Source organism: Nicotiana attenuata, unplaced genomic scaffold (assembly GCF_001879085.1).
Source record: "Nicotiana attenuata strain UT unplaced genomic scaffold, NIATTr2, whole genome shotgun sequence".
NCBI classification, from domain to species: Eukaryota; Viridiplantae; Streptophyta; class Magnoliopsida; order Solanales; family Solanaceae; genus Nicotiana; species Nicotiana attenuata.
Window position 1 is genome coordinate 132,829 of NW_017672089.1, and position 72,089 is coordinate 204,917.

The following is a 72,089-nucleotide window of genomic DNA, read 5'->3' on the forward strand; positions in this document are numbered from 1 at the left end:
GAAATGCCGGTGCCAATTAAAACCGACTAGTAAATCGAATGTTTGAAGAAAAAATAGGAATATCCATGGAATTTTACATTGACGATATATTAGTTAAGTTCCTGCGAGCAAAGGACCATTTAAAGCATTTGTAGGAAACCTTCAATATATTGAAGAAGTACAACATGAAGCTGAATCCAAAAAAGTGCGCATTCGGAGTCGGATCAGGAAAATTCCTCGGGTTCATGGTGTCTAACCGAGGAAATGAGATAAACCCCGACAAGATCAAAGCTATCGAGGATATCACGGTAGTGGATAACGTCAAGGCCGTACAAAGGCTAACCGCGCGCATTGCAGCCCTGTGGCGATTCATCTCGAGGTCTTCCGATAAAAGCCATCAATTTTTCTCGTTGCTGAAGAAGAAAAACAACTTCACATGGACCCAGGAATGCCAACAGGCTTTAGAAGAACTTAAGCGATATTTATAGAGCCCGCCATTGCTTCACATGCCGAGGCCAAACGAATGACTATACTTGTATCTAGCAGTATCGAAAATAACGGTAAGTGGAGTCCTAGTCCGAGAAGAACAAGGTATGAAATTTCCAATTTATTATGTTAGCAGGACCTTAGGTGAGGCCAAAACTAGGTATCCTCACCTAGAAAAATTGGCACTCGCTTTGCTAAGTGCCTCTAGAAAACTGAAACCATTTTTTCACTGCCATCCTATATGTGTTGTGACAACCTACCCTTTACAAAATATTATGTTAGTTTCAAGGTTTTACGTATTAATTTTGATGATAACAAACCAACATAATTATTAATCAAAGAACATTTACTTGTGGTAATCTTATTTTTGCACAGGTTTATTCAAAAAAGAAGATGTCGGTAAAGATCCAAACAAATATGGGAAAAAGAATAGCATGTGATGAATTTATCGAGGAAGATTATTTTCAGAGATTCAATCTCCAACCGTCATGGAAGGAATAATATTTGAAGGCTCTACGGAAATTATGGAAGGAAAGTTTTTAAATATCTTGAAAGGAAGGTTGCTAAAATGATGGAGAAGATCTATTATTTTGTGCAAGATACTACATGGAAAAGATACTATAAGATCAAGAAAGGAATATTTCCAATATAAGAAGAATATATTTTCTATGGAAAGAAAATATATTATGGATGTAGTACAATCTATATTATGGAAAGACATTATTTTCCAAGATCAAGAAAGGAAATTATTTTCATAGTTGTGAAGATAACAAATGGTTATTGGGATCTTCATATTGAAGACAATACTCAAGATCTAAAGTCAAAGGAAGAGAATCTTGAAATTCTCTGGGGTTATCCAAGTAGGAGACAATACTTGTACATATGGAAGAAGAGTTCAAGTGGAAGAATAATTATTCTGACAAAAATATATCACGTAGAAGGAAAGAGATATACTTGCTACGAGTGTGGTATGACAGTGCTAGATTTGCTACAATACTAAGGAAAGGAAGCTGTTGAATGAATTACTACAAGCTATATCTTGGAAGGAGTAAATCAAGGGATCATACTTAAGAATGTGCAGGCAGAGAATCACCAAGCTCTTTCAAGGAAAAAAAATTCAATATATACTGATGCACGGTTGACAACACTTCAAATGGAAAGCTCTCATTTTATGAATATACAATAATATTGTCTACTTCACAAGAAAAGAAATCAGAAGAGCTCAAGGCATGGAATCCAAAATATCAGCAAATTGGAAATATATTTGAGTCCATTAGCAAGATTCATCATCAATCAATAGGTACAAGATATAAGGAATAAATTCCAATAAATCAGTGATTGGTGGAAGGGTTTCAAATTAGTTTGAAGGTGCAAATAGAATTGAGCAAAGGAATTAATATGAATTCACATTGGTATATACTCAACCAAAGGAGAAAATCTTCTGATTGAATATTATTGAAATCAAGGGGTCAGCAAAATCAAGCCCAACAGTTAGAAGCTATTGAAGACTATAAAAACGAGAGACTGGGAACACGCAACCTTTTATACAATTGTCTACCCAAATACAAGTTATTTGTTCTGCTCTTAATAAGCATTGTAATTCACTTTTAGATTTACTGTGTACACAAAAGAGAGAAGAGAGATAGAAAAATATTAGAGAGGCAGTATGTCCGAGAGGTTGTGTCATTGTTCGTTTCTTTGGTTAGCAAGTTAAAACCAAAGGGTCGTTGTTGGTGAGCGAGTGAAAACCAACCCTGCAAACGTTGGTGGTGAACGTTGAAAATCACACAAAGGTTGTATTGAATTCAATTTACAAAGAGCTCTAAAAGACAACACTCTTGCAACCCAAGAGGACAGGATTAGGATACCACATTGGTTCCGAACCAGTACAAAAATTCCTGGTGTCATTTACTTTATTGCTCTCGTATTATATTTTGTTCCTTTACTGTTTATTGTGATTAACACTTGTTTAAATCGAAAGGAATAACAGTTTTGTGCAGGCTGTCTCCGCATAAGTCGACTAGGTCTGAAGAGTAGTCGACTAGGAATTTAAAAAGGCTACAATTCACCCCTCCTCCCCCCCTCTTGTACTTTCAATTGGTATCAGAGCAGGTCTCACATCTTTATTTTTTGCTTAATAACAAGTGAGAAAAGATCATGTCAGCACACACAGTTATCGGATCCTTACTCCAAGAGGGGACTTCTGCATGAAGGCCACCATACTTCAATGGGCAGTATTACACTCATTGGAAAGTTCGGATGGAAGCTTTCATCAAATATTATGATGTCAAAGTATGGCGAGTCATCAAGAAGGGTGACTTTCCTCACCTATAGTCCAAATCAGAAAAGAAACCTGAAGGACAGGTATCTACTGAAACCCTCGATATTGATGATTATACTGATGAGCATTTGGAAATCGTGCAGATAAATTCAAAGGCAAAAAATCTATTATACAATGGTATAAGCGGAGAAGAATTTGAGAAAATATCAAGTTGTGACACGGCCAAAAAAATGTGGGATAAACTTGAAGTTACCTATGAAGGTACCGGCAAAGTAAAAGAGACAAGGATAAACTATATGATTTTATTATGAGTTGTTTCAAATGAAGGATGATGAATCCATTGAAGACATGTTTGGCCGATTTAGCAAAATAGTCGAAGATCTAAAATCCTTTGGAAGACCATATTCAAGTGGTGAACAAGTCAGAAGATCTAAGAAGTTTACCACTTATGGCAACCAAAAGTTGTTGCTCTTGAATACGGAGATCTCGACAAACTATCATATGATGAACTTCGAGGATACCTTATAGCCTTTGAGCAAACCCATCTCAAAAAGCATGAACATGAAGACAAGAAAAAGAGTGTTGCTTCTAAATCAACTATTGCCGAGTCTGAGAGTGAAGCCGAAGAAGAAGGAGACAAACATCAAGATGATATTGCATTATTTTCTAAAGTTGTCTCTAACACGACGTAAAAAAATCAAGAAAAATGAAAGAGTCAAATCAAGTTCCAGAAAAGGTAATGAAATAAGTGAGCAGAAAAACAATAATAGAAAATGCTACAAATGCGGAAATTATGGTCACATCCAAGCCAACTGTCCGGAACTAAAAAGGGAACTATCCAAGGGCAATTAGAAGAGAAAATCTTCCAGCATATGGAGTGATGAATATATGCCAGATAAAAATCATAGTGGATATGCCAACCTTTGTTTCAGGGCATGAAGTGAGACAAGTGAGAAAAGAAAATCTTCTGGTGCCTGGAGTGATGAAGATATATCAGACAACGATCATGAGGAATCTACAAGCAACTGCTTCATGGCCCCAAGTGAAACAAGTGAGGTAAGATCTCATGACTGTGATAAATGTAATGAACTTCAAAATATCGTAGAACAGGCTTTAGAAGATATGAGAAAAATTCTTGATGAGCTTAAGAAGACTAAGCGGGAGAAGAAAAACTTAGAGACCCAACTTGAAGAATATAACAAGTTGAAAAAGGAAAAAGAAGAGTGGGATAATCTACTCGAAGAATATCAGGTTAAAAATGACTTACTTCATGAAGAAAATGCAGAACTTCGCAAACAAATGAATAGTTTGCACAAATCTTCCTGTCACCATTTTGATCGATCGAACAAGTGGACTCATTTTCTTAATAACTCCAAGTTGACTGACAAGGGATCTACTAGTAGACGCCCCACTTCAAACAAGTCAACTCAGGAAAGCTTCAAGTCGACTAAGGCACCTGCTGGTAAATACTCTACTTCTTTTGTTACATGTCACTACTGTGGTAATTTTGGACATAAGGCATTTGCATGTAACTATGCCAAAAGTCATGTTAGATCAAAATTTATTTGGAGACCTAAATAGTTGCATGTATCTCCAATTATACAAGCTACTAACCATGAAGGGCCCAAAAAGGTTTGGGTACCAAAAACAAACTAATTTATTTAGCAGGTATTCCTAAGTCCGGCCATAAGAAGGATCAATGATAGTTGCATATTGGCTGGTCGAAGTACATGCTTAAAGATGCTTCAAAGTTCATATATAGGTGGGGAAACCAATCCTCCTTGCTCGTTCCTAGGTCTTTTCTTTTTTTTTTATCGCCTTATTTCATTCACTGATTTCTTTAATTCATTTTCTACAAAGATAAAGGAACTATGTCGTATGATCTAAAGCTGAAGTGACTAGTATCTCTAAGGTTTATTCAAGTTCTTCTCGCTGCATTAGGTGATGCATATCTAGTTATTGGTTCAGTGAAGTATATTCCGGTATATACATATTAGTCACCTATATACAGTTTGAATCCACTGGCTACATCACATTATTATTCAATGTCATTTTATCCATGACTTAGAGACTTTAAATAGCTTGAATACATGTCTTGCATGAACTATGATATTAGGAAGTAAGCACGCAATTTTTTATATCATACAAACTTGATTCATGCCTACATGTGTCTTAAATTATTCTTGAAGTGAATCATTTGTGTAATATTTACTTTCCTGGTAAGAATACTAATACTTCACTCAAGACCAAGAAAGTTATTTAACTTTGAGGCCACTTCTGCACATGAAATATTTTTGGCAATACTCAAAAGCTTGAAGACGAAAGATATGTATCTCTATTATTGAAGATTATTAGCTTTAATTGGGTTATGTTCTGGATCTATATTAGAGGACTCCTTATGTGAGATATAGAAGGAAGAAAAATCAAGTGTTGATTATTTTTTTTATTTTTTATTTTTTTTTGAAAATGCTTACACCCACCATGGTAAGAAATCGGTAATGTTCGTTATATCCTTTTAGCATTTCACTACTAATAATTCTTAAAAATTTGGAATAGTTAATGTAAAGTCGTCTCTACACAAATTGTTTTGACTAATATCTCTTTAAGAAATTCTGTGAATAAGGATGAAGGGCACATTCCGAGAACAAGCAATAAGCCAATAAGGGTACATTTGCACAAGCTGGATAAGAAATATTTGTGCTAAGAATAAACGAGTACGAGCTGAAAGAATTTGAATGAATTGAAGTGTGAGAATTTTATCACCAAGCCAAGTGAGCTACTATCACTGACATTCATCCACGAGCATGATGAAAATAGTAAGGTTGTGAATAACATGGGTAAACTTATAGTTCATGGTGTCACAACAAGAAGGTTTGTTTCCTCGTTGAAATTATTGTTATAAATATCTTTGTGGGAATCTTATAGAGTTTTTAAATATTTCTTATATGTTTTACATTGTTTTATAATTGAAAGATTTCTTTAAAATACCCCTAATGTTAAGAATTTCTAACAGTGTTCATGCAACCAATTTGTTTTATAATCTTCTCTAAGAATATAGTTTCTCTTCTTTTCATAATAATCTTTTTCAAAAAGGCATCATTGTGGGATTATTGCTACACACAGTTATTTTTGTGATACTAACGAGAAGTTATATCAAGAATTTTATAAAGTTTGCAAGGTGATTGAATTTGAGAGTACAAGGAAGAATTGACATTCCTCTTCAAATCTCAAATAATACGAAGTTCGTTCATAAAGCCAAGCATTCAAGAAAACTATTTCAGAGGCTTGCTTTAGAACTACATAGTACATGAGTAATCCTGTGAGCCGTCTACTTCTCTAACCAAAGAGAAATATGCCAAAGGTAGGGTAACATGGAAGCATGTCTTGAGGATATTGAGACACTTTCTCATTTCAGGAAAGAAATTGGTATCATTCTCTTGTATCCTTTTGTAGTAAAAATGATTTATTATCATCTAGCCTCTTTTGTGATTATCATTTATGTGTTTCAAAGCATAGGTTGAAGTTTGCCTAAGATTCTGATCATCTACAAATATTTTCAGCCTACTAATTTGTTTTACTATACCTACTATTTGAAAAGCTTTACGCAAATGGTTGTTAATACTTTTCTTTGTTAATATGGTCTAGTGACTCAAAATATTATCTACCATTATTTGTCCCTTAATCATTTGAAATTATCTTTTGGTCCACCTAAAGTGCCTGTGTAATTTATTATGTTTCATATATGCTCTCAAGTGATTACTAATGCCTTGCACCTCAAACTTGTCAACTTGATTTAATTTCTTCGATTACTTATATAAATCTTAGATGCGTACGGATAATAGTTCTCAGTTGTGTACTAGTTTCGATAATTAAAATGGTCATGTGGTCTCACACTACTTGATGGGTCTTATGGAAAATTTTAAGATTTGATTAGTTGTTATTCTGTTCTCTTGCTTAAAAAGTATACCCTTTTGATGATGACAAAAGGGGAAGAAAATAATGTGTACAAAAGCTCAGAAATTCAGGTAGAATGTATGGAGACAGGGGAGCATAACTGAGGAATGCATAGAGTGAGGGGGAGTTCACAATTGTGTACTACATGCATTTCGAGAAGATGACTTCAGGAGAGTAACCGGTTTATCTAGCTTATCCTATTACTGTCTTTAACTAAGTCTTTGATTAAATTTTTCTATTTTGTACTTAATGGTTTGCCATCATCAAAAAGGGAGAGATTGTTAGTTTCAAGGTTTCACGTATTAATTTTGATGATAACAAACCAACATAATTATTAATCAAAGAACATTTACTTGTGGTAATCTTATTTTTGCACAGGTTTATTCAAGAAAGAAGATGCCGGTAAAGATCAAACAAATATGGGAAAAAGAATATCATTTGATGAATTTATCGAGGAAGATTATTTTCAGAGATTCAATCTCCAAGCGTCATGGAAGGAATAATATTTGAAGACTCTACAGAAATTATGGAAGGAAAGTTCTTAAATATCTTGAAAGAAAGGTTGCGAAAATCTTGGAGAAGATCTATTATTTTGTGCAAGATACTACAAGATCAAGAAATGAATATTTTTAATATAAGAAGAATATATTTTCTATGGAAAGAAAATATATTATAGATGTAGTACAATCTATATTATGGAAAGAGATTATTTTTCAAGATCAAGAAAGGAAATTATTTTCATAGTTGTGAAGATAATAAATGGTTATTGGGATCTTCATATTGAAGACAATACTCAAGATCTAAAGTCAAAGGAAGAGGATCTTGAAATTCTTTTGGGTTATCCAAGTAGGAGCCAATACTTGTACATATGGAAGAAGAGTTCAAGTGGAAGAATAATTATTCTGACAAAAATATATCACGTAGAAGGAAAGAGATATACTTGCTACGAGTGTGGTATGACAGTGCTAGATTTGCTACAATACTAAGGAAAGGAAGCTGTTGAATGAATTACTACAAGCTATATCTTGGAAGGAGTAAATCAAGGGATCATACTTAAGAATGTGCAAGCAGAGAATCACCAAGCTCTTTCAAGGAAAAAAATTCAATATATACTAATGCATGGTTGACAACACTTCAAATGGAAAGCTCTCATTTTATGGAAATACAATAAAATTGTCTACTTCACAAGGAAAGAAATCAAAGGAGATTAAGGCATGGAATCCAGAATATCAGCAAATTGGAAATATATTTGAGTCCATTAGCAAGATTCATCATCAATCAATAGGTACAAGATATAAGGAATAAATTCTAATAAATCAGTGATTGGTGGAAGGATTTCAAATTAGTTTGAAAGTGCAAATGGAGTTGAGCAAAGGAATTAATATGAAATCAAGCTGGTATCTACTCAATCAAAGGAGAAAATCTTCTGATTATATATTATCGAAAGCAAGGGTTCAGCAAAATCAAGCCCAAAGGTCAGAAGCTATTGAAGACTATAAAAACGAGAGCTGGGAAAGAAGAAGACACGCAACCTTCTATACAATTGTCTACCCAACTACAAGTTCTTTGTTCTACTCTTAATAAGCATTGTAATTCACTTTTAGATTTACTGTGTACACAAAAGAGAGAAGAGAGAGAGAAATATTGGAGAGGCAGTGTGTCTGAGAGGTTGTGTCATTGTTTGTTTCTTTGGTGAGCAAGTGAAAACTAAAGGGTCGTTGTTGGTGAGCGAGTGAAAACCAACCCTGTAAACGCTGGTGGTGAACGTTGAAAATCACACAAAGTCCTGAATTCAATTTACAAAGAGCTTTAACAGACAATACTCTTACAACCCAAGAGGACTGGATTAGGATACCCACTGGTTCCAAACCAGTACAAAAATTCTTGGTGTCATTTACTTTATTGCTCTCATATTATATTTTGTTCATTTACTGTTTATTATGATTAACACTTGTTTAAATCGAAAGGACTACTAGTTCTGTGCAGACTGTCTCCGCATAGGTCGACTAGGTCGAAGAGTAGTCGACTAGAAATTTAAAAAGGCTACAATTCACCCCTCCCCCCCCCCCCCGCTCTTGTACTTTCATATTATGCATAAACCCGAACTCTCGAGAGGATTGGCCAAACAGGCCGTAGAAATCAGCGGGTACGATATCTAAGATCAACCCCGAACAACCATTAAATCTGAAATTTTGAAAGATTTTGTGGCCGACTTTACGCATGCCCTAATAACCGAAGTCGAAAGAGAGTTGTTGGTAAACTCGGGAACGTCTTCAGGAATATGGACCCTCTTTATGGACGGTGCCTCGAATATGAAGGGGTCCAGACTTGGCATCGTACTGAAGCCACCCACAGGCAATATAGTTAGACAATCTATTAGAACTATAAAATTGACTAACAACGAGGCCGAATATGAGGCCATGGTTTCAAGTCTCGAACTAGCCAAAGGCTTGAGGGCGGAGGTGATCGAAGCTAAGTGTGACTCCCTCCTCGTAGTAAACCAAGTTAACAGAACGTTCGAAGTCAGAGAAGAACGAATGCAAAGGTACCTAGACAAGTTACATGTGACATTACATCGGTTCAAAGAGTAGACTTTGCAGCACATACCTCGAGATCAAAATAGTGAGGCCGACTCCCTTGCAAACTTAGGGTCGTCGGTCAAAGACGATGAGCTCAACTCGGGGGCGGCGTACAACTCATGAGGTCGGTAGTAGAGGAAGGTCATGCCGAAATAAACTCCACAAGCTTAACCTAGGGTTGGAGAAATAAATACGTAGAGTATTTGAAGACCGGGAAACTTCCCTCAAATCCAAAAGAATCGAGGACCTTTCTCATAAAGGCAGCCCGATTCAGCTCGTCCGAGGACGGAACCTTGTTCAAAAAAATGTTCGATGGCCCACTAGAAATATGTCTAGGACTGGGAGATATCGAATACGTTCTAAGAAAAGTTCCCGAGGGCATTTGCAAAAATCATTCAGGCGTTGAATCATTGGTTCAAAAGGTGATCTAAGCTAGTTATTACTGGATCGACATGGAAAAGGAAGCGAAAGAGTTCGTATGAAAATGTGACAAGTGCCAAAGGTATGCTCCGATGATTCACCAACTAGGGGAGTTGTTGCATTCGGTCTTATCGCCATGGCCATTCATGAAATGAAGGATGGACATCGTCGGCCCTCTTTCATGGGCACCAGGTAAGGCTCAATTTATCTTATTTATGACCGACTCTTTTCCTAAGTAGGTTGAAGCACAAGCATACGAGAAGTTCAGGGAGAAGGAAGTCATCGACTTCATTTGGGACCACATCATATGTCAGTTCGGGATACGGTCTGAAATTGTATGTGACAACGGAAAATAGTTTGTCGGTAGTAAAGTGACCAAATTTCTCGAAGATCAAAAGGATCTTATCGACACCTTATCACCCTATTGGGAACGAACAAGCCGAATCGACCAACAAAACCATAATCCAAAACCTTAAGAAAAGGTTGACTAGAGCTAAGGGAAAATGGAAAGAGATCCTGCCCGAAGTTCTTTGGGCATATCGCACAACTTCGAAGTCCAGTACCGGGGCTACCCCGTTCTCATTGGTTTATGCGCCGAAGCTCTAATACCGATCGAAGTCGGGGAGCCGAGTATCAGATTCCGATATGCAGTAAAGGAATCAATTGACGAGGCCATGAATACGAACCTGGAGCTATTGGATGAAAGGCGTGAAGCCGCCCTTGTTCGATTGGCCGCCCAAAAGAAACGGATGAGGTATTACAATCGAAGGGCCAACCTTTGATACTTCAATGTCAGGGACTTAGTACTAAGGAAGGTCACAATAAGCACCCGGAATCCGAACGAAGGAAATTGGGCCCGAACTGGGAAGGACCATACCAGGTTCTCTTGGTCACAGGGAAAGGATCCTATAAGCTCGGAATGACAAACGGAGAACAACTACCTTACAATTGGAACGTAACTCACCTAAAAAGATATTACTGCTAAGGTACGACCCCATTTTATTCCTTTTTATTTTCAGACTAACACTTGCAGGTGGTCGACAAGGAGCGACACGAAGTCTTTAGGTCTGAAAGAACACATTGCACTCTTTTTCCCTTGAACCCTTTTTATCCCAATTGGATTTTTTGGCAAGGTTTTTAACGAGGAAACAGTGGATCGTGCTAACTTAGAATCAAAGGCCGATCACGAATCGGTGTCGAAGACAACATTAACAATATCCGAGGTCCCTCTACAATCAACCTCGAATACTGAGGGGCAATTACCCTCGGATAGCGACTTTTGCAAGGAAATTACTTCGTAACAGAAGGGTCTCGATAGGTAGGATTTGTTGTAAGGGACAAACGGTCAAACAAACCATGCCCACATAGGTCGCTCGAGCTCTGGCATAAAACGTACGCATGTGTAACTATTTTTCACAAGAATAAAGAGAAGTACTTTCCTTGCAATTATCTTATGTTTTAAAAAGTTTCCTCTTTACATCTCTTAAAGAATTTTGTAGTTTCGATCTCTTAAGGAAACGAGCTCAAGGGTCGATTACAACCAGAGTTCGGATGATCATTCCCTCACTCTGGGACTGTCGTCCGAAAACAATCTCGAGCAGATCGAATTATTAAACATCGGGGGCATAAGACCTCTTAGGCAACCCTCGAATTTTAGAGGCCACGGCCATACCCACTCGGGGACTGTTACAAGTCTGGATAACTCAAGAAAGCAAGCCCACTGGGCGATGCCCGAACTAAAAGGCTACGACCATATTTACATGGCTCAGAGACATCCGAGAACCGTAACAAAAGATAGGCCTTCAAAAAGAAATTTTCCATAACCGGTTCTAAAGGCTACCCTCGGCAAACTATAACCTGAGTTACTTACTTTGGGAGAAAGTTCCTGGTAACACCGAATCCCCAAGACGCCTCAAAACAAAATAATGTAAAGGCAGGGATTGTTCAAACTTACACAACCTAAGTTATTTTATGCCAAGGCATTCCGACCTTTATGAATACAAGTAATAAAGCAAAGGAAAAATTTTAAAGCCGAAAGGGAAAAGAAAGCCATGTATATATTTATCCAATAGTCTTTTTACAAAGGCATTTTCCTGAGCCGAGGGTTTACTGAAAACATTCTCTATATCCTCACAAGGTAGGGGTAAGGTCTGCGTACACACTACCCTCCCCAGACCCCACGATGTGGGATAATACTGGGTATGTTGTTGTTGTTGTTGTCGTTGTTGTCGTTGTTGTAGTCTTTTTACAAAGGCCAGAATAGCTTAATTCAAAAATTTACAATGGCCGAAACAGCCTCAAAAAGATCCAAAAGAAAGCAAAACATATAAAGGCCTAAGTGGCCTGGTCTTCATCGGAGGAAGCATCTCCGTCCTCAGGATCTTCCCCGCCTTCAGACTTGCTTAAACTCTCAGAATCTTCCTCGGGAAAGGCCAGCTTCCGGGCCCTGGCTTCTTCTGCTTTGGCATTTTCAATTTCAGCCAATATATGTCATAAGCATGGACTTCCTCTAAGGATTCCCTTCGAGCTTGCCACCTTGCATGATCCACCATGCTCTTGGCCTGTGCCTGGATGGCCTCGACGTCGACCTTGAATTGGACCACTTTGGTTGGTGTTGGCCACAGCCACCTCATATTTGGCCGCCTCAAGTTCATTGGCCAAGTTTGCCTTATCAGAAATAACCAAGTCCAATTGGGATTGAAGCTCCTCGATTTTCTTGACCTGTACCGAGGCCTTCTCTTTTGCAGCCTGGAGGTGGGTCTCGGCCGACTCCAGTTTTGCTTGGACAACTTCCTTTTTCGAGGCTAAGATATCCATATTTTTCTTGAACCCCTCAACCTCAGATTGAATCGTATCTACATGTGCATGAAGCTGTCTGATCTGCTAAAACCCCTGGCAGACTTGCAGGATCAGATTGTTAGTCACTATCTTTAATTCATCTTCACTATCGTGAAGCACTCGAAATACCTGCTTGGCCATCTCGACATGCTCACTCCGAGCCGCTTCTAACTCGGCCTGAAGCTTCTCACTCAAAAGCTTGTAAGTATACATCTTCTCGGTGAGCTCCCTAACCTCAACCTCGTGCTGGGTTAACTCCTCCCAAATTCGGAGGAAAACCTCATGATGTAATACCGAGGCCTGCAAGCACAAAGAAAGGTGTTAGGATTACTTACAACTTCAAAATTTAAAATAAGTAATGAAGTGACACTCAAAGATTACCCGATTCAAAGCATGTTGGGCCTCATTGAATAGGCAAGGCACTTCCACTGTGTCCATCACGGCCTGGTCCTCCTCGGTCACCAAGCAACTGAGGTAGCTAGCAACCCCCACGGGGGCATAGAAAATTCGGGCATCCTCCGGGACAGAAAGATCTATCGACCGCCTGCAGTCAGGGTTAACACTTGGGGCCGGGAATCGATCCACCAGTTTTTGGCTCGATGAAGACCTAGTGGCACCCGATGACGATACCTTCCTTGGCACCAGCAGGTCACCAAGCCCGGTGACATCTTCCGAAGTAGTGGACTCAAATTTGTCTAAGAAGTGGTGGATATCAGTCGCCCCCTGAGGCCCCTCGTAAGAACGACCTTCTAACATACCAGCCTTACGGATCATGGCATCCGAGAACTGAGGAGACTCGGTAATGTCAATCGCCCCGAGCGCGTCATTTAGGGAACTTTCCTCTGTTCGAGGAATGTCAGCTCCGGCGAAGGTACCACCACATGCTTATTGACCCAGTTGCAATCCTCTTTAACCTAGGTGAGGAGATCATCGGTAATTATGTATATGTACCTTGAGACCGGCTAACATCGACTCGATACCGGGGAGGTCTTTTCAACCTTAAAATCAACAACAATAGGGCACCCTGCCGGAACGAATTCCTCAGGGTGAGGTTCCGTCGCAGCCCCGTCACCGGCGGGTCGTGATGAAGAGGCGGCCTCCTTTTGCGGTACACTCTTAGAAATTTTCGCCATTGTAGAACAGAAGAAAAGGGAATTAGAATGGTATGCGGTTTGCTAAAAGTTCAAGAAATTTGGGTGCAAGAGTTGCAAAGCAAAGAGATTTTTGAAAAAACAAGAATAGGAGGAGCTTTGAACGTAAAGTTTGAATAAAAGAAAGTTAGGGTACTTATAGCTTGCTGGTGACGGTTCAGAACCCATAGTGGCCGACCAGCAACTGACAGGCATTTAATGCCTTGGTAACTGGACCGACGGGACGTTTCGGTATCCATTTGTTGCTTACGTCATGTCGGGTGTCTCAGTGACCGTTCGTCGCTTACGTCATGGCCCATCGAGACGGGATTCGAAAGTTCATATCGTTTCTCGTCATCTTCTCTCCGAGAAATAAGGGGACTATCTGTATACGGTCAAAATCGGGCTCGCCCCTTGTGTGACCAATCGAGACTGGAATATGATAGGTTAAGGTTCGACCTCGTATTATATCGAACCACGGTGCAAAGTTAGATCGTCGAGATCGTGACCCAGAGACCGATCAAGATCGAGATCGGGCAAGATAGAGACCGAGCAAGATCGAGGGGAACTTACCGAGCCAAATAACGAATAGCCGAATATCCGCAATCGGTCGAGGATCACGGCGGAAATTCCGGCACGTATCAAGGAGAGGTCGATTAATTAGCTAATCATGAGATTTCTTACCTCATATAGAACTGTATCAAGAGTAGGACTCCCCTACTATATACAGGGGGTCTGATCATTTGTAAAGGACATCATTTTTTGCGCAACATAAAGCAATATACTTTTTATTTTCTAGCTATAATTATCTTGTTACTCTGCTCATACGTCAGTTGAAACAGCTTTGGTTCAAGGGTGACCGAACTCGAGAGCCAAGGCTATTCGATTCGTGTGGTTTGCATTTATTTCTTTTATCGTCAATTTCAATATTAATATGTCTTCTTAATTTGTGTCAAGCTATATCACATATGCGTCAAACCGCGTATAAATTCAATTGTTATTCGTTTTTGAGTGTAAACAGGTCTATGACGATAAGACGCAAAATTAAACGAGAGAATTTTTAGAAACAAAGCTTTAATTGTGATTACAAGAGAGCGCGAAATTTTGTTGCAACTAAATTTTCGTCTAAATAAAGCTCTAGTCTGTTAGCAAATCTAACTTCAATAGTCTAATATTCTATTATCGATAAGCTAATCGTTGGTTTAAAGAGAGTTCAAATGTATTTACATTATTAATTAATTGTGATGCTGTTATACGTCGTTGCTTGCACTCTCTTTTGACACAATTAAGGGGGAGGAGTGCTGAGTATATATGATTTTTTACGAGCTGTTTTGGGAGTGTAGCACTATTTCCCTTGATATACTGCGTCAGGAGTTGGTAGACTAGGTTTGTTGAAATAACCGTCACTCTGACTATAGGTCCACGCAGGGGCGGATTTAGGGGCGGGAGGGGTTCATCCAAAACATCGAAAAATTATATTGTGTATATAGTGAAAAATCTATTTTTTACTTTTATATATTATATTTTGAATTCTCTTGACACAACCGAAAAACATAGCTTAATGGTCAAGACTGTTCAAAATTTTTATTCTTCAATTCCCTAATTAGCTATAATCTTTTTTAACTTTTTTTTTTTTTTTGGAATCCCTTGGCGAAAGTTCTGCCTCCGCCAATGGGTGTCCACGTATGATAAAAGGTTTGCTACTTGGGGTATGACTAAATTAATGACTATGACAACCTTCAAAAATATAATATGGTCAACTTAACCTGCATGCTCTAGAATTAATTATCCATCCTTGTCTTTTTGTGGAGTATTTGTTTTGGAATTTTGAGGTCAATACACATAAGCACATGCATGCCAAGGAATTTCCACGCTTTCTACTTGTGAACTTGCAAGGATAAACGATACTTTTGTATTTGTAATAATATATACATCAGTCTATGTGTATCATGATGTGAGGTCTCATCAGTACTACGTTACTTTAACTTATACTGAATCAATTGAGTTAAACTTCAACACTACTCTTCGAAACAGTCTACGCGTTGTTGGGGGTGGGGGTGGGGGGACTTAAAGTAGAGGGCCACAGACTTCTTTATAGTTACACTCTATTGACCAGAGTCTCGAATTCAATAAATTAAACAGAAGTTATAAAAGAAAAAAGAAAAGAAATTAAAAAAATCAACAAATTAAGTTGATCAGGTGTTCAAATTAACACGTGCAAGACGATAATTTCATGCAGGGCTAGACGGCATGGTGATATACGTGGACCCTGTGTTTTAGTTTTGTAACTTAATCCCATGGAATTCAACTTGAAAACTCTTTGTTACTATTATGTGTAGCTTCCTGGAAATTATCCATGGATTTAAGAATTGGAAAGTTAATCAGCATTTGACGGGATTTTCCACATCTTTTTGGCCCTACATCTTGGAACTTTTTTTATTGAATATTTAAAAAATGTTGTTGTCTATTGTATGAAGAGAGAGGACCATTTGGATTTGGACAGTCGAGATTGCCCAAGGACCACCATTCTACTTTTGTCAAAACAATTCTAGTAGATTTATGCATGCATGGAAGATATAATATTGAACAAATTGGAAAAGAGCTTATTAAATGTTAGTATCACCGGCACCCAGTGCTTCTATCGCTATCAATGTGTTTCCATATCCCTTGTCCTTTTAAATCCTTTCCATTTCCCTCAATTATGTTTGTGTATAATATGGTAAATTACCATAAAACCAAAAAAATTGTGTTTGGTATTTGGATGATATTTGATTTAAGTTGTTAAAGTTTTGGTATAAGGTATGGTATTTGGTATTTCAAAAAAATAATACCGAAATATCGGCGCCATACTGAAATATATACTAAGTTACACAATACACATTATAGATTTTAACATACCTAAGTTATACAATACTTTTCTCTGGTATTCATGACGTACTTCTTTAGTAAAATAGAGGAACAAGTAGGTTGCATATTCTGACTCTTACTTTTTAGTTTGCCAAGTAGTTTAACATACTGTTTTTAAAATTTTAGGGTGTTTCTTACTCTGTTACTCATGTATTACTGTTCCATCTGTTGGATTATTCCTTGTTGTATTTTCTAATTCAATAATTAACTTTAAACAAGAAAGAAGACATTTTCAATGATCAAATTTATCCCTTTATGTACCTTTTTTCTCTCTATGAGTTGAAACTTGTTGGTTTTGGATAAAGATTTTCTCTCTATGACTTTAGAATATTTTTTTTTTTTTTGTATTTGTAAGTGCTTTAATTAAGAATTTTACAGTCTATGGTGTTATGGATTTTAGAAAATATGCAAGCAGCAAGAAGGTTGAAAAATAGGATTGAAAAACTGTCTCTAAAATTTTATTAATCATAGGGCTTTAAATAGCCAAATAAATAAAGTAGTAGACTCCTCCTACAACTGAATTACTAAACTCTTACTATAATTAAAATTCTGAATCTTCTAGAAGACTCCTCCTAAAACTAAACAACTAATTATTCTAGAAAATAGTAGCAGTAACAGATGCAAACTCCAATATTCCTCCTTGCTTCTGTTGCTGCAGTCTAAAGAAGGTCATCCTCAATTCCTTCTTCTGCTATTAGTGCTTGTGCATGAGCATCTTTGAACTTGCACACTTTTGTAACATGGCCTTTTTGTTTGCAATTTCCACATAATGCATCAGGTCTCCCTCCACCAACAAAAATTTTCTAAGTGTGTTTTCTTTTTGCAATATTTGCAATAAGGATAATCGACTTTTTCTTTTTGGTGTTTCGCATAAAAAATACCCTCAGTAACTTTGTCTTGTCTGAAGGCCCTTCTTTGCTCTTGTGCTTGAAGAGCACTTATTAATTCTGCAATAGAGATGGTAGACAGATCTTTAGACTCTTCCAGAGAGGAAGTTTTGGATTCGAATCTCTCGGGAATTGTCACAAGAATTTTTTCAACTATCCTATCATCTTTGAAATCCTCGCCAAGCAACCTGATTTTATTGACAATTAAAGAAATTCGGTCAGAATACTTAGCGATGGTCTCATCATCTTGCATTCAAAGAGATTCAAAATCTCTTTTCAAATTTAAAATCTGATTTTGTTTGCCTCGTTCACTTCCTTGATACTCCTGTTTGAGTGTTTCCCAAGCTTCTTTTGTTGTCCGCATGCAATGATTTTAGAGAAGATTGAATCTGCAACTGAATTTTGAATTATAGTTTTGGCTTTGTATTTTTTGATTTTCTCATCTGAATGAGCTTTGATTTGGGCAAGGGTAGGATTTGCAGGAAGTGGTTGTATAAGTCTGTCTTCCATTACAACTTCCCATAGATCATAAGCTTCAAGATAAGATTTCATCTTCACTGACCAAATTTGATTGTTTTCACCAGTAAAAGTTTATGGGGTATTCAAAGAGAGACCGCTGCTTGCCATTGTTAAAAAATTTGGTTAAAAATCGGTATGGGTAAAAATGCGTATGGTTTAAAAGTGGTTAAAATTGGTTGTTTTTCAGCGAATTCAGAGATCCATCAAGATCAATCAATGGAGGCTCTGATACCATTGGCTCTGATACCACTGTTATGGATTTTAGAAAATATGCAAGCAGCAAGAAGGTTGAAAAATAGGATTGAAAAACTGTCTCTAAAATTTTATTAATCATAGGCTTTAAATAGCCAAATAAATAAAGTAGTAGACTCCTCCTACAACTGAATTACTAAACTCTTACTACAATTAAAATTCTGAATCTTCTAGCAGACTCCTCCTAAAACTAAACAACTAATTATTCTAGAAAACAGTAGCAGTAACAGATGCAAAATCCAACATATGGCTCCATGCATTGGTTTATCTTCAAGCCGAACAAATCGAGACCACCGGACCGAGTTAATCTAAATCGAAAGGAGAAAAGTCGAACCATACAGAATTTAATTATTGTATGATATTGGTATAGCATTTTAAGAAACTGGATACGAAAAATATCAAATCCAAATATCTTAATACCATTACCGTAACGGCCGATGAACACTTCTGCCCTTAATCCTGTTGAGATCTACCTTTTTGAGCAAAGTAACAATAAATATTTTAAATTTGGATATTCTGGATTCAAAAACATATAGAAGACCAAAATTTCACATAGATTGTCCATTTTTCTTGTTTTTTAAATAACCGTAATATCTGATCTAGGCCAGCTTGTGTGTACTTCTCATATAGTTTGTTAAACATAATCAATAACTTCCTTTACTGTAAGGATACATATATAAGTCTTTATGAATTCAGTTATTCCTAAAAGAAAACTTTTACAATACATAGTTACATACTTCTTAGGTAAATTAAGGAAAATAATCTTTTTCTAGTTCATGATGTAATAATCAGTTACTGGCCATTTAATTAAACCGTCATCTTGTAGTTTAATATTGCTATTCGAGCCTTGATCAAGGGTTGGTGGCAAAAAAAGCTTCTCATATAGTTTGTACTGATTCTTTTGTTTCATCCATATAATCTTTGGTCCTTTTAGTGTATATGGAGAATAATTGGAGATGCTGATTCCTCCAAATATTTTTTAATTTTTTTTTTTTTTTTTTTTGTAGAAATTGTTAGTCTTGCTAGCAACGTGTCTTTACTGAAAGCTAAGAGAAAGTCGGCGTTTCTAGGAATGATGTTTTTCCTTGTAAGTTTCTTAGCCTGTTAGCGTGCTTTTCCCAAATACAGTCCCACAATTTGCCCTCCCCTTTTCTCTGTCTTTATTAGACTGTTTATAGGTAGGAATAGTATATAAATGTGCTCGTATAATTTAAAAAAAAAAGTGCCAACACCACCTAAACTATGGTTTGTTTAGTATAAATATAACTACTTCTCGTACCTACTCAAAGTCTTAATTAATATCGTCTCATTTCCATCTATGCAAAGTTCTTTTTCCTTTCTGATCTACCCCGAATCGATCTTTCCATTTTTAATTTAGATTGTCGCAAATGATAAACTCCGACCTTTCAACTCACATTGATGAAGAGAACGTCTCTAACTTCTCCATTAGTGCAAAGCAATTAGCACATATCGTCGAGAACAACTCTAATAATAAGGGCAAATTTCTGTGTCAAAATACTTTTGTTATTGAACACCTATTTAATGCACTGGAAACAAATACTGATTCCGGCATATTAGGAGATTCAAACGATCTCTATCGTCGCCGCAAAGCCTTTGGTTCCAATACAAAATCAGAAGGCCGATCACCTTCTTCTATCACCAAAGGCTTTGATCAACTGATACTTGAAGCATTCAAAGATACTACCGTTATTCTTCTTCTTTGTTGCGCCGCACTTTCTCTTGTTATTGGGATCAAGATGAATGGTCTCCAAGAAGGATTATTTGATGTTTTATTAATCTTTCTGCCAATAATGATTGTTGTTAATTTTGGCGTTACCTATAGATTTTTCAAGGCCATATGGATGAAGAAGAAAATGGCGAAGCAGAAAAAGGTAGTCCGGGTTCTTAGACACCACCAGATGCTACAAATTCCAGTTTCTCAAGTGGTGGTTGGTGATATTTTGTCCTTGGAAACAGGCAATGAGGTCCCAGCTGATGGGATTCTCATTCATGGAAACTCATTCAAGCTCGATGATGGTTTAACCGATGAACACTTTTCACAACATCCCTCGTTGTTTGCTGGTACATGTTTAGTGGAAGGCAGCTGCCAGTTTCTCGTGACTGCAGTTGGCAAAAACACTGAAAGATGCAAGTTGATGGAATTGGTGGCAAGTTCCCAACATGATTGTATGTCAAAGCTTCATCGATCAATTGATGAGATGAGCTCATTCTTAGAGAAACTATGGTTGAGTCTCTCTTTGCTCATTCTTATCGTGCAAGTTTTCCGGTGTTTCTTGTGGAAATCACGGTGTTGTGATAAGGATCGTAATCCAGATCCTAAGGGTGTGAAGAACACAGTGGAGGAAATAATGAACGAGGCCACAAAATACATGAGGAGGAATCGAGGTGGCACCAATAATAAGGTTAATGGTTTGGTGGCTATGCTTTGCATATTGTTATTTTCATTAAAAGATGGATTATCTTTAGGAATTTTCATTATTCTTCTATATGCATCGAAGGAGATGAAAAAGGCTCATCAAACCATAGTTCATAAGCTCCCAGCATGCGCTAATGTAGCCCTTGTTACCACCCTCTGCCTCGGCAAAACACTTGACCTGGTTGTGAAGCATAAAATGATGGCGGATTTATGGATTGGTTTCGAGAAAATTTTGAACCTTCCTGCAGATTGTGGCGGAGCTGAAGGTAAGGAGATAGTTCAGTTGAATTCCCTTCGTCTAGAAGTTACTATGTGCAAGTCTATAGGGTAAAAACAAATTTCTTTTCTCATATAAACTGTTGAATTCCCTTGTTTCTAGCTAGGTAGAGAATTTTTGAATTCCCCTTATTAAGATTTCTGGCTCCGCCACTGCATGCAGATTCTGTTGAGGAAGTCCTTAATACCTTACTCGAAGGAATTTGCATGAATATAACTGGTGGTGTCAGTGATGATTCTCTTCTTATTTGGGCTGAGAAAGTGCTTGGCGGTGATATTGATGAATTGCATGGAAGTTGTACAATCCTAAGCCGTGACAATTTGTATCCTAGCAAAGGGTTGTGTGGGTTGCTAATAAAGAGAAACAAAGAAGATGGAGAATTTATGCATGTGCATTGGAAAGGAGAACCAAAGCTGGTTCTATCTATGTGTTCTCATTATTATGACATTAACGGCACCATGCAAACCCTAGATGATGGAAAAAGAGAGATGTTCGATAGAAATATTGAGAGTATAATATCCAACGGAGTTCATTGCTTTGGTTTTGCTTATAAAAAAGTAAAAACAAAACAAGAAAAGGAAAATTACCCCGTTGATTCTGAAGAAAATACTAGTATTGCAAAAGATGGCTTGAGCCTTTTAGGGATTGTGGTACTAAAGAATCCATATTCACCTGAGTTGAGGCAAACGATTGAAATATGTCGAGAATCAGGAGTTGAGATCAAATTAATGGTGGATGAAGACTTGTATACTGCAAGATTGATGGCTCTTAATTCTGGAATTTTGAAAGTTGAAGAAGACATAGAAGGAGCCATAATTGAAGCTGCTGAATTTAGAAGTAGCTCCAAGGAAGCCCAAATAAGTATGTCTCACAAAATCAAAGTATTGGCTAATACCACTCCTGCTGATAAACTCCTCTTGGTGCATTACTTAAGAGCTAAGAATCGCGAGCTCGTGGCAGCAACTGGTACATGCATTAGAGACTTGCCATATCTCAAAGAAGCCGACGTTGGGATTTTTATTGGTGAAAACTGTGCGGACTTGGCTAAGGAAGATGCTGATATTACTGTGGTGGACTCAAATTTTGGTATGATCCCAGCTATATTAATCTTGGGCAGGTATGTCTGTACTAACATTGAGAAGTTCATACAGTTGCAATTGATACTCAATATTTCTGCATTCACTACAAGTTTTATTCTCCTAATTTTTAATCCCACGAGTGAAGAACAATTGACACCATTTCAGTTATTGTGGGTAAATATAATAATGGAAGTTCTTGGTGCCTTGTTTTTGGCAATCATAACATCAGCCGTAAAGCCTGAGTCTTTGGAATTTCATCAAGTCATGATGAACTGTTCTAAGCCAACGACGACTAATTATGGTACGGGTGCACCTATTATAACCAAGAACATGTTAATGAACATAGCTGTTCAATCTATGTTTCAAGTTACACTTCTGTTGATACTTAGCGTGAAGGGAAGGGTCATTTTTCGCCTCGACGAGACATTGTTGAGTACCATGATCTTCAATTCATACGTACTATGCCAAGCTTTTGTGTTGATCATCAGTGCCATTGAGATCACAAAGACAAGTATCTTCAAAGGGAATATCAGAAGAAATCCGTGGAGAAAATGTTTGTTTATAGCTAGTGTAGTAATTGTAGGAATTATTGTTGCTTTGCAAGTAATACTAATCCAGATCATGTCAAAGATTGCTCACTGGAAAAAGTTAGGAATGAAACAGTGGTCCATCTCTATAGGAACTGCAGCTCTATCTTTGCCCATACACTATGCTGCAAAATTGGTTTCAAATTCCTTCCAAAGTTTCTTAATTATGTGTGTAAGAATGTAATTATGTATTTACTTCAAAAAATTATGTACAGAAATTTGTAAATTACTTATATTACTATCCATTGTTCATGATTTATTTCTCTGTACTTATGCTAGAATGGAAAGATCAGTTCTGTATTTATTTCCACAAATATTCTTGCTAAGTATAATTGAGGAGTAATAAACCGTGGCGGACCAGGATCTTTGTTAAGGAGAGTCAAAATATAAAGAAATAAACTCACCAAGAAGTCAAGGGGTGTCATTATAGAGTATATATACATTTTTTTTAAAAAAAAAATTACCGAGTTAGACAGTGTAATTTTCCGATGAAGGGGTGTCGGTTGACACCCTTGGGTCCATGTGGCTCCGCCACTGATAATAAAATGATGATACTTGGCTAAAAGAATCTTTGAACAACCTAAGGGTCGCAATCATCTCAATATCATGGCTCATCAAGTAATCAAAAGGTGAATATATATATATATATATATATATATATATATATATATATATATAATTTCCAGGTAAGTTCTCCATTGACTTTGGACGTGTTAAAGTAGAGTATCGACCTTTTATTTTATAATAAAGAGAAAAAAGAAGAATTAGAGGTAGAAAAATTAAGTAACAACAATGGTTATCAAAAAATAATAGTAGCAGATACTTCTGTTTCCTTTTCCTTCTTTTGTCATTCTTTCGGTTAGAAGTTGAGAAAGGTTGTCCGCTTAACAGATTTTTGATTATTCAAATGGCAGCAGCCAGCAAGTAAAAGGAAAGTAGGACAGCTTGGATGCTTAAGTACATATTTTCGTATTCAGTGGAAATTTTAATTCGTATTGCTTAACATATTCTAATGGAAGATTTTTGCATTATAACTTTTGTTGGGCCAAGTAAAGGTAAAATTTTGAATACTGACAAAGCAATTGTAAAAATTGCCCCCATTTAACCTATACCCATTTTTTTTAAAAAAGTTTTAACTTGTACCCACTTTTTAAACAACTTCAGCCTCCTTTCTCCTCCTCCTTCTCCTCCTTCGTCTTCTTCTTCTTCTTCTTCTTCTTCTTCTTTCTTCTGCTGCTGTTGATGCTGCTATGAAACTTCAGTTCATGGGANAAGAATTCTCTCTCCCTACTTTTCTCTGCAATATTGTTCTTCTTCTTTTATTGTTTCATAACACGTTATCAGCACGAGGCTCTAACCAATTGAGTAGAAGATTTGGAATTGAGCATAATGATTGTCAATTATTCCATGAACTTCCTTCATGATTAAATTCTGGATTTTAGGTAAGTATTTTACCGTATTTTTCTCTTTTATTTTATACTTTGATTTTAAATACAAGCAAAGACAACAAAGTTTGATTATAACTCTAATGGAGTTTGTAAGAAATTATAACTACGTGAAGTGGTAAAATTTTTATGTCTTGCCATGGTCAAATTCATGTATGATTGTGGGCAAAGAATTGAAAACCCGTCCCATTGAATTTGCTCCATTCTCATTCCCTTAAGAGAATGTGATAGCAATATGTGATAAGTCTCAAAGAAGACAAAATTATTACCGTGAAGGTATCAATGGATGTGGACGTGGCAATAGACGAAATTATAATCGTCATCATTGTGATAATGAGAATAATAAGGATTCTCAAAATAATCCTTCACTCTGTGAGAAATATTTGTCATCGATTTGACATGAGATTTTGTAAAGCACATATAGATGATTATGGTCCATTCATGATGTGAATGTGACAACATCTGATTTATGAATACTTATTCATTCTTCAAAGAATATGAACGTGCTAGTGGTAGTGAATATACCGCACTCACCTCTAGAAGGAGGTTTGAGATGATATAAGAAAATAATATCATTATTATGGCATGAATGGTCATTGGTCACGTACCTATTGTACGCCAAAATATTTTGGCATTGTGATTATTAAAAGACAACGGTAATGCAAGAAACAGATCTTGCATATAATTTTGACCATAACCATAATGGTATAACTTTCTCTTTAAAAGAGATATTCACCATATGGGTGTTGATGAATATGTGGTACTACAAAATTAATTGAGAACTCTGCAAGAGCCAATTATACTATTTTGGAGAAACACAATTAATTACCAATAAGGTATTGTGTTGTAGTAAGTCTCAAAGAAACTTATTCAGTTTCCAAAGTATACGCGAAAGCGGTTGATTATATTGAGACTATAAATAAAGGAAAGATTTAATATCTTCTATTACTACATCTTGTAGCGGGGTAATATGTATGTGAAAAGCTACCCGCTTTATTCTCCAATTTGTACTACATAACAAAAGAATACCACAATGAAGTGGATATTTATTGATATAAAAACCCTTATCATAATAAACTTGGAGTTTATTCATAATTGCACACATCATGGTGTAAACCTGAAGTTTATCAATATTGTAATTTATCCAGTTGGCATACTTGGTTTAGTCATGTTAGTTCATGTATGATGTGCAAAAATAATAGAGAATTCACATGGGTAAATATTAAAGAACTAGAAAGTTCTTTACGAATTCTCTTATATTGCTTGTTCTCATTAATTAATAGACCAATTAAAATTGGGATTGAATCCCATGAATGCTGGAAATATCAAAGGTGAATATGGGCCCATTCACATGCCATGTATACCACATAAGATGCATCTATGAGATGGTTACATGTGCAATTATTATTGACCCGCAACCTGGTGTTTGCGAGGTAACTTGCTCAATAATTTAATTTAGAGCATATTCCAGATTTTCTATTCAAGAAGTTCATCTTGATAAGTTGGTCTACATCACAGTTGGTTTAGCAAAATGATTTATTGAGTGCCTCCACTTAATAGCTAAACAATTGCTTATGAGAACAAAGTTTTATATATCAGTTTGATATACGTTATATATGAAAGTATATTAATTTCTCCCCTCACAAGTGGTTCATGGTCAGGAACCAAATAATTCCATCTTATTATTATTGATGTGCGGTGTATATTTTGATTAACACCATAACGCACAAAGATGGGTTCTCAAAGTTGAGAAAACAAGTTAGTTTTTCTAACATGAGGGGGAGACATGATAAACAGTTGAGAAAAGGTTACGTGGAATGAATTATCATTTATACATCTAGATCCTCGAATAAGATAATATGAACTTGAAGTTCATAAAAGGATAATTCAGTTGCAATATATTGCAAAGCATGCCAGACGCATTTGCTGACCCAAAGAAAGTAACTATATTCTCATTGCAAATGCTCCTATTAAGTCCTAGAAGGACAAAGTCTATGATACGCTTGAAGCGTATAGACAAATCGGTTTCGAATAAACTTCTTGATAAAGAAGATGAGCAAATGATCTAAATGATCATAATAAAGGAGGCAAGTGATCTAGAAGATCACATGACATAACACTTCATAAAATCTCAAGAGAGATTCAGGTACCTGAAAATATGAATGAAGAGATCTCTATGTTATGTCTTTATGAAAAATAAGGAGGTTGGAACCGATATAAAATGTTTGTCGACGACATTGATTATAGCACTAAATATATATGAGGATCTTAAGTCTGGAGAAACAATTCGAATAGAATTGGTTTCATATGAAAGACATGTAGTTCAAATACTTGAAAGTATAAAGTCAATGGTATGTGCAATCAGTTTTCGTTATCTTATATGTCTAGCATGACATGAAAACTTGATATGCATCTAATTAAAGTCTATTATATGACTTAACTTATATGCCAATCCTTGAAGGATTTAAATCGCTTAAAGCATATTCAATTCTTGCTCCTGAAGTACCATATCCTAAATGCAATTTGTGCACATATGTATCTTGCTATAACTATAAGCATGATAACGTGATAGCGAGAATACCTCTATGAAAATATTGAAAAGTCATTCCACGACATTATATGAAGACATTACATCTCTATCAAGAATGATGATTCTAGGTGCAATGCATTCATTCAAGTTAATATGGATGATTTGTTCATCAAATCTCTACCAAAGATCTTTTGAAGATGGTGCACAAGATTGGAATGCAAATGCTCAAGGATGTGAATTGATGCTCTCATCAGGGAGAGTTAATACGCGTTGTACTCTTTTTCCCTTACAAGGTTTTGTCCCACTGGGTTTTCCTTGCAAGGTTTTTAACGAGGCAACCAAAAGGCGTATTGTTAGATATGTGTACTCTTTTTCCTTCTCTCGAATTTTAATCCCACTGGGTTTTATTTTAATTAAGGTTTTAACGAGGCACATTATCCGTTGAATAGACATTCAAGGGGGAGTGTTATAAATACAATTATATTTATGGTGAATGTCTATATTTAGAGAGATTCTAGGGTTTATTACTTGGTGGCTAAGTCACCCTCTCCCTATAAATAGAGAGTTCTATTTCATTGTAATTCATCCTAAATATCAATAAGAATTATCTCTCCCTACTTTTCTCTGCAATACTACTCTTCTTCTTTTATTGTTTTATAACAGTTGAGGAATTATTTATTTTTTATAGTTGTCTTATTCGACCGAAATTTTAATTAATAGAATCAAGTAAGTTTCATATGCCAGATAATTAAGCATCAACATGACCCTCACTCAAAGTTTATTTTAATTAGTTGAGCCATTTTCTTTATAAACTTAGTTGAATCAAGTAACTACAGTTAGCGAGGTATAATCTTGTTGAATTAAGTAAGCATGGCAGTTTAGCAGTTTTTTTCCTTCCTTTTAGTTTGATCCAAGCAAAAGAATTCTATTCAGTTTATCAGTTTTACCAGGTATGAAAGCACTCAATCTAAAGCAAATAATACATCTAAAGAATTGCTATTCATGCATTCGTGTACAAACCAATACGAACGAAGTAACATAAATATTCCGATAATTATTTATTTCCATCAGCCAGCGAGAAGTTTGGAATAAAGTTAGTGTTTCTTCCATTAATCATCGGCATCAAGAAGGATTTGTGTGAATAATGAAATAGTTAACATTACCTATTTTAAACTTTACCACGGTAATATAATATCTTTTCAAGTAAATGATATACAAAAGCAACAAGAGTGATAATATTATATTTGATTTTACTTAACAATTATAAAGTTTTAAAATTACTGTATGTATATACGTATAAACTATTGTCCACGTGAAGTCCCGTGTGATACACGGTTAGGAGCTAGCTCGGCATGCAACATCATGTTATGTTATACGTAAGAATGGATGAGGCAGAGGCCGTACAGGGAACATATTGGCCCTACAATTTCCCATTTTTCTTGTTAGAGGGTGTTTGGCTAAGGTTATAAGCTGGTCAAACTGGCTTATAAGTACTTTTTGGTTTATCTACGCGTTTGGTAAAATTAAAAGTGCTTATAAGTTAAGTGCTTATAAGCCAAAAATAAGCCAAAAGCCATAAGTTCGTCTCCCCTAACTTATCAAATTTCAGCTTATAAGCACTTTAAGTTTGGCCAAAATATTTACTATTCTATCCCTAAAATACTTCTTTTTAAAACAAAACTCTTCGTATACCCAGTTCTTCAGCTGCATATTATTAATTTCATCACTTTTATCCAAACACGTAACTGCTTATTTTTTAAATCAGTTTGAGCACTTAAAAGTGCTTATCAGCACTTAATGCTTATCAGTTATTCTAAATCAGCTAAGCCAAACGGGCTCTTAAACTAGTACTTCTTTTCAGCTTTTATATTGTTTTATTTTTAAATATGTTTTTGAGGGTTAGGTCGCTTCTCAAAGTTATTATAGATATAAGATCTTAACGCTTTTAGTAAAGCGAAAATTCTTGGAAGTTGGGACTTTCAAGGGGTTCAGCCGCCACCACAACCGTCTTTTTTTTCTATAGATTTTCTCTAGATTTTCTAATCAACATCACAAGACAATAAAATGTTAAAATAAATTATTATGTCAAACTTTGGTATAGAAGAGTATAATATAATAATTTAATGTATAAAACGTTAGGTAGTTAGTTATATTAGTATATCCAATTTCAATAACATAGAGAAACTAGTTATGCTGATATTTTGCCAAGTTTGATTAGCATACTCCTTTGGTTTTCATTTATGTGAACTTATTTGATAGCTTAAGATAAAAGAAAAGATTTTTAAAATTTTTGTAAATATGCCATAAAATTTGTTTGAGTATAAATCTTTTGATACTTATGATGTAAAATATTGGCATACCACTTGTGTGAATGTGAAAGCTTTTCATTCTTCAAGATAAAATTGCAATCCTAAAATTAAGAGTTTTCCTGTTAGGAAAGGGTTCATCCGTTTTGAAATTGACTAAAAATTAAAAAATAGATTCACATAAATTAAAATAAATAGTGTAATATTTATACCAGTTCAAATTACTTGACAGAGCAATTTATCTACAGGAAAACATGTTAACAAGAGCTGAAAGAGAAAATCAACTTTATTGAGAGCATGGAGTAAAATGTAATGTGCAGGGATTGGAATTGCAATGGTAATCTTACTCGCGTAAACATTTTAAGGGACAAGATAAAAACTATCCACACAACTGCAAGTTCCAAACAATTTTACGCATATGATAGGTGGTGTAACACTCCAACTTTATATATAGTGATTCCGAGGACCTTACTTCTCGGTTATCTTTCGTTATATTAAAAACAACGGAAAAGGGTCAAAATTGCCCCTAAACAATTGGAGTTGGTACAATAATACCCTCCGTCCACCTATTTTGCAAAAATTACCCTCACCGTTATCTTTTCGGCTCTAGACTGCCCTTTCGACTAACAGCCATATTAGGTAAAAAAAAAAAACTTAATTAATTTCCACGTGTCATCGTCCCATTAGCCTAACTTAAAACTCACCTAAATTAAATAAACTCACCCACATTCTAAGACCCATAAACAAAATTACTTTTTCCTAGTCTATCCTTCTTCCTCTCCCTCTTCCGTTTCTTTCTCCTCTTTCTTTTCAAAAATATTCGAACATCTAGAACTCTCATACACCCATGTTTTTCCTAACCAAACAAAATTTTCTCTTATAGTTAATCACCTTCCTCTTCCTATTTCTTTCTCTATAAATGTACACATCAATACTCCTATTTTTTTCCACCACACCATTCATCATCAATTTTTCTTACTACACTTCGCTGCTTCATAAAATAATGTCAATCAAGTGTTTATTACAGTCACATTCTCTAATAAGTCGTATTCTCTCATATTCTCAGGCATATGATTTCAAATATTCCTCTTGATTTTACCGTCTCTTTTTTAAAATTGGCGGTGTTGATATAGCCTGAATAGCATCCTCGTACAATAGCTTAATTTATGAACATGATCGAATGTTCAGACTATGGTGAGCCAATATAGAAGAAAAAGGTCGAGGTCCGAGCATAGACCAAATAAAACTCTGGTATAATCGAAACTGGATGCAGAGTTGTCAGGAAATATACAACGAAAAATATTGCGAATGCTCAATGACCATTACCGTTGACACTCTGTTAGTGTTCATATATATTCGAGTGAAAGTTGTATGACGTAAAGTATTAGTGATTAGAAATTGTGGTTATTTGAAAATAAAACTTTAATGGTGTTTGTAATGATTATTCAAATAGAGTGCAAAGTCAAAAAAAGGATAAGAAGAAGAAGAATATGAACACACGCTAGAGGGGGGTGGAGGGGGGGGGGGGAGATTTTTTTGGAATGGAGGGTATTATTGTACCAATTCCAATAGTCAAGGAGTAGTTTTGACCCTTCTCCGTTATTTTAATTTATGTGAGTTTTAAGTTAGGCCAATTGGACGATGACACGTGGAAATTAATTAAGTTTTTTTTTTACCTAACATGGGTGTTAGTCGTAAGGGCAGTCTTGAGCCGAAAAGATAACGGTGAGGGTAATTTTTGCAAAATAGGTGGACGGAGGGTATTATTGTACCAACCCCAATAGTCTAGAGACAGTTTTGGTCCTTTTCCGTAAAAACAAAAAAAGGTCAATAGGGCAACTTTGATGTAGAAATTACCCAGCTTAGTTTGGATTTCATTTCTGTGCAGATATAATAGGCAGAATGGCCTAAATGGCACCTATACTTGTGCCACTTTGTCATGCCGGTCCTCCTACTTCACTTTTTATCATCCAGACACTTTAACTTGTTCAAAATCAATATTTTAAACCCCTCTGACCGTGTGTGTATCTCACTTGCTTGACGTGGATGACACATCATATTCCACGTCATTTTTTATATTTTATCTACTAAAAATATTTATTATATATTATTTTCTTAAAGAAAAAGGAAAAGACAATCAATGTCTCCATCTCATCTCTCTTCCCTAAAATAAATTCACATATTTCTTCTTCCTAGGAAATGTCTAAATTAAATGAAAATAGAACAAAATTAGTATTTGTAAGCAGCAATGGCCACTTTTAGTAAGGGATTTTCTAAAGCTTGTTGCTGACAAAAACATATGGCTGGAGTGCCGTAAAAATGGCCCAAAGAATATCCACCGCTTTTCATGGCCAAAGCACTACCGGAATTACCTCTTCCATGTTCAAAATTGCAGAAATCGCCACCCTGCCAATCATCTTGAGGTCATGAAGCCAACTCTTGAAGAACCTATGAGTGAATCACTAAGAGATGTTGAAGACCTTTCTCTTAAGTTTTCCATTGATGTGGACTTCAAAGCCAATGGGGAGCTTGATATGGCAAGAAGGCAGCAGGAACTTGTGGAGAAACTCTCCCGGAAAGCTAATTCAATTAGCAAGCCTATTGTTAGCGTACAGGGGGGAGACGAAAAGGGGGTGTTGTGTGTTTGGGGGGTGGGGGGACGGGAGTGAGGAAGAAGAAGAAGAAGCGCACAGGAGGAAGGGGGGGGGGGGACGAAGAGGGAGGAACAGAATATCCCTTTTGCTTTTTTTTTCTTATTTATTTTTTATTCTTATTTTAATTTTAATGATTTTTTTTCTTTTTATTTTAATTATTTCTGGTTCAACATATTCATATTCACACTCCTTATCCGCGTGAATTACACCCACTTTGTCCAGCTCAACCATTATTTTGCCACATGTGCTTGGTCAACGATCATAGGGGTTTAAAATATTAATTTTGAACAAGTTAAAGTGTCTGGATAAAAAAAGGTGAAGTAGGAGGACCGGCATGACAAAGTGACATAAAATGATGACCTCTGAACTGCCTCATGGTGAAGAATGGACGCAAGAGACATACGAGGATCCTGATTACATTACAGGTGATATATAAGAAGTGCTTTGTCAAGTGATTAAAGCAGCTCCCGTCTCACAGGAGTGTGCTAATATTGAAAAATGAACAAAAAGGATTCCCCTGGATCAACAATAACATAATTCTACCAAGGTATAGGACTCAACCATAAGCAAATACATATATTTTTTACACCCTCCCTCCCCAAGAACCCCTTGCGGATAGAAGAAATAGAGACATCTTTACCCGGCAGTTTGCGCAAGTAGAGATGGTTTGCCCCTTACATCATCTCTCTACACCAGCCAGTACTACTATGATTGACATCCAACAACTGTAATGTGGACACATTATAAAGGTCCTACTGCCAAATGTTAGAGTACTTTTGAAGGCTGCTGCAATCATTTGACTTGCTTTCCTGCAAGACCAGCTCTGGGATTGCCAAAAAGGAGACGAGAGGGAGAATCTCAACACTAGAGCCAATAGTCCCACATCCACTCCTACTGTTGTGATGCTATCGCCAAGAAAAATCTAACCGAAAGACCTGCCTCCACCATGACCAGCTTAAGCAGCAGCATAACTCTTACAAGACTCAAAATTAGTAGAGCTTATGGTGCAGCGATGATTGATAAAAGTCCTCAGCCAAAACAACCCTTTCCAATTTGGAAACTGAACACCATTCAAGCACCTGACCCGGCATTTACAATGAAATTTATATAAAAGAATGAGATAACTCATGCAGCTATTGTTTATTGGCAATATCATGATTCTCCTCATGTTCGGCCATAACAAAATTGTTGGAACGGTCATCTTCTTCTCTCCTCTCCATAAAAGAGATCTCGTTGTGATTGCTTCTATCTGAGCCTCCATTATTTTTCCGCTTCCTAGTCATAATTTTGGGAATGAGGCGTGTTACCTCATTGGTCTCTGTTTCTTCATCGTCATGATTGAGCCGTTCAAATCGAACAGCACTGACCTTTCTGGCATTCCCTGCTAATATCTGCACAACAATTGACGAGATCAGCTGCCAACTAAGTATCTGCCTACTATGAAATTCTTCAATCTGCTAAGTTCATGGAAAAGGACAGCAGCTTGGATTTAAGAAGGTAGTTGAAGCTTTCGGTGTCAATCCATTCATGGTAATTTAAATCAAGCATACAATGGTTCAAGTCCACAGCCATAATATTGGAATTTTTACCTAGTTTAACACGTTTTATAGACCTAATTACACAATAGACAGAACTCTTTTTTTTTAATTAATATCAAATTTTATATCATTTTTAGCATGTTTATCAGGTTCCTATGTTTAATACCAAATTATTCTAAAAAATTAGGTCCCACTAAATCAGGGATTCATTTTAATTCCTTTATCCTATTTTCAAAGTTATCTTTTGTCTCTCTCATCTCTTATTAAAGTTCTCTCTCATCTAACGAGATCCTCTCCCCTTATCGATCGTGATTCTTATAAAGGTATAATGAACTGTTTCATTGGCCTCATTGTTCTTATAAGTATAGATATGTTAAATCAAGGTATAATATTCTTGCATTGTTCTTATAATTATATACATGCTATATTCTTGCATTGTTTGTATAATTATATACATGTTATATTTCAGGTATAATATTTTCTAGGAAATGAACTTACCACATTAAATGGCTAACTAAGAAAAAGCTGAAAAGAGATAAGGAAAAGCAAATAACAATTTATTTTGAAATTTGGTCACACTCAGGGCATTGCTATAGTGGTGAGCATCGCATGATAAGTGGATTAGATGCACGTGTTTCAGTAATGCCGAAGGCAAATGCAAGTGGAGAAGGGTAGGGGGCCCAATATCCACCAAGTTTCAAACCGTTTGCCACTCTCCCTCGAAGATTTCTCGATTTTCCAGAAAAAGAACAAATAAAAAAATTTACACAAGAAGCAACTTCTTTTTTTCTGAAAGAAAAAAATAGCATAAGTTTTTCCTATTCATTTCACCAAAAGCTCAATCAGTTACTGTATAGCATTTACAGATGAGAACATATGAAATCTATTGCATTTGCCCACATATAAAGATTAGAAAGCAGCTAGTGATGTCAGGTAACAAAGCAGCCATAGTTCTTCCCAAGAAAGAAAATCACAGTTAACTATAAAAGCAGCAACGCCTTGGTTATTTTCAACTCGACCAGAAAAATGTGAGGATTTAGAAAATAAACACAACTGAAGTTCAAAAGGAGGCACATTATCAGATCCACTATGCATACCATCCCTCTGCGCATTTAATTTCCTAAAGAAAACACATTTCTGTTGATCTGTTATTGATCTAACTCTGATATCTAATCAAATTTGTACGGCTGGAAGTACACATTTGTAGTACATTTACTAGTTCCAATAAGATAACTACCGCATAGAAGAGCTCGTATGTAATGGTGTGGAATACACAAAAAAATTTGCTTTTTACAGGAAAAAAGAAAAAGCATACCTCAAGCTTAAACATTTGGTTCTTCTCAGTTTGGTCTGCTCGATCAGATTCTGTGTCATTATAATTGTTGTCCTCATCTTCATTTCCCCTTTCCAGTATAACCTTAATCCTCTCACCTGTCCTTGGGATATATCCAAATGCTTCGCAGACAAAGCCAGAGACCGTCTCATATTGATGGTCCTGGTGCCGATTAAAATAAAGATGTCAAATTAGTGGGAAAAATCTAGGATGATGAGCAATAGTCGAAGCTGTTTTCCTCTACCAAAATCATGCTAACAAGCAGACATAATAGTTATTTGCAGAACCAGAAACTTGGCAGCTACAGCTAGAAAATTAAAACTAGCAGTAAAATGTAATTATCAGGTAGAAAATTTAGCTCTTAGAAGAGTAGTATACCTCTGGCATTTTAATATTGAGATCTTCAGAGAGCTGGTCAATAGAGGTGTTTGCATCAACATCATATATTCCCTCAGCCCGCATGACGATATAGCCAGTTTTTTTCTGGATTTCCTCCTGTCACGCAACAAGAAAAGGTAATACATAAACAGATAACTTCCACTGTACTAATGAGTAATGATACTCTAGAATACAGAGATCACTTCACCTATCATAACAACACCTAAATACCATCTCTAGTACAGTATGGAGGTTACAAACCATTTGATTTCAGATATATTTATTGTTTGGACATATTTAAAAAGAGTTGCAGTAATTTCAGCTCTGAGTTGAAGAGGGCATCCGTCAGAGATATCTGAGGACCTACAAACAACTAGCAGCTCAAAGAAGTGGACAGAAGGACCCATAAGTCTTACTTTTGAATCATTTTCGTCAAAGATTTCACCAACAATTTCCTCGACCACATCTTCAAGGGTTACGATCTGTTTCATGAACGATAAAATTAAGGAAGCGTCACAACCAAGAAAAAGACAAGATGAGAAAGAATACTTACTCCAATAGTTCCTCCATATTCATTTAGAACAACAGCCATGTGTACCTTTCTGATGCGGAACTCTCTTAGAAGGTTCCACACAGACATAGAATCTGCATTGTTACAAGATTATTGTTTACCTCCTTGGGTGACTTCATGTGATGGAAAGAAAACAAGAGACCAGTGTATGCCTTTTATAAGCATAAAGCATGAAAAGTTTTAAGAATGGGAGACGTGTCATAATAATGATACTCGCTGAAAGCAGCAGCGTAAGGATCTAAATATTGCCTTCAGGAAAGTGGACAGACCTTCAGTAGCATTAATTATACTAAAAAATGTTTATATCTGTTTGATGATATAGTTATGGTAAAGTGGTAAACAGAGACATTAAGTCTCTCAAATATATGCAGCTGTACTTAAAATCCCTTTTGATATCAGCATCTTGTATCAGTATATAAATTATTGATTTTGCAGACATGGTTAATCGACAAAATAGTTAACAGGGGATCTCTCATTCAAACAGCAATCAGGAACAAATGTAAATTACCAGGAACAAAGTATGCAGGTTTATGAGCCATGTCTCCCACCACAGAACTTTCCAGCAAGTCTCCCTTCAAAACCAAACAGAATGTAATTCTGCATACTATGAGATTTATGTGTACAATTAGAAATGATACCACTACTATTCGGAAAGATGACTAGTTGAAGTTGTAGATAGTAGACCTTTTGTACATAATCTAGGAGATCCATGGCATATGCAATGCCAACAATATTATCTATACGTTGCTCAAAAACAGGCACCCTGAAAATCATAGATAAACTCTTTTAGCACCTTTTGAAGGAAATTTGTTTTCTACGCAGAAAGAAGCGATAACACGTCTAACAGACCTGGAGTACTGATGTGTCACCCAAAAACTATGGAAATCAACTAAAGTTGCACTTGCATCGATTGCAACTACATCAACAAGAGGTGTCATTACCTCTCTGACATGGGTATCTTTTATCTCCAGCACGTTTTCAATCATATCCTGCAAGAGAACAGAGGTATTAATATTCACATCTGCGAAATTCTGAAAAGTTGCATTTTAAGAAAATGAGAATTAATTCAAAAAAACAAAAGGAGAGATGATAAAACTGATAGTATTGCAAAATACTAGAGGTTGAAACTAACTGATAAGTCAGTTACTCAGAGCCACCTACTTATGCATGGAAATCAACAAGTTCAAGGATATCCCAACAAATATATTCAAGCATCCTCTACTTAGTCCTCCACGAAACACACCTTGTATGCATTTAACAAGCTGCATTAGTTATGAACCATGACTAAATAAGGATGTTTGGGAATTACAAGGGTGGAACTTCATTTTAGTAAACTTCTAAATGACTAGGAAGTAGAGGGAGTTGCCGAATTTTATAAACACCTGGAACTGTTTCAAGACACTACTGGTTCTGATGATGCTTTGACATGGAAAGGGAACTGCAAAAGGATCTTCACTGTCAGTTCAGCTTACTCTGTATTTTTAGAAAATGAGAATCAGGATAGCAACTGGCCTTGGAAGTTGGATCGTGGTATTACCTTTGCTATAGTCAAGTAGAATCCAATAGCCCACTTATTTTTGCACTGTGGTGTCACTGGTCTGCTACGGCAACTTTTCCTGAACATGGTTGGACTCGAACGGGTTATGCCTAGTTCTAACAACTGATCAGTTGAGGTGCTGGAGTAATGTTGGGGGATGCGTGAGACCAAGAGAAATGGTGGACGATAATCCAAACTTGTATATGGTGGACCTTATGGAAAGAAAGGAATGCCATGTGTTTTGAAGGAAGAGGCAGCTCAATTCAGAAAGATCAAGATGAACTGCTTACTGTTATTTCATTTTTGGTGTAAAGAAAGCTATGTATATGATTCTGACTCTTTACTAGATTATATCCTTGTAAGATGAACAAGGATATATATAGCTTTCTTTCTGAATTGAGCTGTGTCAAGTTGAAGTGTCTAATCACTGGGTAAGGTTAAAGTGTCAAACTGAAGTGTCTAATCACTGGGTAAGGTTAAAGTGTCAAACTGAAAGTTGGGGCCAAGTTTGAGTGTCTGTCTATGTATTTTACCTTCCATATAATATAAGCTACAATTTTTCACATAGCTTAGTAACTCTTTCATCATTGTTCATTCAGATACTTCCTTAAATTTAAAGCAGTAGAATAAAATGATACACCTATTAGTTGATCCATTGACTTCCAAAATATGTAACCATCAATCTCCGGTATTAACATGCAAGATAAACACAAGATACAAAGAGCGTGCGAAAATGAAGCTCGTCCAAATAGAGATGATAATGCACCTAAAGATGCTGCATTTAGTACAGGGGACACATACTTGAGGGCTACACTCATGGATAACTAATTCAATGTGAACTAGACAACCTTATTATGAGTGGAATACTCAATGTGCTTCTCTGGTTCATCTTTGGTAATAGTCGAGTAGCCACGTATAAACAACAGAAACCCAGAAAACACATTAACTCACCTGCTCTTCCTCCTCAATTGCGCCGCTTAACTCTGCCCCTCTCAGCATCAACTTCAATTCATCTTCAGTGACGTATGGTTCACTAGAATACCAAAATAGTTACAAAAAGATTTCACACAACTTGAAGTCACAAACTCATACAAAAATAGACATGCATTCTAACATGCACAAGTATGTGCAGCAACCAGAGAACCAATGATTTACAGTATAAGCACAAGACTAAGCTACATGCTCTCTATCAAAGTGAAAAGAATGCCGGTGGAGAGAAATTTAACAGAGGCATTTCTCACTATTATCTTGAATTCAGCATACTTCTCAAGATCTTTCTTTTTGTATGACGATGTACTTCTCCAGATCTTTTTGGTTAATTATATAGACCATGGGTCTAACTCAATTCCAAAAACTAGTTCATGAGATAAGGATTGCACAAAACCATAAAAAGTGACTATAGCATGTACCCCCAATATGAGACTCCAACACCTCGCATGTCCAGGGCTGGAAATCTAGAACGTGGACAACACTACACGGATCATTGGGAAAACTTTTTAATATGGAGCGATTTAGCTAGATACCATGTTAAGACAATGAATTTTGGGTCTAACTCAACTCCAAAAGATAATTTATGAGTTGAGAATTGCCCAAGACCATATCAAGAGACTACCTCCCACAAGTACAGGTATTGGGTAACTCTCGCAGCCAAAGTTTAGGTAGATTTGCAAAACGATTTGAACCCAGGTCTCCAAGGTTTTTACCCACTTCATTTACCGTGACACCACACCCTTGGGTGCAATGTGAGATTCTAACACTTCCCATCTATTTTATCCTAAACAGACTTTTCTACAAGTTATCATGGACAAAAGACTAAGAATCTATTAAAAATAACATGCATTAAGAACCTAATGCTTTTGCACCCAAGGGTGTGACCTAGTGGTTAATGAAGTGGGTTAGAACCATGAGGTCTCAGGTTCAATTCCCAGCGAAGACAAAAAACACTAGGTGATCTTCCCATCTGTCTAAGACTTGGAGGATAGAGTTACCTAGTACCTCTTGCTGGGGGAGGTAGCAGGTACCCCATGGAACTAGTCGAGATGCGCGCAAGCTGACTCGGACATTACGGTTATCACAAAAAAAAAACTAATGCTTTCCATGTATCTCTTTATAATAATGTATTAATCCAATACAAAACAGCATATAGTCACTCGCTACGATTGAGAACAAGCATGCATGATAAAGATAATCTTTACTAAATAATATGTGCATGTGAACTTGCCATGTTCATCTCATCGGCTCATCCTTCTCCAAAAAAAAAAAAGAGCGTGTTCATTCTCAAATAAAATAATAAATAAGAGCATGTTCTGTAAATACAGGTCACAAATGGTAACAAAAGATGAACAATCTGTGAGGCGGAGCTCGTGATAACAGCATGACTTGATTTACAGTCACCATACCTTCTTCCTTTCAAGCCGAGGAGTTTTAGCATTCCCATTGATAGATATGTCACAACTCTTCCAACTGGATATAGTATCAAGGAAAGCCATGCCACTGGCCTAACCTAGAAGCAGTTCAAATCAGATTCCATCCAAGATTTTCGAGGCATTATCAGTATAATATCTGAATCCATTAATCACTTTTTCCAACCAAGACATCAACTTACCACAAACCTAGCAACCTCCGTAGCATTGTGAACAGCTATGCTTTTTGGAGTAATTTCCGTTAGGAGTAGGATTAAAACCTTGCAGCATAGACAGAAAAAGGTAGTAGTTTAGCAACACTAGCAGAATATTGTATTGGCATCTGCAATGAGTAAAAGTTTACAAGCAGCAAAAGCGGTCTTCATTCACTTTTCTATATTTTCAAACAAAGGGAAAAAGGACTGAGGCATCCTCAGCAATAGAGGTTTTTCAAAGGAGCAACTCATTTCCGTTAGTTAAGTCAGCGGACAAAATCACACTCTTCGAATTAGGCTTTGCCTCTGTCCTCCAAACTATTTTTAAGCATACGCTTTTGGCCTAAGCAAATAAGGAAAATATATGTCTAAGGAAAAGGCCAATATCAAGAACAAAGTAGACGGAACATGACATACCGTCATAACTCCAGTTGCCGCACTCACACCAGCTTCACCAAATACTGCAGTTGCAGCCTCAGTAACTAATGCTGTAGCTCCAATATTGACAACACTGAGCACACATATGAAATCTAAAATAAGAAATAATCTTCATTTTCAAGTCGAGGAACACAGTATAAGTCATGATTACAACATCAAATGAACAGTACGTTGTTCCAATGAGTATAGTTGTAAGGAATCGAGTAACATCACTCCTCAACATTTTGAAGACTCCCTCACTGTCAGATTCTTTTTCAGCCAACTCCCGTACCTAACATTTACAAGCAGAAACAATTAATTGCATTAATTGGCGAGTAAACTGATGTGCAAATGATGAACGAGAGTTTCTTTCTTTTTAATGCTAGAGAAGAAAGAAAAAGCAGCAGGATAGTAGCCTGGAGAAGCAAAAGGAAGCTTCACGCTGAATTCATTAGCAAAAGTTGATTCACATATAAGTAAAAAGAACTTTGGTAAGGAATAAAATGATAGGGTCCATGCCAAATTCGATTTTGTGAAATACAACACAACAATGGACACATTCTAATATTACAGATTTGTAACTATCTCGAGCTAAAAGTTTTACCTTTCTCAGCACCTTGAATCTTACAAAGAACAAGGTGAGGAAAACTAAATTTTCCTCAAGACTTTGTCTATAAAAGTACGGCCATGTTAGAGTACGTAAAAGACGATGCAATAGAGAATGATAATTTTATTTTGTTTTTTCTATCATATGTGAGGAAGATACCAAACAAAGTTAGAAGCAAGTTCTAAAGCACGGTTGTAAGACGAACAATATAATGTAAGTGTGGATGTATGGCATCCAAGGCTACCATATCCACAAGATGAATTTCGTACAAGATTAGACAATGTTAGGAATGATATCTGCTAGAGACATTGATAACCTTAGTCTTACCATTAAGCTTCTTTTTTAAATCGGTAAAAGTAATTTAATTCAGCAAATGTGCACTAAGAAGGTGCACAAAACATGCACAAAGCGAAAACTCAGTTCACCCACAAGCCTTATAAACACTAAAATTTGCTTTAAAACGGCAACTTAAGCACCATGATCTCTCAGCTATAGTGAAGTCCATTATACTTCCAACACTCCAATTTATACGGTCCACAAATTTAGGACGTCCTAAAATACTTAACACTATTTCTAGAGCTTTTGAAAACAAAAAGAACAATGTAGTTAATCCTAAGGACAAAAGGTTACTTTTGCTTAGTTTTTATTGCAACAGGACTACGGCAGATGATTTAGAATCGAATGTCTTAGTTTGACTTTATCAGTTCTTCAAATTCACCGTAAAGTTCTTTTTTATGTACCCTTTCCTAGCATTCCCTTAGTGTTGGATTGCATCAATAAAGTGCTTCATTACCTTTTAAAAAAACCTTCAACCCTCCACCTACTGGCGGCTTGAGTCACCAAGGGAAAGTGGAAAAAAGGTCACAAATGACTCCTGGGCGAAGGGGGTGGTTTGGGGGAGTGGGGTTTACAATATTAAAAAATGCTAAACCATTATAAATACTATTCTGTGGGTTTTAAATACTGCAAATAAAAATATTTAATTACTTATTACTTCCTCCGTTGCATTTTATATTATGGTGTTTGGCTGAAATACCTTTGTCACATACCAAAAGTACCATTAAAAATTGTGGTCCTTTTTTAGGGATAAGCGAAAGGTTAACCATTAGAACTTGTGGTCTTGAACATGACATTAAGGGTCAAATAGGAGGTTTAAGAGCTTCCAAATATAGAAAGGTATAGTTCTTTTGGAACAGAATAAAAAAAGGAGAATGACAAATGAATTGGAACAAAGAGAGTAATTTTTTACTCCATACATTAATAAAATTATTTTACTTTATCGAAAATTGCAGTTTTTTATATTAACTGTGTTTTTACTTATTTTCGTTCCTTCTTTTCTTTTTCTTTTTTTTAGGGGGGGGGGGGGGGGTTGTTAAAAGTTTGGTGAGAATTAAACCTACATAATTCAGTGTATGACCTTTTAGAAGTTGCTTGAAATGTGCAACTCATTACAAGCTTCTAATTGGCTCACTGGTCAAATTATACATACTGATCACTAAGCCGTAAGGTCCAGTCGTACCAGAAATCAGAATACATAAAACAAAAGTAGGAGACCTGAAGATTTGGCAATAGTAAAGTCCATCTCAAAACTAATCAACTCGCTAATTTTACTCTTTTATGCACTTATAATCTCAAAAATCAAACAACAGCAAATGCGAGCATAACCCCTCTTGATCATTTTCTAAATAATTTCTTTTCATATTACATTTGGCCCACCTTATCCACAATCCTTCACACTAATTCACATTTTTAGCAACTAGTGACAAAGTGTTATTTTAATTTTTAAGGAAAATTTTCTTGGCATGCTATTCTAATGTGCACAACGTCCAAGCCTTCTTTCATACGTCAAGACTGGCATTTCTTACTTTTTTTAATCAGTCAAAAGTTTCGTTAACAATGCACCAAGAAGGTGCCTTGTATTTCTAGACTGTTTTAGTATATTTTCTCAAATTTTGTTATTCATCCGCACTAGCTCTCTCTATTCTTTTTAAACTAGTCTGCTTCATTGCGACCACAGCACCATATAAACTTATACAGCTAAAGGACTCGCACTAAATTGATGAAATAAAACTACTGAGAAGTAGAGAAGCATCAGCATTTACTCATTACACAGAGAATTCAGCATACATGTTTAATACAAAAGCTTTATATTACTTTTCTTTATTTCCAAATGGGGTTTCTATGATGATGGCATGAGTTGAGCTTAAATAGAGAATTGAAGATACATATAGCTGACCCCAACTTGTTTGGGACTGAAGTAGTAGTTGTTTTTATCCAAAAGGGATTTGAACCTATGACCTAAAGCAACTTTTGAACCCCTTTACGACTATGTTCAAACTTTTCTTCATTTAAGGGGATTCAACAGCTTATATATAACCAAAAAAATCATTTTTTACCTTATTTGTACAGTATAATTATTCGATAAAAGGGATTCAGTTCAACCCCCTTCTCTCTACTTAGTTCCGCCACTGACTGAGATAGGAGAGAAGCATCAGCATTTACTCATTACGCTTGCGAATGCAGCATAGGAGGATAAACTCAAAAGCTTTATATTACTTTTCGCTTGATATTAAGGTAGGGGTAAGGCCTGCGTACACGCTACTCTCCCCAGACCCCATTTGTGGGATTTCACTGGGTTATTGTTGTTGTTGTATTAGCAGAAAACTAAGCATGTAAATGCACCAAGGAACATATTTACAATTAAGACAATGCATATAACGAGGAAGCAAGAGAAGGTACCTTCCAAGGCCAAAGAGTAGTGATTGAGGTCTCAGCCATTGAGAAAAAAGCTGAAAGACTAAGCAGCGCCGCAAGAACCAACCCTTGCTCTTTAAAAACCCTGAGAAGCTGCAAAACTGTAGGCCAAGAACTCCTCAACAGAACCAAACTCTGCTCTATAACCCCATTATATCCCCCATTTAAAACCCCTTCAACAGCAAGAACTCGTCTGCACCCAATTACAACAACCCCACATAGCACAGCAGCCAAAACCAATCCTTTTTTGAGCAACAACTCTAAAAACTGTATTCTTAAACATGACCCAGATGAATCTTGGGCATTCTGAAAAACCCCATTTCCTTTAACTGACAGACAAATCCTAGAATTATAATTACACCTGGAATTTTGAAAATTTGAGGGAACCCCACAAGAGTAACGGAGGTTGTTATGGGCGGAGAGTTTAATGGATAATTTTAATTGACGAGTATAAATTCTTGGATATGAACGTTTTTTGTAAGTGGTGGTGATGAATGAGGATGGATTAAAGAGTGAGACTTGGTGGACTGCTGCATCCATGGAATTTTGTAACAAGAACTTGCGGAGAATTCAAATACTAAAAGAAAGCAAGAGGAATTGTGGGTATTTGGAGAACTGGGCTTTGTTTTTCGAGTTTCAAGAGATGAAGAAATTGGGGAGAGCTCATCGCGTTCTTGGGTCACGAGAGCTCACCTGCTTCCAACTTTTTTGTTTCTTTAAGCTAAGCTCATCGAATCAACAAGCATACTACGCTAACTGAGCAACTTGCAGGTCTGAAATGACGGATTTGACCATCGTACTGCCCGTTATCTCTCCCCATACCCTAGGGTCTGCGAATTTTCCATTTTATGTTTTGGTTGAATTTCAAAGCTTGACTAATCATAGTTCACACTCCCTATTAAAATTAGAGTCGTGTAATTAAAAATGAAGGGATGTTATGATATACTAGTATTAGAACCCGCGCGTTGCGCGGTCAATATTAGAAATATTAATTATTTTAATTGTAATTTGTCTTTATAGTATATTATATCATGTTGCTAATAAAATTTCAATTGGCATCTTACTTCTCAATACAATATTTCATTAACTAAACTATATGAAATTAAAGAAAAATGAATTATATAGTCATCGTATAATATTTTTATTTTTTTTATTATAATTTTTATTATTTAATATTATTACATTATTAATATGACTATTTATTAGCGTCTCACTTGGCTTAATATCATTTTCAACATTACTTCTCAAAAAATATTTTAAATTTTATTTTATTGTTCACAATTCTTCAATTTTTTAAATTTATCAATAATATGTGTATTATTTACTTAATTTATTTTATTTTTATAAATTAATATAATGTTGAAATATTCTCATATTATCTCTATTTTCACCTTTGTACATTTTTTCTACTATAATATTATAATTACTTTTTTCATTTTAAATTATACATATAATCGTAATACTATCATATATGAATAAAATTGTAATTTTGAGTTTTTAAAAATATAAAAAGAAAAGTAATTAATACTATTTTATCATATATTTATTGATATTTTAACAATTGCTATTTTGTATTATTTTCCGTAAGCAAATGAACTTTTGTTTATCTCAACTCAAATATTTCTATCTATAAATTCGAAATCAAATTATTTTCTTTATCAAGAAAATATTTGGCAGTTTTTTATAGATATTATCTACCATATTAGGAAGCAACTGCTCCTAAATTTGAATTGATAGTTTTTTTATTTTCTTCTTTTTATTTTTTATTTTAAAATAATTTCAAAAATCTAAATTTTTAAAACTCAAAGAAAGTAACTAATTATTAACAATACATAATGCATAATTTAAATTTTTAAAAATTTAAATTAAAAAAAACTAATTATTACCTAACCTAACTAACTTTGCCCTAAATTACCATGTGGCCTATTGTGAAGTTGTTTAGATAAATTCGAAATACTATCACATTTAAATCAAATTGTAATTTTGATTTTTTTGAAATATAAAAAAATAAATAATTTTACTATTTTGTCTTAAATTTACTGTTATTTTTAATACTTGCTATTTGTGTATTATTTTCAATCAGCAAATGAACTTTTCTTTTATCTCAACTCAAATATTTTTATCTATAAATTCGCAATCAAATTATTTTCTTTATTAAAATAATATTTGGCGGTTTTGTATAGACATAAACTACTATATTTATAGAAACAAAAAGCTACCATATCTTTAGATATAGATATAAATACATAGATTAGTTTATCTAAGATCTATTTCATTCAACTATTTGCATTAATTATGTTTCCATTTGTAATTCAAATTTTTAATGTTGTCTTAAAATTGCCAAGTGGCTTCATTTTAACTTGTCACTTGGCTTAACCACATGCTTCACTACTCTCCTTTTAATATAATATAGATTATATTTTGTAGTGGATGTCTATAACTCTTATAGCTCGTTTGGTCAAGCTGCAAAAATCAGCTTATTTTGAGAAGTGCTTTTTTTCAAAAGTGTTTTTCTCAAAAGTACTTTTGGTGAGAAGCAGTTTGTGTTTGGCTAATTAGTTTGAAAAGCACTTCTGAGCAGCAATTAGTGTTTGGCCAAGCTTTAAAAAACTGTTTCTAAGTGTATTTTTCTCAAAAGTGCTTTTGGAGAGAAGCTACTTTTTTCTGCTTCTCCAAAACTGCTTCTGCTTCTCCTCAAAAGCACTTTTTTTCCTCCAAAAGCTTGGCCAAACACCTCAATTTTTGGCCAAAAGTGCTTTTGGCGAAAAAAAAAGCATTTTTGGCCAAAAAGAAGCTTGGCCAAACAGGCTATTAAAGAAGTTACTCCCATTACTTTTCTCCATTAACCTTCCACTATTCTTCACCATTATGGTTGTAACTCCCATAGCTCTATAACGTCCTCCATGATCTTCCCCCACGATCTCAATAGTTAATACCATGTTCATAAAATCTTTTGGTATTACCTTAATGCCATCCTATAAATAGAGGGCTTGGGTATCACATTGTACACACTTGAATACATGGAAGAAATAAGAATCTCTTTTCTCTTGCTCCCTACATTCTTGTCCATTTTCTTGTTTTATATTATTACTTTGAGCTAAGTTTCGTAACACGTTATCAGCACGAGAACTCTAATTTTTGTTTTTATCATCATCTCCGAAGATAGACGATAACCTATTTCATGGGAGACTACGAAAAGCCAGCAACCTAGAATCAATTTGGTTGAGCCAATGACACCCTTTTGCATTTCGTATGCCATATCAATCAGTTTGCTTCTATATTGTCCAGGGAGTATCATTTTTAAGTATTCTATGAATTTGAAATTTGAATTATGTATTACTAATACAGAAGAAGAAGGAAACTGAAAATAGTAGTTACAATTATTTTCTGCCAGTATGAGCCACCACTACCAAGAACCAAAAATGAATCTATTCCTTTCCATTGAGCAGGCACTAAGAGAATCGAGCTTTAACACTCGAGTTTCATTATTTTGTGTAATAATGTATACCAGGAAAACATGTCGGAGTATTAAGAAAATAAGGTACATGTTTATATACTTACACTATTTATTCGTACACAAGCATTTTGGCATGCATGAGTTCATATTTGTTGAAGCTGATATGTGGTTGACCATCATGCACCATTCTGACTTTTGAAAAGGTAATGTGAGGTAAGCTTCTCTCTAGTAATCTTAATAGCACAACTAGTATATGTTATGATAAACAAATATACTATCTAAATGGAAAAGCATTTTGAATTTGTATTGGCTGATCAAAACTTTAAATTCTCGTATATTGGAAAATTGAGTGAGTTTGTATCACTACAAACTAATTTTTCATTATTTGAATATGGTAATCTTAGTATATTCTATTGCATTACAAATTCTAATGTTTAGTTTCTTGTGACTGAGATTACATTGCTACTCATATTTTATAACCGATGTGGGAGGCAACAAGAAGGTAGAGTCATTCCAGTATTAACTTTTTTTAATGTTAAAAATATTGTCAATTATTTTTTTCTATTAAAGGACTTTGCAGAATGAGATAATTTAGAATATTACACGGCAGGTAAGTTATGAGAGATAAATGATTTTTGATTTTTATAATATTTTTAAAACTTCAGTTATGCATCAACGATATGACCACCAAAAGCAAGAATAGTAATATTTTATGTCTTATTGAAACTTAATTTACAATGACATGGTATATTTTTAAATGCTCGGGGGTGAATACCAGTAAAATTTTAACTGAGGGTAAGACGGTGGGTTCAAGTCCCAACGAACCACAAGAGTAAGACATCGGGTTTGAGTCTTGGTGCAATATGATGATAAAAATTGGGTTCGAGTCCCAACGTATTATAGCCTTACATGCCTTTATATGGGTAAGGCATTGGTTTTGAGTCCCGATGCACCATATTGATGATCTAATGATGACTAATAAAAATAATTTTTCATGACTGCATGAATGTACGAGGGCGTGACAAGCGACAAAATAATAATTGTCACCACTATGGTAACTATAAAAGGAGAACAATAAGGGTTCTCGAAATAATCCTTCAAAAGGTGAAGGAAATATTACCATCAAATTGGTATGTAAAATTTATAAAGCACATCGTGATAATTATACTCCATTCTTTGAAGGGAATGTGACTTGTGATAAGCATTGAGAATGCAGATTCATTCCTGAAGGTGAATGTAACAATATGTGATAAAAGTAATGAATAAAGACGTGCAATACATGATTGGATACGCATTACAACTCACCTCTAAGGGAGGTTTGAGAGAAAGAAAGATAACGAATATTACTGTGTGGTTACATGAATATGTCATTGGTCGCGTACATGTGGTACGCCAAAAAAATTTTGACATGCCTTATAAAAAATTATTAAAGGCAAAAGTAAAGCAAGAAACGACTCTTGCCTATAATGATTTTGGTCGTGACAATGATAAGATAATTTTCTCTGTGGAGGAAAAATACACCACTTGAATGGTGTTATAAAAGATCTTGTAGTACAAAATTATTGAGAGCTCCAGAAGACCGAATTTGTTACTACCCGAATAAATAAAATTATTCATGGCATTGGTGGTAGTAAGTCTCAAAAGAAACTCTTTGAGTTTCAAATGTATTAGCCAAAGTGGTTGGCATATTGAGTCTATAAATGAAAGGAAGATCGATTATCTTCATATTACTATAACATACCGGGTAAATATGAAAGGTTACCCGATTTTTCTTCTATTTGTACTACAGATGTATCATGATGAGGGAATCACATGCCAAGTAAACTAGAGGTTTAGTGAAACAAATATTAGTTGGCACGACCGGTTGGCCATCCCGGTTCAATTATGATGCGAAAAATGATTGAGAATTCACATTGGTATATATTGAAGAATAAGGAAATTCTTCGAGAATTCTCATGTATGACTTGTTCTCATGATAAATTGATTACTATGCCAGCCGGGGTTGGGATTGTATTCCTAGATTTTTGGAACGTATAAAAGGTGATATATATATATATATATATATGGGCCTAGTCATCTGTCATGGATTGTTGTGGCCAAACGCACACGCAAGTATACGCGGTCGTCAAGTAATAAAGTGACTAAAAGTCGGATGTCGAACCCACGAGAACTTGTGATTAACTACTCACTAAATTAGACTGTCCTAATTATCTAAACAAGAATTAAACCTATAAATATTCGATTATAAACTAATCAAAATAAAGGAAAATAAATGGCGAACTCTGAACAAGGAAAAAGCAGATTTTTATGATATCAATGTAATGAAAACGATCTAGGGTCATGGGCTATATAGCATTCTTATTGTATTCTTCAATTGAGTTGAGTAACTAATTTATCTAGTTTATTGGTTGACAGGGTTAATATTGCTCATAAGAATCTGTCGAGTTCTTACTTGCCTATTCAAGATAACCTAACGCCTATATGTCTATGGAGTTAGAATCAACAAGAACGGATTTATAATTCCTGTACATCAACCAAGCAAGGCAATTAGGTATATGTCTATCCTAATCGCGAATCCATTTTCCGATGCCGGATTCAAGAACTTGCTAAACTCAATCCTATATGCAATCAAGAATTCTCACTTTCGAGTTCAATTCTAGATTCGTAGATAGTATTTAATTGGTGATCACGCAATCAAATAATTAAGTGCAGGATTAAATAAATAAACCAATATGATAAAGTAAGAAATCAAAATCAATATCCGAATAACAATAGTCATGAAGAACCACAATCCTAGAACGTGAAGTCTAACTCCACATAGACATGGTAGCCAAACAACAAATCATACAAAGAAATATAAAAATTACTAAGTTTGGTGGAAGAAAAGATGAAACCCGGCCTCCATGGTGGCCCCTTACTCTCCCTTCGTCAAAAGTTTAGTCTCAAAAATGTTCACCTCCCTCCAAAATAGGTTTAGGACCCCCTTTTATACAAATTGGGATCGTGTAGGGCTGAAATAACCTTGTCCCTAACGAAATAGTAAAAGTCTCCGTTTCGAGCGCCCTGGCGCACAAAATAGTAACGTTTTTTGCAATTTTATGTTCCTCCTTCAATTTTTTGCGCTGCCAGGTATTGTCCTTCTTTAGTTGTTTGCTCTCAATTCCATTTCTTTGCCTTCCAATTTGGAGGACAAACACCAAAGGGTGTCCCCCTTGTCTTCTTCCTTTATATTTTTTTCTTTTTTTCTTCCGTATTTTATTCAATTTTGCTCTAAATCTCTTTATCTTCATACCGCTTTATTTCTACACAATTAAAATATAATATTAAGCATAAAATAATATAATTAACACTTAAAAGATGATTAAAAGTATTAGAACATGAGGCAACAATAGTAAAATATATGTATTTTTGACAGAACATCACCACCCACACTTAAAACGTTGCTCATCCTCGAGTCAACCAACAATTCACACTATTCTTAAGCACATTATATTTAAACATTTGAAGCACACTACACCAATGACCATGGTTTATAGCAACAATTAAACCTTAGCATATGCAATCACATACACTTTCCTTTTTCTTATGCCAAACTTCAAAAATATTCAAACAAAGACAACATACTCATAATAATCCTAGCCTCAAAAACCGACTCAATATCATAATGCACTCATGGCTTGAACGTTCAACATCGTAGAGAAGTCTAATAATGTTACTATCCCTCGTGAAACCATGTGGCCTCACTATAAAAGCAAAGAGAATAAGAAGAATCCACACATTCGAATCAAATACTCAAATATATTTTAAGGACTCATATTTCAAAGAAACGCCGCTCACTCTCACAAAGAAGTCATATGAATGCACTTGGTACCATAGACTTTCCCTTAATGTAAATCTCTACTAATGTAAGCTCGCTCGATCTAAAATCAATTAGGACTTTTCATGGTCGTAATGTATGTTAAGGGATGGACAAGATATATTTTAGGAATAGTAACTTACCCTCCTAAACACTTTAACACATCACATGATAACTTATGCGCAAATCCTTCAATACACTTTAATTTTACAACTAAAATCACTCCCAACAAAGTTTCCTTTTCTTTAAGCACTACTTTAATTTATACCCCACTAGCAAGAACAAGATATCAATTTATTCTCTTTTTTTTTTCTTTTTCCAGATTTTTCTTTCTTTCAACACTTCTACACTCTCACTAGTGGTGTATTTTTTTTTATATAATACAAGTGCGCCTTTCCTCCTTTCATTGGTTCCACTCGAAAGTAACCCACATTTAGTCCCTTCTTACTTTTTTTAACGCTCATTTCACAGTTAAAGTGCTTTAAGAGGTAAAAGGATCAAAATAATATCAATTGAGAACAAAAAAGGTATAGGCTTGAAATGTGGGTGCCAAATAAAAGTCTATAGGCTCAAAAGGGTTAACTAGGGATACATTTTATTTGTGATAAGCAATAAGCTCAAAAAGATCAAAGGAAGCCTAAAATCATTTTTCAAATCGAGCATCACCTAAAATTTCGCTTTAACTCACATACCGGGCAAGTTCTAGACACAAGTACAATACATGGACTACACAAAAATCTCACTTCACACATGGTGCATGACTCACTAAGGACGGTCCCATTCCGACTCTCAACAAATGCAAGTATTCACGGAGCCACAAGATATTAAGCATTAAGCACAAAGTGAATAATGGTCAAATAAACGAGACATAGGCGTCACAAGACATGCAATCCAATCAAGCAAGGCATCATCAATAATTTCAAATCATAGGGAAGATACTACATATAGGGGTGTTCATAAAAACCTGAAATACCGAACCAAACCGACCAAAAAAACCGATACTTTTTTGTTTGGTTTGGTTTTGGTTTTGAATTTTAAAAACCGATCAAATTTGGTTTGGTTTTGGTTTTAATCAGAAAAAAATCGAAAAAACCCGAACCAAACCGACTATAGGATTAGCTATTTCAAATTTATTATTACACTTATATATATGTATATTTTTATACAAAGTTTCAAAAAATTTATGGTAAATGTTAATAGTTTGCACTTTTAGTACAGTTCTTTACCTTTACATTCTAGTTTGATTGGTAGTTTTCTTTTGTTAAGTGTAAGAATCCATTTCGTGTTAAAAATAATATATTTTTAATTGAGTCCTTAAATTATTCATCACTATTTGATTAAATTATCATCAATATATCTTGGTAAATAATAGATTTCTCAAAGGGCAGTTGATTTGATAGTGTTACGTTGAAAATGTGGTCGCCGGAATATGTGTTTGGTAGTGTATGTCTTATATTTAAGAAAAAACCGATAAATAACCGAAAAAACCGAAAAACCGACAAAACCCGAAATAAGCCGAATCGAGGAAAAACCGACTTAATTGGTTTGGTTTGGTTTTAATATTTGAAAAACCGATTTACCTGGTTTGGTTTCTTTTTAGGAAAAAAACCGATCCAAACTGAACCATGAACACCCCTAACTACATGTGCCAAAGCCTAATATGCTACTATCAAACAAGTCAAAGGTACCTAGGTTTATCATTCTTCCTCCTTTTATTCCCTAAATTCCTAATCTACTCTAAAAGAAAAAAATTACTCGGTTCAAAATACATTCCATGGAAAAGAAGCGAAGCACAAAGAAAAACCACGGGGGATTATTGCTACCTAAGGAAAACTAAAAGACATTTTTTTTGTTTTATTGGTTAGACTTAATCCCTCAAGAAAACTATCTAGGAGATTCATCGTCAAGAAAAGTCCAAAATTTTTAATTTTTTTAAGTACTAACATATTACTACTAATTATCTAAAGGAATTTTTCCACCCCATACTTAAAAAGAGTATAGCGTCCTCAATGCACAAATAAAGTAAAAACAACAAGGGTGGACTAGAAACTCCCTGAAAGACCAAAGGCTGAAGCAATAGCAGTTAACGGGTTACTCAGACTTCTCCCATGGATGGTCCTTTATACGGGTACCTCACACTAGTTTCAACCATTTGGCTCGCATTTGCACACTTCCAGTGGCTTTTCTTCTATGCTCATAATCCTACAAAACAAAAATAACACTACACAAATAATACAATAAGAAAAAAAAATTAAGACTAAAAGAAAGCAGTAAAGTTGGGTTGCCTCCCAACAAGCGCCTATTTTAAAGTCGCGGCACGACTTGAACTACTTTCTGCCTCCACCTTGAACTTATGAATTGTACCCCTAACATGGCATCCAGTCTGTTGCTATGCTCCTTTGGTGGGGCTACAAAGATAACTAGGCTAAATAATAAATTTTTCACTCTACACTTCTCGGCCTTTAGATGAGGAATGTAATTTTTGCTTTTTGGCACAACAAATTCAACAATATAGGCACTCTCATCCTCACCTTTTGACTCTCTCATAGGCTCAGATGGCTTGATTAGTATCTCACTATCTAAACACAATGTGGAAAAATGATTGGAATGAGGTCTAATACGCCCTAACTCATGAATTGTACTACTATTTACTTCCCCATAAATACACACACTCAATTCTCCCAAAGTAATGTTATCTACTCCCTCATATGACTTGAGAACACTCTTCTCAACATTGGCATCCTCAAGAAAAACATGGTCTAATGATTGGTATTCTCGTTTTAGCTCCTCCATTTGATCTAAAATATTATTTTCAACTTCACACAACTCATCATTAAATTGTTGGGCGTTACACGCATCAACCTTTACACTCAAATCTGCATCCAAGTTATGCACAGCCAAGCCAAAATTATCAATTTTATGTGCAAGCTCATCTCTCTCCTTAGACCAATCATTCACCAACGTTGTTAGTAAATAACGTCGTTCCGCAGATTCCCCTAATCGAGAATATCTGTCCCAATACCAACCCTTACTCCCATATTTAAATTCAGATCTCTAAGAGGTCAGGCTATGGCAAGCCCAAAAATACGGTCCATAAAAGTCTTCCGTCAACCAAGCGTCTTCTTCAATAACCTTACCTCCGGATATTTCATCCCCAGATGTCATGTTGAGAGAACTATGAACACACTAAGAGAAAAATCAAATTGTTATAAAAATAAAAATATATACAAAACAAAATGGATAAAATTAAAAGTCTAATCTAGAAAAATAGTTAATTTGTAAGTCCCCGGCAACGGCGCCAAAAACTTGTTGCGGACAAACACACACGCAAGTATACGCGGTCGTCAAGTAATAAAGTGACCTAAAGTCGGATGTCGAACCCACGAGGACTTGTGATTAACTACTCACTAAATTAGACTATCCTAATTATCTAAACAAGAATTAAACCTATAAATATTCGATTATAAACTAATCAAAATAAAGGAAAATAAATGGTGAACTCTGAACAAGGGAAAAACAGATTTTTATGATATCAATGTAATGAGAACGATCTAGGGTCATGGGCTATCTAGCATTCCTATTGTATTCTTCAATTGAATTGACTAACTAATTTATCTAGTTTATTGGTTGACAGGGTTAATATTGCTCATAAGAATCTGTCGAGTTCTTACTTGCCTATTCAAGATAACCTAACGCCTATATGTTTATGGAGTTAGAATCAACAAGAACGCATTTATAATTCCTGTACATCAACCAAGAAAGGCAATTAGGTATATGTCTATCCTAATCGCGAATTCATTCCCCGATGCCCGGATTCAAGAACTTGCTAAACTCAATCCTATATGCAATCAAGAATTTCCACTTTAGAGTTCAATTCTAGATTCGTAGATAGTATTTAATTGGTGATCAAGCAATCAAATAATTAAGTGCAGGATTAAATAAATAAACCAATATGATAAACTAAAAAATCAAAATCAATATCCGAATGACAATAGTCATGAAGAACCACAACCCTAGAACGTGAAGTTTAACTCCACATAGACATGGTAGCCAAATAACAAATCATACAAAGAAATATAAAAATTACTAAGTTTGGTGGAAGAAAAGATGAAACCCGGCCTCCACGGTGGCCCCTTACTCTCTCTTCGTCAAAAGTTTAGTCTCAAAAACGTTCACCTCCCTCCAAAATAGGTTTAGGACCCTCTTTTATACAAATTGGGACCGTGTAGGGCTGAAATAACCTTGTCCCGAGCGAAATAGGAAAAGTCTCTGTTTCGAGCGTCCAGGGCAGCGCCTAGCGCTGGCCCTGGCGCACAAAATAGTAACGTTTTTTTGCAATTTTACGTTCCTCCTTCAATTTTTTTGCGCTGCCAGGTATTGTCCTTCTTTAGTTGTTTGCTCTCAATTCCATTTCTTTGTCTTCCAATTGGGGGGACAAACACCAAAGGGTGTCCCCCCTTGTCTTCTTCCTTTATATTTTTTTCTTTTTTTCTTCCGTATTTTGTTCAATTTTGCTCCAAATCTTATTATCTTCATACCGCTTTATTCCTACACAATTAAAATATAATATTAAGCATAAAATAATATAATTAACACTCAAAAGATGATTAAAAGTATTAGAACATGAGGCAACAATAGTAAAATATATGTATTTTGACAGAACATCATGGATCGTTTACTATTATATGATTTTAAAAGATACATCTATTGTATGATCACATGTGCGTTTGTTGTTAACTTGCAGTGTGGATTTTGCAAGGTTGGTTGGTCAAATTATTAGAGCATAGTTCCAGAATATAAACTATGATAATTTATCTTGATAATGCTGATTTAAATCCAACTTGGTTTAACAGAAATTGTATGCCTTCAATTATAGCTAAACCACTGGTTATGATATGTATTATTTAACATAAAACAACACTTGTACGCATCTAGCCAAGTTATGATCAATTATCACTATCACAATTGGTTCAGGGTCAGGAACCAAATAACTTTTATCTAGAAATATAGATGTACTATATGATTTAATTATCCCATCACAATGCACAAAGATGGGTGCTCAAAGAAGGTTGGGATATGTGTTGGTGATCCCAACATTAGGGAGAGAAAATGGGTAGCTGAAAAAGTGATACGTAGAATGAATTATTATGAGTACATCTAGATCCTCGTACAAGAAAATGTGAGCTTGAAGTTCAAGTGATAATTCATTTGCAAAATATTGGCAGGCGTATTTGCTAACCTAAAGCTAAATGTTATATTTCAGCTGATAATGCTTCAAATAGAATAAATTCCATGATGGACATAGTCTATGGAACAGATGAAGCGTAATAGACTAATCGGTTCCAGAGATAAAACTCCTTGAAGAAGGAGAGGAGCAAATGATAAAGATGGTCATACTAAGGAGGCAAGTGCTCTATAAGAGCACCACGACATACACTTTATAAGACCTCATGGGAGAGGCTCAGGTACCTGAAACTATTGAGATCTCAATAAGTTATGTCTTTATTAGGTAACGATGGAACCAATATAAAATGACCGTCAACGATATTGTTGATATAATGTAGCGCTCAATATTATTAATATTGACGAGGATCTATAATTCAAATTTGTCGTGGAATTTGGACAGATAAATGATTGGCCAATTGAAAAATACGCAATGAAAATTGACTTCAACAGGTAAAAAAATGAAATTGGACGAATAGTCCATTGTGCAAAAAATAAAATAAAAAAATCAAGTCGATAGACATAAAGACGACTTCTGGCACACGATTTTTCGTAAATATCCTGGCATTAGTTATATGGAGACAGGTTCTCCTGTGGGGATGAAATTGTTTTCAGGTTTTAATATAGCAAGAAGGGGGTCTGTATATTTATCCAATTCATCCCATTCTTCTTCCTTTTCCTGAACCCATACGTGTTTCTGCGGGTCTTAGTGTATTTCCTCTTTTCGGATGATAAATCTTTCTCAGAACATGGATACATGAAAAACTTGATATGCGTAAAATGAAAGTCCTTGAAGGATTTAAACTGTTCTGAAGCATATAGAGGTTCCCGAAAATTTTGTTAAATAAATCTTCAGCATTCCATGTATGACATATATGATTTATTTTTATCTCTTAGTGCACTGGTTGCACTTATGTTTCTTGCTAGAACCTTGAGTATAACGTTGTACTAGCAAGATTTAACATTAATTCGATATGGAGACACTGGAATGCAATTAGTTATATATTAGAAGAGAATCATTGATAGATTTATTTATTATAACAAATATTGTCAAAGTTTTGTTGGTTATGTAAATGCAGGGCATTACATGAAGTTCGTTCTTCATGCCAAGATACTAAAATCTTATAAATTAAGTGACGCAACACGAATGAGACATGTGATTTTTTTGAAGAGAAGATTCCAATAATATTGAAGATGGTGTTGCTTGCATAGCTCAATTGAAAGAACGATATATTGAAGAAAACAAAATAAAGCACATTTAGCCAAAGTTTCTTTGCAGAGACATCTTCAACAGGGTGATGAAATAGATGTTCAAGAAATTCGTTCAAGTGATAATTTGGCGGAATAATTCACCAAAGCATTGCCGATCTCAAGATTAGAGAAGTTGTTATACAAGCTTGGAATTTGTCGTCTCCGAGAAATAAAGTGGTATTTTCATCAGAGGGAGGCACATACGCGCTGTACTCTTTTACCCTAAGTTAAGATTTTATCCCACTGGATTTTTCTGGCAAGGTTTTTAATGAGGCAGCAAATAATGCGTATTACAAGATATGTGTACTCTTTTTCCTTCACTAAGATTTTTTCCCACAGGATTTTTTCTTAGTAAGGTTTTAACGAGGCACATTATCTATAGACATCCAAAGGGGGGTGTTATGAAATATTATATTTTGTAGTGGATGTCTATAACTCCTAAAGAAGTTACTCCCACTACTCTTCTCCATTAACCTCCCATTATTCTTCAGCATTATGGTTGTAACTCCCATAACTCTATAACCTCCTCCATGATCTTCCCCGCGATCTCAATAGTTAATATCATGTTCATCAAATCTTTTTGTATTACCTTAATGTCATCCTATAAATAGAGGGCTTGAGCATCACATTGTACACACTTGAATACATGGAAGAAATAAGAATCTCTTCTCTCTTGTTTCCTACATTCTTGTCTAATTTCTTGTTTTATCTTATTACTTTGAGCTAAGTTTCGTAACAAGGATACTTACTTTTATAGTTTTTATAGTCAGGTCCATTTTACATCTGTTTTATATGCTTTCTCCATAAGTAAAACAAATATATTTATATTTTCACTATGATTTGTGAACTTTTTTTATATTTTTCTTTAGGTTATGGTACTTTTTACTTGGTCAATACTATTATAAAATTTTAAGAAATACTGAATAACTTAAGTCACTAAAATTTAGAATTTGACCCATGGCGAGCACATTGTGCTAATTATTTCACTTGATAAACAACAAATATAAAATATAAACTCATAAATACTTTTCCCATTTTACTATTTATTTTATCTTTATTACAAAAAAGAGGAAATTTTTTATAGTTCACTATAGATGAGACTCATGAAACATAAACAGCTAGTCTTCCAATGAATTTTTCCTTTGTTGCACAAGGAGTTAATCGTAAAAGTGTTTCATTTTAGCTTATACGGCAAAATTCGACACTAGTAATTTCACTTTCAACTCTCAACAAAAAGGTTACTTCTTTTACCCAGAAGGAGCAAAATCCGTGTACTCTTAACTAACTAATCACTAGACTCAACATACATTCAAATTATTGTAAACACAAAGTTACGTATACATTTTCTCATCAAAAAGTCTAAACAAAAACAAGTGCCACTTCACAATCAATATTGCATCACTAGATATAGGTTTCTTTCCCTGCCATAGGATTGTTGCAGCTTCCGTCAAGCCACAGGCATGACCTGCGTTTCGCTGGTTCTTCTTCAAGCTATGATGTCCACAGACGGAAACTCAAAACACTATCGACTAAGGTACTCGTCCAGAGTCCCCTAATTTTCATCATCATCGTCGTGTAACATTATTAACGAAGATTAGTTTCTGAGACTCACATGTCTGAAACATTCTCAAAACTTGAATTTGACCTCATACTATACTCTGCCACGAGCTTAGCAAACAATGAGGATTCATTCTCTAACAACCTGGCTGGAGTGTCGTATTCAGCAATGAGCCCTGCAGCATAGCATAAAAAAAAGGTAAATACCAAGAATTTCCTTCTCCGCTTGCTCCAGAACATAAACGATGATTCTTACCATGATCTAATAGTAGGACCATATCACTGTCAAGCACAGATGTAATCCTATGAGCAATGGTTATAACCGTGGAATCAGAGAAGTGCAGCCTTAGAGTTTGCTGAATAAGATTATCAGTTGCAGTGTCGACAGATGCTGTAGCCTCGTCAAGGACCAGGACCTTGCTCTTTTTCAGTAGCACACGGCCAAGGCAGACCAGCTGCCTTTGGCCTACACTCCAGTTCTCTCCATTCTCAGATACTGCAGCAACGCAATGAAGATAATTATTACAGCTCTAAAAGTGGAAATCATCAGAAAATGATGTGGTTCTTGAAGTTACCTGTAGAATAAAGTTTGCCTTCTTTCTTCCTCACTTCTTCTCCTAGCTGACACTTATCGAGCGCCTGAAGCATAACATCAAACAAAGTTTCTCAATAAAATAAAAGTTGTCATTTTCCTATCTGAAACAAAATAAATCCAAAAATAGGCAAAACCAAGCTGTCACCTCCCAAATTTGTTCATCTGAATACTCTTCAAGTGGGTCTAGGTTGCTGCGAACTGTCCCCTCAAACATAGTTGGATCCTGTGGAATTATACTCAATCTAGACCGTAGATCATGAAGACCAATTGAGGAGATGTTGGTACCATCTATTTTTATTTGTCCAGCAGCTGGTTCAACTATGCGGAAGAGGGTCTGTATTAGAGTAGATTTACCGCTGCCTGTCCTACCGACAATTCCAGTCTTCTTTCCACCAAAGAAAGTGCATGTAAGGCCTCGCAACACGAGAGGCATGTGAGGAGCATATCGGACCTATTAAAAGTTTTCAGATATATCAACCCATACCAACAAATTAACCTGCATAATTAACACCAGAGAATAACTTAATTTACCTGAAGATTGCTAAAATCAACCTCTCCACAAGATGGCCAGTTAGGGTCTGGTCTGTTAGACTCTATGATAAGAGGAGGTTCACTTGGAAGAGCAGTATACTGAAGTATTCTTTCAACAGAAATAATTTTATTTTCCATCATACAAAGATTCCAAACAACCCAAGCTTGTATTATGTTCAGATTAAGCCCATATGTAACAGCTAAGCCAGCAACACCTGTAAATCAAGAAACGGAGAAATGTGCTCTTAAGAGTTATTCAACACAACAAACTTCAAGGAAAGAAAACATGAAGATAGAAAACTTACTTGGGTCAATTGTTCCAACAGGAAGAGAGATCAAGAAAATTAACGAGAAAGCAAAAGTGATCAGAGATAACATATCCAAACGCATGCAGAGCCACTCCATTGCAGCAGCGGTGTGAAACTTAGGTCGAGAATAATTGTCTATCAATTTCATACTTGCATCCTGGAATCTAGATTCCTGATCGAAACTTCTAATTGTGCTTGATCCTGAAATTGTCTCGGCAAAGTGCTGTATTACTGGAGCTTTGCATGTCCCATTTAGTCGTGCCAGTTCTCGTGCTGATGGTATGTAATATTGCTGCAATTAAAACAAACCCACCACTTAAATGTAACTCATGTTTATAAATGTAGCTAAAGTTATAATTCACTTTGTGAAAAAGCATATACTAGTATTATTGTGAAGGCAAAGAACACGAAAAAGGGGATCGTAGCAACCTCCAACCAGATGCAAACTGCAATGACCGGAATAAAGACAATGAAGACCTGCCATGCAACTTGTGACATTACTCCAATAATTCCTAAAAGTTGTATTATTGTGAAGGCAAAGGATCCAACTTGAAAGGGAACGTTCAGATCAACTGCACTTTGATCTGTTGATGCCTGTTGTCATACCAAAGCACATTTGAGCAAATTTTGAAAAATATTGATTAGTCAGGTAACAGAAAGATCGACACTAATAAGAGAGGTAAATAAAGGAAATGTAATCATTCACTTACTCTGTTTAGAATCCGCCCACTTGGTGTGGCATCGAAGAAGGACATTGGAGCACGGAAAATGCAAAGATGCATTTTATGGAAAAGCAATGAGGCTGTCTTATATCCAGCGGTAACAAGAAGCATGGTTCTAGCAAGGATGCAGAAAGCACTTGCAATTCCTAAAGCAACATATACAATGATGAGAGTAGAACCCCCAACAGGAGGTGGATCACTCTTTGAGACGGGAGTTGCCCACGCCATCCAATAATTGCTTCCAATTTGAAGGAGCTGAAAACCAACTTGTGCCAACAGCATAAATGGCACGAGAGCACCTCCATATGCAGTTGTTATATATTTCCAGTAAACTGCAAAACCAACACTACCTTTCTCTCTTTCCTCCTCCTGAACAATTTGTCCCTTTGTTCCAACAATATCATCCACTTTACCATTTTGGCCATCTGGAATCTTTTTATCCTTCTGCACATTTGTATTATCACCAGTCATTTCCTCGCTCTTTTTCAATGCTTCTCCCTTAACTGTGTCAATTGCTGTTAAAGCTTCTTGGTGAGCACCCACAAGTTCCATGAAGTCACTACCTAATTTGAGAAGATCATTGTATTTCCCAGCTTCACTGATCCTTCCATCTTTCATGACCTGAAGAGAAATATCATAGTCAAATGAGTTAAGTCTATATATGATATTAAGCAAACAATAATTACTGAAAGGAAAGAGTACCAAGATCAAATCCGCAGCAGGCAAAAACTCCACTTGATGTGTAACATACAAAACTGTTTTTGAATTCAATAGCCCCATTATACATTCCTGCAATTAAAAGATGGGTCAATCAAGTGTCTAGGTAAAATGTATCAAGCATGAAAATAAAGCATATATATGAAAGGACTTACATTGAAGAGATGGGATCCGGTATGAGCATCCACAGCACTGAACGGATCATCAAATAGGTAAACATCAGCATCTTGGTAAAGAGCACGAGCAATCTGTATTCTCTGCTTCTGTCCACCGCTCAAATTAATGCCCCTCTCCCCTATTTCTGTTTGATCGCCAAAAGAGAGAATTTCCAGGTCTTTCTTTAAGGAGCATGCTTCAAGAACTTTATCATACTTCTCCCTCTGCATCTCTTTACCAAATAATATGTTCTCCTCTATCTTTCCACTCTGTATCCAGGGCGACTGCGCAACATAAGCTTTCGTTCCGCTGAGTTTAATAGTCCCTGATAATTTGAGCATCTCTCCTAAAATGCTTGACAGTAAGCTTGATTTTCCTGAACCAACTGTACCACAAATGGCAACTCTCATGCCATTAAGCACTCTAAGATTTACATCCTTTAGAAGTGGAGTGGAGGTGGATGCATCCCAAGCGAAGTTCCCACCAACAATCTCAATTGCTACATCAGAACTACCTTTTGGAAGCTTCTCTATGACATCAGGCTGCAAGTCATCAAGAGAAAGGAAAGATGCAATACGATCAAGAGAAACTTTGGTTTGAGCAATCATTGAAATTGTATCTGGGAGATTGTAGATGGGCTCTTGAAGAATTCTAAATGTCGCAAGTGCAGACAATATCTTCCCAGATTCAAGTGGGATTCCCATAAGCATTGCAGCGCCAAAGGTCGTCACAGAAACAAATGTAGGAGCAACCCAGAAGACAAAAGTAGTCATAGCTGATGTGTACACATATTTCATCAACCATCCTGCCTCTGTTGTCCTGAGGTCCAAGATCCTAGACAGAAACTTCATCTCCCAAGCTTGAAGCTTGAGTATTCTCATATTCCTTAAGACTTCAGATGTAGCCTTCATCCTTCTATCTTTCGATTCCATGAGTTTCTCCTGAAACTTCTCCTGCAAACTCCCTAAAGGGATGTTTGCCAACATCACTATTATTGTAGCAACAAACGCGGCAATAGCAGCTAGGCCAAGATTTTTATAGAGTATCACCAATGCCAGAGCAACTTGTATGATTACCATCCAAGGATCATGCATATACCAACCGAAGTCACCAATCCTCTCGGCATCAACTGTCATAAAATTGATGATCTCTCCACTAGTGTGGCTTTGCTTTGACTGACAGGAGAGGGTTAAACCCTTGTTGTAGATTTTGGCAACCAGCGCCGCCCGTGCCCGATACCCTCCCTGCTGCACCTTGAAAAACCAATGCCTTTGTGCCAAACACTCTACCAACTTTGCAACGAAGAATGCAGCAACTAAGACGTAACCTTCATTATCAAAGTCTCGTTTTCCATTCAGATACTGAACTAAGGTATCAATGAGGTACGGGCCAACGTAAGAAGCCAAAGCGTAAAGAAGCACGAAGAGAGCCGATAACACTATCTCCTTCCGTGCTGTGAAAACCAAAGCCTTCACCAGCATAAAGGTAGTCACACGGTTACTATTTCCCCCACCCACAGATTCTAGTTTTTCTCTAAAAATAGGCAAACTCCCTCTGACACTATCATCAAAGTGAAGCTGAGGAACATCCTCAAGGTCTAATGTTTTCTTGTTGCCAACAGAAATTAGGGGACCCATCCAAGAGAAAGTAAAGAGACTAAAAATGTTAGCATTGGCATAAGGGGTCACAGTTTGATCCCCAGTAGACTTCTTTGAGTCTATGCCATTGGCAACACTACCATTTAAGAGGGGTTCCTGAAGCATATTCTCCTCACTCTCTTTTTTAACAATAAACCCAACAAAGCAGAAGAATAACCCCATAAGAGTGAAAACAACATCAGGGATACAAAATTGAGTTGGTAAAGATTGGTTCTTTTCCCCATAAACAAGGTCTATAACTAGGCAATAACAAGAAACAAAGAAGAAAAGCCCCCACCAAACTCTTAAAACAAGAGGGTATTTGGTTTCACAAGAATTAAGGAACTGGGTGTGCAAGAAAACAGAGATTGACAACCAAGCTAGCAACTTTAATGCAAAATCCAAAAGGGTTATAATTTTTTCCTCTGACCAACCATTTCTATACCAATAAAAATGAGTTAACAAACATAACACAAAACTAAAGATGGCTAGACCTATTGAACAAAACAAGGTTGGTTTGTAGTACAAGAACCTAGCATTCCTAGTACTACTCTGTTTGTGGCCAGCATTATTGTCCCTCCTGATTGTATTCCAACAACACAGCCCAAGAATTACAAGGAACAATCCCAGGTGCAAAGAACAACTAATGACACGTAAGAAAATGGGGTTTAGGAGGGATTCATAATCAAGGCTTACATACCTTAGAGAAAATGAGAAAGATTGAAACACAGACATGCCCTTTACAATTTCCATGATGTTTTTTTGGAGGTCTCAGAGGTTCAAGGTTAGATTTTAAGGGACACGTCAGGTTTCCTCTATATTGTGGTTTCGTGATGAATTATGGGCTTTAGCTTACGAGTGCTCTTTCATTGGTCTGGTATATATATACTACTCCATTTGATTATTACTCCGTTTTTTTTCCAACTTTGATTTGATTGATTAAATATAATGAATATAATGTGGAAAATTTAAAAAGGTGAGGAAAATAGGGAAAAGGGAGAGACAAGTCAATGCTGTGTTTACGTGGTGGCCAAGACTGGGTTGACGGAGAGAACAAATTAACAAGTGATGAGAACTAAAGGACAATTGGGAAGAAGAAAATACAAGCTCTTTTTTGTTTTATTTGCTAAATTTTCTTAAACAAACCTATTTTGAAACCACGACTTCAAGTGTTAATGACTGTGTTCTAGATTTAATATTTATAAATATTTTATAAATTCAAAATATTAAATGTATTATTTGAGAAAAAGCTAATGAATTCGGCTGAACTCGTTGTTAGCCAATCTGTATTACTATAATAGAATAATGAAACAGTAAACTTTCTGAAACAGAAACATAAAGTTAGCAGCAACAGAATGTCGAAATAATAGCTGAAAAATAATTTCAGAATAAATCGAGCCCACTAAATACACAGTGTGTCTTTAAGGAAATTATTCTCCTCAAATACTCGAGGTGCTAGAATATTATCCTCCCAGGATAGAACGACTTAACTCACCAGTGTATTGGTACCAAAAACTTTGATGAACTTCGAACCACTCAATGGTTGTAAAACATACTGGAAAATTTTGTGCATAAGAAGAAGAAGATCAGAAAATTTCGTAAGTAGAGATTTTGGGATCAAGGCATATTTATAGCCATTTTCTGGCACTGTTTTTGGAAAAGTTTGCAACCTTTCAGAAACAGTCATGGCTGTTGGAACAGGTGGAAGCATTTCCCGTTTGAAATATTCTGGGAAAAAGGATTTAAAATAATCTGGGAAAGAAACATACTGGGTCGCGTCGCGGGTCCCGGGTTATTCCAGGTTGAATTTTCGTTAATTAATTAATTAATTGAAAAAAATTTTTGTCCAGAAAGATTAATCAATTAATCGATCTTTGACCAAAGCTGAAGCCGAGCCGAGCGAGTGACGACGATGACGGCGCGAGGCTTACTTTCCTTCCAACTCATTTAACACCAAGAGAAGTGCTTTCTCAATATAAGCACATTCACTTTTCTTTCCATCACCAATGAGGTACACTTGCTCTTTCCAAAGCAAAAGGGAGCTCACTTTCCCTCCACTTTCTTCCCTCAATTTCCTATTCATCAATCTTTTAATCCCAACAATCCCCTACATGAATGGGTAATGGCTATAAGATAAAGGAATGCACGGACTTGTGTGTGATCTATATGCAATGATTAATTGCATCTGGATAAGTAGGTTTTCCTTTGAACTTTCCGTAGTGAACTTATATCGGATATACTCGGTCAATCGATAGATTTGATATCTTTGAACCATCGAGCTTTGTTGTATACCTAGACAATATAAGTCACACAATCAACCCTTAACCATCTACGGTTCTCACGGTTGTGTTCGTTTCAGCCATGAACTCCGCTTGGTTTTGCTCATTATCTACATGTCATCAACATATAAACAAATAGTGACTTCATGACCTGGAGTGTTTTTAATATAAACACATTTGTCACACTCGTTAATTTTAAACCCACTTGCCAACATTGTTTGTCAAATTTGGCATGCCATTGTCTGGGTGTTTGTTTAAGTCCATAAAGCGACTTAACCAGTTTGCATGCTTTCTTTTCTTTACCCGGAACCACAAAACTCTCAGGTTGTTCCATGTAAATCTCTTCCTTCAATTCTCCATTCAAGAAAGCTGTTTTAACATTCATTTGATGGATTTCAAGACCATACATGGCCGCTAGTGTCACTAAGACCCTACTAGATGTTATCTTCGTTACTAGCGAGTAAGTGTCAAAGTAATCAACATACATTTCATTCTTGCTTACAACAATTTTGTCATATACAAATACACATTTGAATCCATTCTTAACAAGTAAAAAAGTTGAAACTAAATTATTCCTAATAGTAGGAACATGAAGAACGTTGTTGAGCATTAACACCTTGCCGGAAGTCATCTTCAGGAATATCTTCCATAATCCTCAATCTTGGTTGTTGCAGTATTTCCCATGAAAAGCTCTTCTTCGGGACCAGTAGTAGAGTAAGTCGCAAATGCTTCTTTGACAGCACAGACATGTCGAGTGGCTCCAGAGTCAATCCACCACACTTTCGGATTTCCAACTAGGTCTCCGAAAGTATTGCACACTGATCATCAATGTCATCATTTTTCTTCACTATGTTGGCCTGTCCTTTTTCTTATTCTTTTTCGGGAGACGCCAATAAGGGGCCTTGTGACCATCTTTTTCGCATTGTAGCAGTTGCCTTTGTATTTTTCTTGTTCTGCTCCTTAGTCTGTCCAGAAGACCTCTGCCTCTTCTTACTTTTTGGAGCAGTCTTCTCAACGATATTAGCTTCCACAATCGTTGAATTTTCACGAGACTTCTTCTTGGTTGTTTTGTTGTCTTCCTCAATCTTGAAACGAATCACAAGATCTTCCAACTTCATTTCTTTGCGCTTTTGCTTTAGATAGTATTTGAAATCTCTCCACGAATGAGGTAGTTTTTCAATCATTGCAGCCACTTGAAATGCTTCATTCACTACCATACCTTCAACAATAAGGTCGTGAAAAATAAGTTGAAGCTCTTGAAATTGGGTTCCAACAATTTTGATGTCATCATTTTATAGTCTAAAAACTTGGCAACCACAAACTTTTTCAAGCATGCATCTTCAGTCTTGTACTTCTTCTCAAGTGTGTCCCATAATTCTTTCGAAGTTTTCATAGCACCGTAGATATTGCACAAGTTATCCTCCAAAGCACATAGGATGTAGCCTTTGCATAGAAAATCTGCTTGTTTCCACGCCTCAACAATCATAAATTTCTCGTTGTCTAGCATGTCCATGGAAAGCACTAGAGGTTCTTCACTGGTGAATTTCTGCATACCAAGTGTGGTAAGCCAGAAGAACACCCTTTGCTGCCATCCTTTGAAGTTGGCTCCAGAAAATTTTCCCGGTTTCTCGACCGGAGGCACAGCAGTTCTGCTTGACGAGGCTATCGTCGTTGCCGCAACAGTCGCAGAAGATTTCCATTATCAATTGCCATTTCTCACGATCAACAACAGAAGAGTTCAATTAATGGCAAAAAATAGAACAGTAAAATGATAAACATTACGTTTAACAAATAAAAACTGAATTTTGTATATATTGTTTCACAGAAAATGACAAAGTTTTTATGTTCTTCAAATCGTTTCTGGATTTTAATATTTCGATGACGTTTTTATATTTTCAAATCAGAATAGAAAAATTCAGAAGGAGTAGGAAACCACACAGGTTTTAATCTCCAAAAACAGAATACAGATTACAATATAAAAAAATAATTTCCTTAAGATTTTTAGCCAATTTGTATTACTATAATAAAACAATAAACTTTTTGAAACAAAAAAAATAGAAACAGAAAGTTAGCAGCAACATAATGTTGAAATAATATCTAAAAAATAATTTCAAAATAAATCGAGCCCACTGAATGCACAATATGTCCTTAAGGAGATTATTCCCCTCAAGTATCTAAGGTGCTGGAATATTATCCTCCCAGGATAGAACGATTTAACTCACCAGTGTATTGGTACCAAAAACTTTGATGAACTTCAAACCACTCAATGGTTGAAAACTCACTGGAAAATTTTGTTTAGATAAAGAAGAAGAAGATCAGAAAATTTTGTAAGTAAATATTCTGGGATCAAGGCATATTTATAGTCATTTTCTGGCACAGTTTCTGAAAGGTTTGCAGCCTTTCAGAAACATCCATGGCTGTTGGAACAGGTGGGACCATTACCCGTTTGAAATATTCCGGAAAAAAGGATTTAAAATAGTCCAGGAAAGAAATCGACCAGGTCGCATCGAACGACGGCGCGAGGCTTACTTTCTTTCCAACCCAATTAATATTAGAGAAGTAATTTCTCAATATAAGCACATTCACTTTTCTTTCCACCACCAATGAGGGACACTTGCTCTTTCCAAAGCAAAAGGGAGCTCATTTTCCCTCCACTTTCTTCCCTCCACTTTCTTCCCTCCATTTCCCATGGAAACTTGTGCCTCCACCCCTTTATATACTTTTTATTTATAATTATCTAGCATTCGAAAGTTAGTAGCTCAAGTAATTTAAATTTGCGTTGTGTATTTTTATTAAAGTTCGAACACGAAAACTTTAGTAAGGTAAAAGGATCATGTTCATTCCGTAACCACATCTCTCAATTATATATATTATATATTATATATATATATATATATATATATATAGTATATATATATACTATATATTATTTCTTTTTTTACTCGTATTGATTTTTTGTTACTCTCAAATCTTAATAATAATCACAAGATTGAATTAATATCATATAAAGAAAATATCCTTGTTTAGAAACTGATGTTCTTAGACGTCAATACCACACAAGAGGGGGGGTGATTTGTGTGGTACCTAATTTTCGCACTAGAAGAACCTGGTTCTTCTAGATGTACTTACTAAGACTGTTTGCGGAATTAAGAGTGCATAAAATAAAGAACACAGAGATTTTTACGTGGAAAATACCTGGCTCAAAAGGTGAAAAAACCACAACCTACTACTCAGTAGGATTTTTCCAAACTTCCACTAAAATCACTGAGCCAAAACAGCATTTACAAAACTCTTGTAAATCTAAGGATTAAACTCTAATCCCAGTGTGGCACACAGCCTCAACTGCTGCGACACTTTCAAGTTAACTCTAACTTGAATACTCAAAGTACCTAATACAATTGCTTCTATGAAAGCTGAAAGGTACAATTTTAAAACACCTACTACAATTGAACTAGAATAAAAGAAAGACACAATGGAATTGGTTCTTCTATCTTGTCCAAGTAGCTTCAGGTTTGCACACTTGAATCTCACGTAAATTGCTTGCAAAAAGCCTTGCTATTTTGCTCTTCAATTTAGTTTCACTTCTGCGTTTGTGTGCTACCCTGTAAAAGAGAACAATCATTATTATTTATAGAGTTAGTAATCAGAGTTTGATTAAAACTCGAATTGCTGATCCTTCATCAAATTCGAGTCCTAGAACAATTCAAACTCCAATCCTTATTCTTTATCCGGATGTAGTTCTCTTCACATAAGGAGACTTCAACTCCTTATCCTATGCAACCTTTTCGATCAACTCAGAAGATGTTGTTGCTGACCCTTGAGACTTATCTTCACACGTATGTCACGTGTATAAGTATATCAACACTGTGTCTGTCTCACATGATGGACCTGGTTCATGACTAAGTTCATTTTGTCAATCTTCAAAACTTCATCTGAACTTGGGCCAACAAATTCCCCCTTTTTGATGATGACAAACTCTGCGCTTTTATCGATCAGAGACCCTGTGGAACTCAGCTTAATTATCACACAGTAATTTAACTTATCATTAAGGACCAGGTTTAATCAGGTTATAAATATCACTTTATTTCAGAATACAAAGTAAAGCACAATATCTCTTCCCCCTTTTGGCATCATCGAAAAGTTGCATATTATATGAATCCCAGATGTTAATTATTACTCATGGACACTGAGGTCAGTTAATCAATAATCAACTTCACAAGAAATTTAGCTATTAAGATCAGAAGTTTCATAGAACAAGAGAAAACAAAGCACATTGTCATTGATTAGGAAGTGTTTCCACAAAACAGATCACAAAAAGAAAAACAAATATCTAACCATGAGCAAAAAAAACAGAAAAGTCCCGAATTTGGGTCACTGAGGGGGTTTCTAAACTGGTTCTAGGGCTTGGAGGAACTAGAGGGTTGGGATTGAAGAAGATTAAGCATTGTTTGGAGCATCCCTTCACTCTTTTCCTTTTCCTTTGCTAGCTCAGCTTTGAGGCCATTTCTTTCATTTTCTAGTTCAGTAATGCGAGCCTGGAGCCTAGCAATTTCTGCATCTTTTGTTTCACACTCTAGAACCAATGCCCTAACTTTGCTGTTCATAGGAGTCTTCAAGGATGAACCAGGTTCAACTGGGGTTACACTTAGCAGATAGTCACAAGCCTGCAGAGTTTTGATTCCAAAGTGCTCTTTGCTGGAGGCCATCTACCACTTTTTCAATGGCACATCTAACTTGGCCAAGACAGTTGTCAGTATAAACCCATAAGGTGTGGCATGAGCCTTGGAGCCATTGATGACTCTATCCAACAGCTTGACAATGAAAGCAGGCCAGTTAATCTGCTTTCCTCTCACAAGACACTCCAGAAGGACCAGGTCCATGTAATTCGCAGTGTGTCTTCTCTCCTTTCTGGGCAGCAAACACTTGTTCACAAACTCAAAGAGCACCTTGTGCTCAGGCTTCATCTCACTCTTTTGCACAAACCTAGCCTCATGCACTTCTTCAGCAGACTTGGTATCACAGAAATTTCTGGTGATTTGGAGAGCAGAAGGGAGAGAATCTAGACAAGGCCACCTTTGCCTAGTATAGTCATCATAGCCCTCACAGGGTATGTCTAGAATTCTGCCCAATTTAGGTGCATCAAACTGCACCTCCACTCCCCTCACCACACTTGTAACAACCCCATTCACCACAGTGGCATTTGCCATAAACTCGATCAGCTCTTTCCTTGCCAGCCTGCCATCTAGTTGAAGAACCATGTCCTTCCATCCCTGTGCATCCAGGGCATCAACCAATCTTTTCATGCCCGGCTCCTCCAGATCTTTCAGAATTCTTCCTTTTAGAATTTTCCTCCTGCCAAAAAGGACAAATCTGTCCTGTTCTTTTTCAGATTCCTCTTCTTCTTCCTCTTCACTCCATGCTTTTTCTTCTTCAAGAACTTTCACTTGTTTTCCTTTGACTGCAGACCTGGTTCTTTTAGCCAGGGAGTAGGGGTGGGCATAAAATCCGAAAAACCGAATTCCGAACCAAACCGAATTAATTTGGTATTTCGGTTTTGTTTTTTTCGGTATTTCGATTTATTTCGGTACAAAAATTTCGGTATTTCGGTTCGGTATATGGTATTGGGTTTTTGATATTTCGGTATTTCGGTATACCGAAATACCGAAATAGTTTAGTCCAAGCCCAACTTTGTTTTTGTTTTTTAGCCCAATAACCTTAAGCCCACGCCCCAAAAGTCCAAATTCTAATACGAATTTCCAGAGCTCACTTCAATTCTGCCCGAAAAATACTGTAGTATTTTAAGTTTACAACTTGGGGGCAGTTATAGCAGTTGAAGAGCAATATAATATAGCAAGACGTGCTTCTTATCCGGGGCTTAAATAACAACACCTTGGTCCATTTGTTCCCATCACAAATGTTGTCTACTAAACTCCCTCCAAAATGTTGCAGCAACAAACCAAGCAAACTCTCACTAATTCCAACTACCAATCTCAAATTCATGGAGAATCATCTGCTCATTGCAAAGGCCCAATGGTCAATCTTTCTATATACAAAACATTAACATTTAAATAAGTTTTCAGTGGTTATTCTTCTTCACTAACAGAATGAACTATAGTCAAAATTTGGTTGTTTTTCAAGGGACTAATTCTAAAAATACGACTCGCTATTTTATGGTATGCTAATTTGGTTTAAACTGAAACCGTACCGAACCAAAATAAGAAATACCGAACCGTACCGAAATATTTTGGTACGGTATTTGGTATACACAATTGATAAGCCGAATACCGAAATACCGAACCGAAATTTTTAAATACCGAACCGAAGTACCGAATGCCCACCCCTACCAGGGAGGGTTCAGCAGATACAGGTTCTGAAGACTTCTTTGCAGAAGTCTTGGATCTTTTTGGTGTAGGAGTGGGAACCTCCTCAGTTGTACCTCTTTCCTGATGAACCAATTCCATCTCCTCCTCCTCTTCTTCTGCAGCCACAGAACTTTCCACA

The 72,089-nt window shown here is 35.9% G+C and overlaps 3 protein-coding genes across 3 annotated transcripts; 1 reads left to right on the forward strand and 2 right to left on the reverse strand.

Moving 5' to 3' along the window:
* Nucleotides 1–19,620: 19,620 nt before the first annotated feature.
* LOC109211733 (putative calcium-transporting ATPase 13, plasma membrane-type) lies at nt 19,621–31,562 on the forward strand. The gene is made up of 3 exons (XM_019375306.1): nt 19,621–20,935; nt 21,109–22,748; nt 31,140–31,562. The coding sequence occupies exons 1-3, from the start codon at nt 19,621–19,623 to the stop codon at nt 31,560–31,562; spliced, it is 3,378 nt and encodes a 1,125-aa protein (XP_019230851.1).
* Nucleotides 31,563–31,890: 328 nt separating this feature from the next.
* Nucleotides 31,891–44,033, reverse strand: LOC109211736 (putative DUF21 domain-containing protein At3g13070, chloroplastic). The gene is made up of 14 exons (XM_019375308.1): nt 43,285–44,033; nt 40,130–40,230; nt 39,939–40,032; nt 39,510–39,587; nt 39,304–39,407; nt 37,856–37,937; nt 36,217–36,356; nt 36,052–36,130; nt 35,876–35,939; nt 35,350–35,441; nt 35,213–35,278; nt 34,797–34,913; nt 34,401–34,580; nt 31,891–32,938 (listed from the first exon to the last, which is right to left on the reverse strand). The coding sequence occupies exons 1-14, from the start codon at nt 43,837–43,839 to the stop codon at nt 32,681–32,683; spliced, it is 2,010 nt and encodes a 669-aa protein (XP_019230853.1). The 5' UTR covers nt 43,840–44,033; the 3' UTR covers nt 31,891–32,680.
* Nucleotides 44,034–58,205: 14,172 nt separating this feature from the next.
* On the reverse strand, nt 58,206–64,195 carry LOC109211735 (ABC transporter C family member 3). Its single transcript, XM_019375307.1, has 10 exons — nt 61,672–64,195; nt 61,502–61,588; nt 60,788–61,420; nt 60,507–60,671; nt 60,075–60,369; nt 59,770–59,984; nt 59,384–59,689; nt 59,219–59,282; nt 58,900–59,139; nt 58,206–58,819 (listed from the first exon to the last, which is right to left on the reverse strand). Exons 1-10 carry the CDS (start codon nt 64,060–64,062, stop codon nt 58,695–58,697), a joined length of 4,521 nt encoding a protein of 1,506 aa, XP_019230852.1. The 5' UTR covers nt 64,063–64,195; the 3' UTR covers nt 58,206–58,694.
* Between the last annotated feature and the right edge of the window lie 7,894 nt (nt 64,196–72,089).

What these genes read in the sequence shown, in the direction of transcription:
- LOC109211733 (XM_019375306.1), top strand. Translation starts at nt 19,621, where the DNA reads ATGATAAACTCCGACCTTTCAACTCACATTGATGAAGAGAACGTCTCT. An exon ending in AGATTGTGGCGGAGCTGAAG is followed by an intron (nt 20,936 to 21,108) that starts GTAAGGAGATAG and finishes CACTGCATGCAG; the next exon opens with ATTCTGTTGAGGAAGTCCTT. An exon ending in TACACTATGCTGCAAAATTG is followed by an intron (nt 22,749 to 31,139) that starts GTTTCAAATTCC and finishes ATTTGTAAGCAG; the next exon opens with CAATGGCCACTTTTAGTAAG.
- LOC109211736 (XM_019375308.1), bottom strand. Translation starts at nt 43,839, where the DNA reads ATGGATGCAGCAGTCCACCAAGTCTCACTCTTTAATCCATCCTCATTC. An exon ending in CAATTGAGGAGGAAGAGCAG is followed by an intron (nt 36,357 to 37,855) that starts GTGAGTTAATGT and finishes GTTCTCTTGCAG; the next exon opens with GATATGATTGAAAACGTGCT. An exon ending in ACCTGCATACTTTGTTCCTG is followed by an intron (nt 35,442 to 35,875) that starts GTAATTTACATT and finishes GTAACAATGCAG; the next exon opens with ATTCTATGTCTGTGTGGAAC.
- LOC109211735 (XM_019375307.1), bottom strand. Translation starts at nt 64,062, where the DNA reads ATGGAAATTGTAAAGGGCATGTCTGTGTTTCAATCTTTCTCATTTTCT. An exon ending in CTGCTGCGGATTTGATCTTG is followed by an intron (nt 61,421 to 61,501) that starts GTACTCTTTCCT and finishes ATTTCTCTTCAG; the next exon opens with GTCATGAAAGATGGAAGGAT. An exon ending in GTGGGCGGATTCTAAACAGA is followed by an intron (nt 60,672 to 60,787) that starts GTAAGTGAATGA and finishes GTATGACAACAG; the next exon opens with GCATCAACAGATCAAAGTGC.